Below are 72,089 nucleotides of genomic sequence, written 5' to 3' on the forward strand. Positions count from 1 at the left end.
GCCGGGAGTCTCAGCGGTTTCACCAATATCTATCCGTGCTTGGAGCTCGAGGTAGGGATAGGTTCTAAGGATTAGACTGTTTCAGCGGCTCAATCTCCTCGCCCTCCTCACCGGGGATTGGGGTGGGTGGGTAAATAGTTGTCACACATGTGACAGTACAACAAGGTATCATGCGGTTATGTGCAGCAAATGGACGAAAGGCAGCACTATGATAGGTGAAGGAGTCACCTTAGAGAATCAGTTGAAGCAATACGTCTTCAACTGATCTCATGCGATATCAAAAGTCAAAATATTGACTTCTATCGTAAATATACTATCTCTCTCTCTTTCTCTACTGAACTTTGAAGAACATAAAAGAAGGATTGATCAAGGGTTTTCCCACATTGGGGTTTGTCCCTGGCTAGCGCCACATCTTGTGTCCTCTTGTCTTGGCTTGTATTCTGCGATTTATATTTATGTTCTATTTGCAGTTTACTTTATATTGATGTGATTGCTAATTTGGAAAAGAAATTGAAATAAATTGCTCTAGCATAGAACATACCTAAACTTAACACAACTTGATGTAATTCAGACAAATATTAAGATCGTTTATTAACAATTTGACATCAATGGTAGGTGTTTAGTCAAAGTCAAACTCCAGGGTTGACATGAATGACAACACTATTTAATAATGTGCAGTGGTACGAGAGAATATACTAGCTTGCACTTTCCCATTACTTCCTAAGATTTATCAAGTAGTACATTGACTTCTAACCCTAGATATAACATAACATCCTTATGCATCTAAAATGAAATTCCCACCTTATTCTCCTCTTTACCCTCCTTACTCTGTGGAAGTATCTCTTGAGTAAATTACTTAGAATAGGGACATCATCTTATTCTTCACCTCTTAGCAAATGGCTAAAGCATGTACACAACTTTGTTGTTAAGTAGGCATCATCAAGGATCTCATAAATAAGCAAAATCATTTATACACAAGTGCAAATGAATTACCTTGACCATTTTTAGTTGGCATCATTCCACAACATAAACATTTATCTATGAGACTTGAATCATTCTTCTTTGATCTTCACATATCTCTTGCAATAGAGGGAACAACCATGGTTTTGAATATTTCAATAACACCTTATAAAAATAGTTTTTGTTATACCACACCTAAAATGGGAGCGCCGAAGCTAGATTTTTTAATGGGAGCAAGTAAGGGGTTGTTGGTCTTAGTATATTTAGACACTTAGGAATTAATTAATTTCAACTTGGTTTAATGTGTCTATTAGGTAAAAGTGTGTTTCTTTAATATGCATTCGATGCATTGTAATTAGATGGTCACAATATGTTCTAGACATAGAGTGATTCAATGACTCACATTCTCCTTAACACTAATGGCTATTGATTTGTGGCTTAACAGTCAATTCATCAATGATCTATATTTATAGAGCATGGAGGGTCATTGTCAATGTCAAATTGTGAGAAACTCTCTTATGTAATTTTTTTTTTTTTTTTTTTTTGCATTAATAAAATTGCCTCAAGTGGCCATGTTGGATGGGATAATGGAATATTTCCTTCTTAGAGGGTTTAAAACACATAAAAACACTAGCGTTATGACATTTGATCTAGCTATGTGAGTAGAGATTGAATACTCGTTTTCTTGAACAATTGACATCTACTTTAGTCCCAATTCCTTCCTTAACTATACCAATAATGGTAGGTCCAACATTTTCCTTATTTATCCAAGGTTTCCAATTGTTCAATTTTACATTTCACCACCTTACTTGAGCCTTCCACATGTCATTGAAAGAAGCGATAAGGTTTTCGAGGCAATGGACAATCATGGGAAACAAGGCCTATACGATAACAATTATAACAACTGACTAGTCCTATGCATCCACCAATCTGTCTTCCTCGATATCCTTCACCTTGAGATGTCTTCCACTCTATGACCATTGGCTATCCACAACTTGAAAGGGGGTTTCCGCATCCATTCAACCAAAGCATGAAAGACTTTGCATTTATCTTTGTTCTGGGTACTAAGACCAAAAAATCATATTAGATAATGTTTAAAAAGGAGAAATACCTTTGTGGTGTTGGACAATGTTGTAAAGGATGTGCATATATGTGGAAAATTTCACAATATTCAGTTGAGTGTGCATTTAAATACAAGGTTGTATTTTGGAAAGGTGTTTCATGTTGAAAGGAACTATTGTAGACACCTACACAATTCCTCTCACTAGTCTTCTTAAAAAGGTCCCGAAAGAGGGTTTTACACAACTCTCCCTTGGCTCAAACGACATTCATGGGCATAATTTATGTCAATATTGAAATTGGCACACCAAATATGTTCTCTCTCAATTTATGGTTTTGTTAGATCTTGAATTTATTTAGTGAGAGCCATAATTTGGAATTGGACTTGCAACAACTTATGATATACCCCATTGGTTAACTTTAGTATTGCTAGGATATATTCCCATGGTTCAATCCCGATATCTTATTCTAACGCTTCTTTAGATCACACATATTTTGGTCATCAATATTAACCCCAATAAACCATTCTCTTTATATCATCAATTTTAAAGGTCATCTTACCCATTAGATCTTTAAAGTGATGGACATACTTTCATGGTGTCGAGCAACTATGGTGCATTAAGTCAGTGAAAAACATGGGCATAGTGATGTGACATATTCCTTCATAGGCAATCCCTTAAAAGAACTAAAAAACCAAAACAATCTTCCTTTTAAGAAACAAACAAGATGCAAATCCACATATTTATTAGTGACAAACTATGAATCATTATAAAATTGTATTCCTTATAAGACCAAAAAGATGCAAATCCACATATCTATTTTGTACAAATTTACATGCTTATATTTATAATTAAATTAAATAAGAACCTTAAATAATTTTTTGAATGAGTAAAAACACTTCACCATTTTTTAATTGAATTTTTTTACTTTAAATAATAAGCATATTAAACTATATTAACTAAGCATAATAAACTATATTAACTAAGTTGGGAGACGCTCTCCAACGCAGTGACGTATGTAATTACATTGAGAAACACTCTCCAACCCAATATGGAAAACATGTTGTAATGTCTTGTTATGTTATGTTATATTCACTTTGGATCTATCAAACTTCGAGAGAGATCAAATTTATAAAGGTGCAAACCTTTTCTCAAGCTTTGCACTCAATAAAAAAATTTGCACCTTGAGATGTTGATCCTTCTTGCCTCTTGATAGATCTAGAGTTAAGATGGATCTAATGTTATGTTATGTAAACATTTTGACTCAGTCAAATTACATATAAATAAAATAAAATAATAAAATTAATAATTATAATTATTAAGTAAAACATCTTGACTCGATCAAATTACATAAAAATAAAATAAAATAAGCAATTATAATTATTAATAATAAAACCAATCTAGATCCATCTTAACTCTGAATCTATAGAGCCTTGAGAGGAATTAAACCTCTCATGATGTAAAACTTTTTTTTGGTACAAAATTTGAAAAAAAAATTGCAACTTGGAAAATTTGATCATTCTCCATACTTAATAAATCCAAAGTTAAAATAAATCTAAACTAATTGTAATACAACCCTACCATATATTAAACTAATTGTAATACAACCCTTTAAAAAGATTCCGTAGAAATATAACTCTAATTATATTAATTTTTTTAAAACCCTTGATAATCCTTTCCATTCTAAACACTTTAGGGTTATATTATATTATTTTTTTAAAGGCCTTCGATAATGCTTTCCATTCTAAACATTTGAATTTGTTTTACGTTGCTTTATCTTTCCCCCCACATTATACTAAATGATGTCCAAAGCATCAAGCTTGGTATAAACCCTAAGTGGACCCTTTCTTTCGTGGCGTGACATTTTTATTGATGGACCACTCATTCCCCTCCATACACAAAATTTGTCTTTTTCTTGACTTTGATACCCACACAAATCATTGAAATTGGGCTCATGCTTACCTAGTTTGATAACGATGTACAACAAACAACTAAACAGCTTTTCTTGAAAATTATAGAACTTGTCCCACTAAATTATCAAGTTTTCTCATAAAAAACTATAGTCATACCAATGATAATATTTTAATTTGCTTAGGTTGTACTTAATTTCACATCTTAGGGCAATCAATCAATAATTTTTATGAAATTAAAAAATTAGTACCTAAACCCTTAAACCCAAGTGCTTGACCGTTAAGTTAGGAATGGTAGTTTCACGTCCAAATCCCACTGCCCCGTCATTGGATGATAAAAAGAATGAAAATAAGTGCATGAAATATCTCTTACCTTTTGAAAATGGATGCCTCATATAAATGGTACAATTTCTCCACGAGTTTGGAGAGATTCTATAAGTCAAACTAAAAATTTATATTTTACTTTATTTTTTAAATTAAACTTTTTTTTGCCTTACTATATTGAGATAAAAATAATATATATTAATATTTTTATTAATATATAAATAATATATTTATTATTTTTTAATTTTATATAAAATAATGAAGAAAAATAATTGCACTTCATAAACATAAAATGTTTATTTTTTTTATACAATTTTTCAATAAACTCTTCAACGTATATAAAATTAAGTTTTAGTTTAAGTAGTTGAGATAGTGGTTTGCCATTTCATTTACTAAGTTTAAATTTTGAGTGACATAGCTTGTTATAATAAGATTAAAAAAAAAAAAGTGTCTCATTGGAGTCAAGGATCTCAACTCTAATTTCTGATGTGTCTCTACACGTCTCATCCTATGATGAACTACACTATCTAGCTTTTGTCTTCAGTAATGACAAATAACAAATCAACTAGATTAAAAATTGGAGGAGGCCGAAATCCGTCACTATATATAATCCATATTCCCCACTATTACAAAAATATGAACAATGATAAACAAAAAAGTGAATTAGAAGGGGAGATTGGTCATCCATTGACTCAACCTCTGCAATTTCCGAAAACTCCTGCAAACCAACACACATATATCCAATCGGGATGGGCAAGGGCTTCTGCCACAAGAGTAAATTAAAAGGGGAGATTGCTCATCCATTGACTCAATCTCCGCAATTTCTGGAAACTCCCACAACCCACTATATCCAATCTTAACGGGCAAGGGCTTGTGCCATCCGCTTCTGTATTGAGCTGGCTAAGAATGTAGCAACACGAAACATCAAGTAGAATTTAGATAACTTTTTTCTTTGCCAACTCCAATATAATCCATATAGTAGATTTATTTATTTTATATATATTAAAAATTATTTATGATTTAGATTTATTTTGAGTGGTTAGGATAAAGGATTATTATTAATTTTATTTAGAAAGTAATGAATGTTTTTTAATTTATAAATTAAAATTCATAAATTTATATTAAAAAAAATTTAGAAAATTAATTAAAAATGAGAAAAAATAATTTTAACAAATTTTTATTTTTATTATTTTTTGACTTTTTTTCTAAATCTTTAAAATCTATTTTTTTCATGTAATATCTTTCATTTTTCATTTTAGAAAACAAGTGAGACTATTGATTCCAAACACCAAAACTAGCCAGAGTATCAATCAGTAGAAATATCCTTTACAATTCTAATTTTTATTTTTTAATTTTGAAATTAATTTTTTCATTAAAATGATTAAATTAAATTAAATTTATTATATATTTATACTTTAAAGTAATAAAATTTTATAATAATTGGATTAATATTATTGAGTGTTTTTTTTGAAAAAGCGTGAAATTTATTGTAATTTAAATAAGAATTAATAAATAATAATAATAAGTTGATGATTAGTAAGAAAGAGATTTTCACCTTTTCCCAAATACCTTTAAATATAAAATAATTTAAAAAAATAAAAATAAAAGTAATTAAAAATAATTTTAAGTATTACTCTAAAATTGAAAAATTTACACGTAACTTACATAATATATATAAAAATTCAATGTCCCTTATCCTTAAAATATCTTTAATAATTTTATATATTTTTATCAAACCTAGCCTTTATCCTTGTATGAATATTTAGATTCCTATACCAATATGATTTTTTCGCGTATATAAATAATCAAATTTCTATACCAATATTACTATTTAAAATTATTTTATTGCAATAATTTAATTTAAAATCACTCTCTAATCCAACTTAACGCGTTAACGCATGAAACGTTTCAAATTAACATTAATACGAAACCTTTCCGAAGAACAATTTAACATTAATATTATTATTAAATTGAATTGGCGTTTGGCGCTGATGACCATGACATTACTATATTGACATATTAAAATGCAATACTTATCTGAGAGTTTATCTGAAAAAGCGTGATATTGGAATTGTGAAATATTTGACGTGTCGGCAAAGGGCCAGACGTCCCTTAGTCGCCAACCCATTAACGGCGACCGACGGTGTAAAGTATGACATGGACGGCGGCGTCGGCGTCACAATTGGGAGAGCTGTCGGGTCCATGCGGCCCACGGGGACTTATACAACCTGTGAAACCCTTGTGCGCTCGGCGTTAATTTCATTATTCCGGTACAGGTGCACAGATTATCCAGATCAGCTCCAGATCTGCAGGGAAACACATATCAGGTATTGTCAGGGCCTGAACCGAATGATTTCTGCGTGCAATTGTTGAATTCTACCATGGCCAATTTCCATTTATCATAGCTTTAAAAGAACTCTTCTCTGGTGCGGTTTCTGATGAAACTGACGAATTCCGTATTCTTATTTCGGTTTCTTCTGAAAACGATGAATTCTGTGTTATATATATGATGCTATTTGAGTCGGTAAAGTTATTTGCTGCTGTTTTTTTCTACAGACGTTCGGTAAAGAAACCGGGCTTCTGGTCAAAATGATAAATTCTGTGTTCTGTTTTTCTTTTAAATAGAATTCGAGTTGCTAATGTTATTTCCCTACGTTTTCTTATGCAGATTGCTGGAAAAACATTCTGTGCAGAAATTGAGCTTTGTTTATCGGCGGCTTGCTTCTTAATTATTTTTGTACCAGGTATTTCGGGTTAAGTGCTGCTATTGTCTCTTTTCTGTTGCTTTTAGTTCAAATTTCGGCCATTCCTTCTTTATTTTCAGTCAGCTTCTTTTTTTGATATTGGTGACTCATTAAGGTTCATTGAACATTTCTTCTCTATTTAGCCGTTTTCAGTCATCTTCTTTTTTTGATATTGGTGACTTATTAAGGTTCATTGAACATTTCTTATCTATTTAGCCGTTTTCGTATCACATATTTGTCTTTTCTGCTATTTCTCTTTGGTTAAATAATTGTTTTCTTCCCTGTAACGCCTTTGTTTGATTGATCTGTGGGAAAAGTCTGCTGCATTAATGCCCTACAACTAACTAACACGGCGATATAGAGACTCGAACCTTGCAATTCCCCATGAAATAACAATTACTTTACCAATTGGACAGCTTAATCCCCGAAGTAAATTGCTGCTTTATTTTCACGTGTTTGGCGAATTTTTGCCCTTGCACTTCACTATCTAAAAATAACTAAGTTTCAAATTATGATAAATGCGGAAGCAATGTGTTTTTCCTACTGTTCTTGTGGTCACAATCGCTTCCATCTCTTCTTTATCTAAAAATAACTAAGTTTCAAATTATGATAAATGCGGAAGCAATGTGTTTTTCCTACTGTTCTTGTGGTCACAATCGCTTCCATCTCTTCTTTCTGTATGGACCACTATTTATTATTATTATTACTATTATAATCTATTCGCTTAAACATTTGTTTTTATCACGCGGCAAAACCCATGAGAGGTCAACCAGCTCGGTGAAAGCAGGGCGATGCTACAGCCCCCAGTAGGGTTCGATTTCTCGAAAGTCGCCAGTACGCGAGAGACTTGAACCTTGAAATTCTCCCAGGAAAGAACAATTACTTTCCCAATTGTTAACAGCTTAATCCCCGAAGTAAATTGCTGCTTTATTTTCACGTGTTGGGTATTTTTTTTGCCTTTGACACTTTACTAACTAAAAATAACTAAATTCAAATTATGATATATGTAGAAGCAATGTGTTTTTCCTACTGTTCTTGTGGTCACAGCCGCTTCCGTCTCTTCTTTCTATATGGACCAATATTTACTATTATTGTTACTATTATAATCTATTAGCTTAGGGATTTGTTTCTATCATGCGGTAAAACCCATGAGAGGTCAACCAGGTCGGTGAAAGCGGGGTGATGCTACAGCCCCCACTAGGGTTCGATTTCGCGAGGGACCTACTGAGGAAAATTTTTAAAGCCACAAAACTGTTCATCATCCTCTAATCCTAGCCAGTAAAAAATATTATTCACCTATTTTAGAAGTTTTGAAGGAACCTATAGCATTCCTGAAACTGATATTTATGTCATTCCTTCACGAAACTCACTAGTTGTATGGTCTGCAGTTTGTGGAAAATTAACAACGATATTTGTCATGTTATTTTTCATTGTGATGTTTACCAACTAGGTGACAACAAGTGTTACCATTACAGTGAAGAAATTGTATTTTTTAAAAATTTATAGGAGATATGTTTAATTTCCAAATGTATGCATATCAATGCATTTGCATCTTGAAATAGATGAGTTTGTAGACCATAGGGTCTTCAAGAATAACATGATTGGGATTCATTGCTGAGCTTGATCTTCTTTTCTTTTTGACTTTTGCAGGAGCCTATTAGGGAGTAAAATCTGGTGTCTAAAATATCAATTTTAAATGGAAAGTATGGAGAAAGGTAACCTTAATGGTTTGTTGGAAATATTCAAACCTGAAGTATCCTCTTCCTTTTATATGCTTCTTTTTGTTGCTTGACGAGGGAAATTACAATTCAGTTTCTTTGTACATCGTTGTCACTGAAATTGAACCATCATTTTTGTCGATTATTGGACTGAAGTATCCTCTTCCTTTTATATGCTTCTTTTTGTTGCTTGACGAGGGAAATTACAATTCAGTTTCTTTGTACATCGTTGTCACTGAAATTGAACCATCATTTTTGTCGATTATTGGACTGATTGGATTAGACAAACAAAGTTCACTTTGGTTGTTATGTACTGAATGGAGGCAAAAGTTTCTTTCTTTTTAGCATCAGTTATAAACTTATGCATGTTGGATCAGGGGAAGAGACAATGTGCCTAATTAATTAATGATTGTTACAGCACTGAATACTTTGCAATCGGACATGCTTGGTTTTTTCTGTGTAGTTTTGATGTGAAACTTTGCAATCAGGGCACGTTTGGTTTTTTCTTTGTAGTTTCGATGTGAAACTTTTGCAATCAGTGGTCACTTGTCTTTAGTTGTATTTTACTATTTCCTTCTATGGCATTTATTTTTGGTTATTTGGATGCCATTTATTTTCTTTTGTGTTTAGTAATGTTAACAACTAATTTAGTCATAGTATGTGGTTATCATGATGTTACCTAAGTAGAGATAGGAAGTGACTGCATCACACTTCAGGTTTAGCACATGCACAATTGTAGTTCTAGTAGATTGCAAGGGTCATATGTTGTCTGTAGTTGTATTTTTGTTTTTTTTCTATAGAGCTTATTTTTGGGTATTCGGATGGCAGCCATTTTCCATTGGGTTTAGTGTAACAGCTAGGGTTTAGTGTTAACAGTTAGTTTACTCATAATTTTTTCCATTGGGTTTAGTGTAACAGCTAGGGTTTAGTGTTAACAGTTAGTTTACTCATAATTTGTGGTTGTCATAGTTTAGTCATAGTTTGGCACATGTACAATTGTACTTCTAGTATATTAGAAGGGGTGTCTATTGTGTTTTTCTAGAATATCAAAACATGCTGTTGTCCTTTTGGCTTGCCTCTTTTCAAGCGTTTGGATTTTATCTTTAATTCTATTTGATGATGCAAGGGTCACTCCCCATTTTATTGATTTTCTCTGTCAAATTGGACTCCAAGGAAAACGTGCATATGGTCGTAACTTTAGTTTTGGTTGTATGTTTGATCATGGTTTGATTGCCACACTTATCAAGAAATACCTTTGTTTGTTTCGGGTTCAATTCAAAATTTTGGATGTCATAAAGAGATGGGATACTTCTGTATTGTAGATCTGTTTATTAATGTTGGATAAATAATATAATGGTCATTTTAGAAATTAGGAATTTCATTATTATAGTCTACTTCTCTTATCATGACACACCAATAAAATAATGTACTAATGTGTTAGGTAAGTTATTTGAGTGATAGAAGCTAGATGCACTCTACAGCCCCTCAGTGCACTTTATGGCCTAGTACTGTTGAGATGTGTAAAATTTAAGAAAAAAGGAGGTCCATAAGAGAAATGAGGAAAAAGACATTAATTAGAAAAACACAATATAATAATAAATTAATTTAATAAATCAATGTAGGTTCATCTTAACCCTTCATTATTTAAGCAACGAGAGTTATACAGCTCAGTTTCTTTTTGATGCCTCTTGGTGCTTAATAGATCGAGGGTTAAGATGGATCTATGTTGGTTAAATACGGAGTTAAAAAACCTCAGTGTCTTTTTGATGCCTCTTGGTGGTTAATAGATCCGGGGTTAAGATGGATCTATGCTAGTTAAATACGGAGTTAAAAAAAGGAGTTACGTAACAAGGTCAGCATACATCCCCCATCTCATAAATACAACAATGTGATAAGCATGTAATGTATTGCAATAATATCTAATTCAGGTATTAACTCCCCTATTTTGGCTTGCATTATTTGCTTATGTAGTTGCCTGTATTTTTTGACATGGTTTCAAAGCCCCACTAGACAAGTATCCGGGGAGGAACAGTGAAGGGATTCAAGGCACTGCCAGCAACAAAGAAGGAACTTATGGACTGAAGTGTAATGAAACCAACATTGGGCAGAAAAGGGCAGGCTGACTGAAGATGAGTGTCTAATTTATTTATTGGTAAAATATTTATAGTTTTCTAAAGTTGGAGACTTGAGACAAATAAAAATTGTTGCACGAGAGAAGTTATGACTGTGCACATATAGGTGATGAGTACTGTTTTAAGAATCGACTGGCTCGGAACTGATTTGGTCGAGTTGGGTCTGAGTCAAGCCCTCACCGGGTCGACTCGGCCATTGAACCAGTTCGGACAGCCGGGTTATTACCGAGCCGGCTTGGCCGAGTCCGGGCCTACTCGGCCAGCTCGGTGACAGCGGCCCGAAAACTCAAAAAAACAGTGATTTTTTTTTTTTACTTGCTTTTTGGTGAAGAGATTTGTGTTAAAAGCTGGTGGACACATGAATTCCACATTAGCTGACTGTTTTTGTAGGTTGTTTACTTGTTCACACGACTTCCTGTGGCATGAATTGTTTGGTGCTTGAAGATAGAAAGTGATGAGTCCGGCGCTGGCAATTTGATAGGATCTAATGTTGTGAACTTTTTGCCAAGAACATGAAATCTCCTGTAAGAATGGAGCAAGACATCTGTTGCCTTCATTGTATAAAAGTCCTCAAGGAACAATGTGAATTTCTAAGTAAACAATGATACTATCTGAGAACCATGTAATAAAGAGGGCACATGAAATTGAAATTCTGATCAGACATGTGATCCTAGTTAGAATGCTTATAGGTGCAATTCTCTCTTGGAAGATGGCAGTTTATCTTTATACATATTACAAAGTTGATGGGAACAAACTTGAAGTTGCCCCAAGGGTTCCCAAAACTAGAGAATAGCCACAAAATATTCTAGTGTAGATGGGTCTGTCATGACTGCATGTAGATGTGGATGCAGAAGTTTTGGCGTTAGGATCGCGTTGGGGATCCTATATTTTGATCTGTGTCACATACAAATTGCTTTTGTAGTTCTTCTCATGAATACATCTATTAATATCCATCTTGGTGAGATGGTCTAAGATGATTGATGAGGGTACAAGATTAAAAATGAGTTACAAACTATGAAGCATGTAGATATGCTACCAGTGGTTGATCCAGATGATCTTGGCTCCTCTAGCAGTAGACTGTAGCCAGTAGTACTGGTCACAGTTCACTTTTGTTGTAGAGTCTAGCCTCCTTGGTTATGTGTTTTTGTTTTGATCTCTATATCATCATCATGTATCTATTGGACAGTGCACTGGGTGCCATTTTGATATAATGGATATATTCATGAGCCTACTTCATCATATGTTGTCTTCTATCTATATTCTGATGCTGTGTGTTTGGAAACATGAATGAAAATCCTTAAAATTAAAAAAAAAAATATTTAATGTATTTTTTACAATGAACCGAGTCATTGAACTCGAGCCGGCTGGGTCGAGTCGGAGTCGGAGTTTTAAAACATTGGTGATGAGAAAGAAACTCCTTTAGGTGTGATCCATTGAGGTGATGAATTCTGACAAGTGTGCACATGAAGAGTAATGTACAATGCACAGCCACAAATGTTAAACAAACCAGCAATTTGGCTCTGTCAGGGAGCAGACTGTAACCCTCAGAATCAAGCCACAAATGTCAAACAAACCAGCAATTTGGCTGTGTCAGGGAGCAGACTGTAACCCTCAGAATCAAGCATATACATGGCCAATTTCTCTGACATTGGATGAGCTGCAGAGAGATTAAGGGGCACAAAATAATAAATATGCCATGTTAGAGCTGGAGCAGAGCCACAGAAGAGCTGCTATAGCTGTAGAAGAGCAGCATACAGACAACCAAGAGGCCATATTAGTGCCGCGAGTCTCAGAGGGGTACCTTTTGGGCCGAAGGAAGGCTACAATCTGTAGAGTTTCAGGAGTAAGGAGTCAGGACAGACATATGTACCTGTAAACTCTGCAATTGTGCAAATTTATGCACAAGAGATCCTGTAGCAATGCAAATTGGTGTTCTCTATGACAGGTCCAACATGTATCCCAAGGTAGTTTGCCTGTGGCATGGATTTTGACCTTGAACAACACACAAGTATGAACAGATTGGAAACAACAGTGGACTGATCTGTTTTTTTGTTGTCAGATTTTTTTAACAACTTTTCAGTGTTGTCAAAATTCAATTCAGAAATTTTTTTAGAATTACCAAGTTTTTCAAAATTGGAATTTTGTTGAGCTTAGCGGAAAGAACTATGCAAATTTTGCGGGAAGGGACAACAGTAGGGCTGTGATTGGTGAGTTTGGGTTGACAGCGGTAACAGTGTGACTTTGATGAAATTAAATAATGGTCATAAGTGTTGAGTTTTTGCAGTAACATGTACTGTAACAGATGTAACCCTTGTTGAGGCTACGGTGTTACATTTTCAGTTTTTTGTTCTTGATCAATAGTGTGGTGCCTGGGTTTTTTATTTTAAATGGTCTGTCCGTTAGAAGCCTGATGTGAGAAATGACAAGGAAATCAAAGATTTATTGGACATAACTTCAGTACCTGTAAACAATGAATGATCACAATTTTCAATGTAGTTGTTTGTTGGGAATGGTGATGGGTAAAGAGGTAAAAGAGACTTATAACCAGGAAGATTTGGAAGCCATTGTTGACAAAGCAATCTTGGGGCATTATACATAGGGCCTTAATTCTTAAAAACATGTTAGTTCCATGAATATGTTGGAAGGAGATTCGCTTCAGGAACATCTGAAAAGTCAAAGATATAAAAGATAAACTACTAGCCATTGGGAGGAAATTAGGCAAGGTTCTTGTTCTTGTTACCTCAGAGAGTGACCCATTGCCTTTTGAAAATTGAACGTCACATCAAAATTAACCGACCTCAAGTTTCAGCAGTTGTGGCAGTCTGCAACAAATTGCTTCAAAAAGATAACTGGAAGAAACAATTTGGTAGTGGGAGCATATCCTCAAAGACGACACTTGCAGCACGATTTAAGAGTAAGGGAAACAGTGGGAAGAAGGGTGGAAATGATGGTAGCAAAACTTTGGGTACATGCAAACTTGGAAAAGTTATAAAATATATTTACTGTGGAAAGATAGGTTATATAAGTAGCATGTGTAAAAATGGTCATGGGTTGAACCAAATCAATTGACCCCCAAAACCGGAACTATTACTAAACCATAAACAAAACTCGAATACATAAAATATTCAAATTTTAGTAAAAAATTACATACTCATGTACATCCATGTGAATCCAAACCATTAGACACATATATGCAAAATTTTTCATGTATATAGCAATAAGGGTACATATAACCAAAATAGCATTGACTGTAATCCATATTTGAATCAAAATACACAAACAAAGATGATATTCCAGGGCTTTTTGAGTTTTGGGGACTATTGTGGGCATCAATGGGGGCGACAGCCCCCTTGTGGTGCACAGCACCCTGCTTTTTTGTAAATTCTAAGGCAGTTTAGTGCAATTTTCACTGATTCCCTGTCGCATCAGTGAGTCAAACCACACTCCACACTAGATTGTCCAATGGCAATGAAAACACTGGATTTTATTGCTTTTTATTTTAATCTTTTTGGGGGTTTAATAGCCCCATGCAGTACGGATCTGGCCAGTTCAGGCAAATGTTTCTGATTATGTTTGAAATCAGCCATTTTTGGTTTAACACCATTATTTGGACTAGTAACCTTCAGGAACCAACTGGACTGGTTGGTTTGGTAGAGCCAGTTTGGTTCCCATAACATTGGGATGAACAACACAACCAATGATCTTATTTTGGAAAAGGGAAAACATCTGGGAAAGATCAAGCCAATCTCGTTCAGCCTAAAGAGGAAGCATATGCTATATGGATGAACAACACAACCAAGAACCTTATTTTGGAAAAGGGAAAAAATCTGGGAAAGATCAACCCAATCTAGCTCAGCATAAAATGAAGCATTATATGCATTCATGGTATGAAATAAGGATGCAAATGGTGTCAGGTGTGATGAATCATTTTGGGATGTTGATTCTTAAGCTTCAACACATTTCACTAGCCAAAAGATTGGTTTGTTGATTTTGTACAAGACAAAACACAATTTCACTCTGTGGTGTTTGGTGGAGTTGAGCACTTTGTTGAAGGAAAGGGCAATGTCCAAAAGCTAAAATGAAAGTTAAGACATTGACATTTATGAATGTTCTCTGTGTTCCTAGTTTAGAGAAGAATTTACTTTCAGATGGATTACGAAGTGTAGCCCACATTTGGGTGTCACTGTTCAAGGTGACAAATGCTTTGTAATAGAAAAAATGAGCAACGTAAATATTGTTATTAGTGTGGAAGAATAGAGTGTATTCATGCTGGTAGGATGATAAAGCTGCCGAAGCACATGCCTTGATATCCAACGATGGATGAAATAAAGTGTCCTTTGGCATAAAAGGTATGGTCATTTTAATTTCCATTTTCTCTCACTGACGAAAAGAAACATGGTGTTTGGTCTATCAGAGATTCAAGAACAGGAGGATGCATGTGAAGCTTGCCTTGCAGGAAAGCAACACTGATTGGATTTCAATGAAGGAAAGGCCTAAAGGGTAGACGTTGTTCTTGATCTGGTGGACGGTGATATATGGGATCCTACGAGGATTGTTTTGTCAATGGTGCTCGGTACTTTTTGTTGATTGTAGATGACCTTTCAAGAAAAATGTGGGCATATTTACTCAAACAAAAATCTGAATTTTTTACCGAATTAAAAAAAAAATTTAAGGTTGTGGTTGAGAAAGAGCTTGGTAGATGTGTGAAATACAACATATTTGTGGAATTTTGTGAAAAATATGGGATTCAATACACTCCCTAGCAGAATGAGTACCCGAAAGGAGAAATCACACTGTAGTACAGAGGGCAAGGTGCATGTTGGAGAACAAGGTGGTGCCTAATAAGTATTAGGTAGAAGTAGTGCACACTGAGTGCACTTGTTCAATCAATCTCCTGTAAAGGCATTATGAAATGTGACACTTGAAATGTGTTTCACATCACTGAAATGTATTGGTGTGCGTTTCCCTGCATTTCATAAAAAGGGGGACGCCATGAAATGTTTCGCCAAGCAACCCCTAGTCCTGGGAGCATGGGCAGTGCACTCCTGATTCTGGGTTATATGCCCCTGTGGAATATATATATATATATAAATATATATATATATATGGTTATGCCTTATCTAAATGTGTCTTCTCCAAAATTTTCCAAAAACGTGAACAGATATGTATTGTGGACACTTTGAGGGTTGCATTAAGGCATAAATATAGAGTTATATTTATCCTTGTTGACGTACATATAATACAAGTAGAAAGAAACAAGTTACATAGTTTTTGTTGGAAGTGCTTCTAGGAACACTAGAAGCTGCGCTTGCACTCACTCCCACATTGCATTAATATTGATTGTGCTCTTCCTCAGTCCCATTGACCTACTTTTGTGGTCATTTGTTGGACATTAATAAAATTATCTTATGTCATCTAGGGACTGCATTGTGTAAAACGGATTATTTCTTTGGCTTAGGTACCTTGTCTAGGGGTAACTCTACTGCTCTCGATTCTCTCCAATGACATCATTGGAGAGTGCATTGGTGCCTTCTTTGTGGTCGAGGCGGCAATAAATTGCTTTTTCTTTCTCACTTGCTGCTTCCTCGTCCTGTTCTATTGACATCTAGTTCATCTATCTTGCTTTCTATGATGTATACTTCAGATGTAATCCAGGGCACTCTCACAATGTAATATCACTAATTGTACTGCTTAGCCCTGCTGGCCTACTATTTTTGTTCATTTGTACGACATTAATAACATTATCCTATTGTATCTACCAAAATTGTTTGCGACTTGCACCTGGGATTGTCCTTTTGAAACTAATGCCATTTGACCACAATGATAACAAAACCATTGTTTAGGTTTAAGTTTAATATTCTTTTGAGCTTAACATTGAGCAAGCATCCCATTAGAAGCAAGGTATTAGATTGAAGATGGCTTTGTTTCTTTCTTGAACTTCTACTTTTGTTTGAAGCCCCTATTATTTGGTATAGATTTTGTACATATGCTTGGCATCTTTATTTATAAGATAGTATTAATTTTTTTTCAAGATTAATTGAAAAAATAATATAAAATAATGTCAGCTGGAAAGTGTATATGTAATTTTGAGATAAGATTATAATTTCAAAATAAATAAGAAGTTTAACATGTGGGTTATTAAAATAATATGTTAAAAATATAGCATAGCATAATTGTTTCTTTTATTTTTTTTAATAATGTAATAGATTAAAATATCTAAAATTGTGTGATTGTAATATAAATTATTGCTTGTCTGACTTTGCATAGAAATATCACGGCTAGCAACAAGTTTTTTAAGGATTTCTGCAAAAAAATCAATTTACCCATAAATATGCACAATATAGGTATGTACATCATATATAGAGACCAAACATGCAAAAGTCGCTCTCTCTCTCTCTCTTATATATATGTGTATAGATATATTATAACACAGAACGATTCGATCATTTCGAACCTTTTGTAGTGTGTTTGAGAGATGCCCTAAAATAAACAAGATAAATCAGTTTTTAATTTTATATATATATTTTATCATCTCGAACATTCCAACACTCCCCCTTAATTATGACTACTATTGCTTGATGATCTAAGTCCCAAATAGGATTACAACACATGAGATCAATTCAAAATTTGGTTTTACTTCTACAATATGTTGCAGGTTGTCCTTTAGCGCTTTGTTGTACATTTTTTTCCTTTTGCTCCAAAATTTATCTTATGTGTACTTTTTCTTATTCATATATATATAATCAAATTTGCTGTGTATTGGCAAGTTTGGCCAAGCTTGATTAGTCGATTGTTTTCGGGCTAAGTCAATGAGTATTATAGTTACTAACCAACATCTGTAACAAAGTAGCTGATAGCTGTAACAAAGTAAACAATATGTTGAATGCTATTTTCAATATTGTTAGGCATGTTCCAATTGAGGGAGAATTGGTCTCTAGTAGTAGGTGGGCTTTACTCCTCTCTAATTGATGGATGCCATCATGCCCAAGAATTTAATGTACCCCTGACTCTCTGTTGAAAATGTTAGTGAGAAAGAGTTCCTTGATTTGTGCCTTAATCAAAGGAACCACAATGAGTTTTTCCTTGAGCATGCACGAGTTCCTATGAGTTAGGAGTTAATTCCTAAAAAGTAGAACAAATTCCTAAAATTTAGGGCTTCTTAAAAGTTACGAGTGGAAGAAGCAGTTGACTAGTGCTAATTAGTGGAAGGCCGAGTTTATTGGCTTCCAGTGCGAGATATTTTGGGTAAAGGACGAGTTGATTGAGTCAGGCTCTTAGAACAGATTTAAGAACAACACCAATGCAAATCTTCAAGAAGGACATTTGAGTTAGGAGAGCCACAACCTCTATAGCTGTTTGTCGAAAGGGAGAAAGACAAGTTTTCTTTCTGTGTTGGAGCAGGCTTAGTTAGAGGAACTTGCTGGTAGTTTTAATGGCAATTCTGTGCATGTTCTAAGAGTGGTAATTTTCCGTGGAAGAGGCTGCAGTATCTTGGTTTTTTTTAGAAGGCAGAGCCCTATTAGGAGCAGATCTGGGCATGGTTTTGTCTTGGAGCAGACCTACGTCGGGGGCAGAAACACCGATAAAGGAACAACACAGGAGGCATGGTCTCTAAGATGGGAATTGCGCAGGGATAGAAGGGACATTCGGCCAAGTAGGAGCATGCCTGTAGTGCCATAGGGTGCCCTAACTAGAGGACCAGAATTCAGAAGGAAGTGCACAGGTCGAAGAGGTTCAAGTAGTAGAAGGGAGGATACATTCTCAGGTATGTATGTCCTTATGTAGTTGATGATTTTGCTAGGTGTTTGAGTCTAGGGTTAAGACAGTTTTGGTGGACATATTATGTATTGTTTGGGGGGCAGTTAGAAGGTGTCTTTGGTGCCCTAAGTCCAACATTTGAGAAGGACATCAAATCTAGTTGGAGTGGCAAAATTGTTGAAGCTTAGGGTTGATCCTTGAAGGGACAAAGGAAGCAGCCAAGAGGGCTTATTATTCAACTGTAGTTCACTGTGTAGAGATGGACTTCTACAGTGAGAGTGGCAATCTCCATTACTCTAAGACTTATCTTTTGTGGAGCAACAACGAGGCAAGTAGTGGGCAAGTTGAAGACCCTATGATTTGGCATCCTTGATGGACAAAGGAGCAGCTGGAGGGAAGACTATTTGGGCCAAAGATTAGTCACCTAAAGGAGCTGTGTTCACTGATAGTGACAGATTGTGGAGCTGGAGATGCATGCCGTCAGAGGGAGCAACCTTGAGTAGCAAAGCAGGAAGTGCTTAGAATAGAGAAGTGAGGGAATCACAGAGCATGGTGGGAAAGAACAAGTCTTCAAATCAGGTTCCGTAGAAGAAAGCAAGGAAGTCTTTTAGTTTAGAGGGAGCAAATGTAGTAGCGGAGAACATGGTAGTGTTGGAGACAGATCTAGGTGGATGAGGTTCTCCCAGGAACACCTTTCTCGCTAAGAGGGTGTGTTGAAAATGTTAGTGAGAAATAGTTCCTTGATTTGTGCCTTAATCAAAGGAACCACAAGAAGTTTTTCCTTGAGCATGCACGAGTTCTTATGAGTTAGGAGTTAATTCCTAAAAAGTAGGACAAATTCCTAAAATTTAGGGAAAATTCCTAAAAGTTAGGAGTGCAAGAAGCAGTGGACTAGTGTTGATTAGTGGAAGGCCGAGTTTATTGGTTTCCAGTGCGAGTTATTTTTGGGTAAAGGACAAGTTGATTGAGACAGACACCTAAATTATAGGAAGGACGAGTTAACACAATCTTTGTTAACTAGTCAATCAGCAGTTCGACTTTCCTCAAATAGAACTTGTCAGTAATAGCCTAATTGAAGTGCTTATAAGGAGGAATGAAGGCACCATTTGATCATTGTCTTGTGAGCACGAGTTGTGAGACAAGGCAGTAGAGAGCAGATTATATTTCAGATTACTCATATTAGCAGATCACAATTTTGTGGATTTTCTACACTCTTAGTGCATAAAAAAGTGTCTCAAGTTTCAACAATATACTGGATGGCCAAATATCTAATTTAGACATCTGAATCGACACCCCTTTCTACTGTAGTGCCCTAGGGCAATTTTTCTTCCTAGGGCTTCTTATTTTGCCTAGGGTTTTCCAACAAAACTTAATGCATTCATACAACAACAAGCATTTCTCATAAAATTAGCAATTTATTTCAATAACAATAGTGGGCAATAACTTCAAAATTCACATTGAAAAGTTTGATGATCCAACAACCAATATTCAAGCAACATTGTATCAAATCCAAAACTTGCTTGAAACCCTACTAACAATACATGAACTGGAATTAATTTGCTAATTCTACTATCTGAGGAATAGATCCATCTATTTGAATTCTAAAATAGATCCCTGTAGCAGAACCACACTTTGCGTCACTGAATTCAGGACGTGACTACTCCAGAAATACTACAAGAAGGGTTTGTATGTTTTGTTTGCCTCGGGATGTAATTAAATCCGCTTCAAAAATACTTCAAGGTGTTGATTTTTCCACGACACACAAGAATTTGGTTTGAGTATAAAATCACGATCACAATCACACTCAAATGCCAACATTAGTTCCTTTGGTGCCCCTTAGTCCTTCGAGGGTGCCCTACATGCCCTCAATGATCAAACCATCCAAAACACCTCTTGGTTTCGCGCCCACAACTTTGGGTGCAAAACCCATTGCTTGGGTACACTTGCCCACAAAATCCATTTGGGTTAAACTTCTCCCAAACCCTTGTACCCTAGGGTGTGGGAGTACCTCCCAAGATACACAAATCAACATTCCCTCTTAGCAAGGGAGGTTCCACCACTTGGAAATATCTCGTCATCATCATCACAACTAGCGACACTAGCCCAACTTCTCGTGTTTCACCACTGTAGCATACCCTGTGAAGGTTTCAATCTGCTTCAACAAATGGTTGCTTTATGCCTCAGATAAGTTCACATTACCTCGGAATAATATTTGGCTGCCTTGCTTCAGAGAGTCTCAGCCTATTGGATGAGATATGCTACTGTTTGGTTTCAGGACAAATCTGCACAATCCAGAATAATTTTGGTGTTCTCCCTCTAGAATTGTCTTGTTCTATTGGATGAATTTGCCACATATTTCCCTCAGATCTTCACCAGAATTCCACTATTCGCTAGATAGATAACTCCCTGTTTGCCAGAACAAATAGAAAAAAAACACAGATAAATTTGCTAAATATGGTGGAATCTTTCACCACCGGTATTAGTAGGAAGGAAAGGGGTTTTAAAACCCTCAGAGCTATAGCTCAGAAATCAGATGTATTTGATCCAAAACAATGATGATCCATTTGATTTCAACTCTTCTCTATTTATATATTTTTCCATGGGCTCCAAAATGTGAGGGGCTGTGGGTGCAACCCCCAACTTTGGGTTTTTTGCCCCAGCCGACCCAACTTTTGCCCAATGTTGCCCCAACATAGGAAAAATTGGGTTTTTACCCCTTTATCAAGACTATAGCCTATTTCGTCCTCTATTAGCTCATCAATTTGGAGAGGAATTTACATTTACCTAGAAATATTTTTTGTATTTCATAAATGTAGAAGTGAGACAAACTGTTTAAAATCCCCATGGCACATTTACCTTTGAATCTAAAACTTGAGTTGGTGATTAAAATAAGTGTTCTGATAACTTCAAGGGACAGATATATCTGCAATAACAATCAAAGCAACAGCTTTCACTCATCAATTTGGAGAGGACTTTACATTTACCTAGAAATATTTTTTGTATTTCATAAATGTAGAAGTAAGACAAACTGTTTAAAATCCCCATGGCACATTTACCTTTGAATCTAAAACTTCAGTTGGTGATTAAAGTAAGTGTTCTGATAACATCAAGGGACAGATATATCCACAATAACAATCAAAGCAACAGCTTTCATATGAGCTGGATAACAGTTGAGAATATCATTTGTTATGAACTTATGACACATTGATTCTATTTCTTCTTTTGAGAATCTACCATTTTAAAAGCTTGAAATTTTTTGAAACAAAACGGTATGCAACAACAACATATTTTTCTTAACCAGTAACTTCTTAATGGTTACATGTATTTATGGCACCACACTTTTCTGAGTTTCCTGGATATTGTTGCGATGTTAAAAATATGGACGTTAAAAATATGTTGTATGCTTCTCGATAGTAGCCTTTACTGATAACTGTGCACAGATGAGTTGAAAAATTGAAAATATTGTCTTGTTTGAATATTGATCCAGGAGTTGTGCATAAAGAAACAGCTGCGAAGCCAGATCAAGGGAAGTATACGTTGATCAGAAGTAACAGTGATGAGTATTTGGTAGAGCCGTATCTTTATGGTGGACTGTATGATGAACCACTTCCTTGCTTTGGCTGTGGAATTGGCTGGTTTACGTAAGTTAACCTCAAAACCTTTATTGAATGAAAAATTTCTTGCTATTTCATTTTTGTGTGTGAAAGAATACATGAAAAGGAGTCTGACAATCAAAACCTAAATTTTTCTGGCAGTTTTTTCTGATTGGTAGTCTTTGAATATTTTCCAGTGTGGAAAGTGACATTGTTGTCTTTCACATTGGGTCAGCAGAGCTTGACACTCAAAAATAGAGGTTTTATACACATTTTTCTAATTTTTTTATTTGCAAACCAATATCAAAGAGTGGGTCACTGACAGCAAATGCTAGAGTCAATAGGATTTGGTTTCAGACATTCTATCTAGTCATTTAAGGTAGCTTCAAGAAATATTTTTTTAAAAAAGGAAAACCTTGTGGTATCTGTCCATCTTACCTGGAATACCTGGTTGGAGGGTGGCTCAATCATCAGTCACTATAATGGCTGGTCACGTCAAGGCACATGACCAGCTTTGAACCTGTGACCCAAGGCCTCCCCATTGACAACATGTCTTGGGCAGATGGTAGATTTAAGAAATATATCCTTCAGCTACCCTATTTTGTGATAAATTCTCTAGGCTGTTATGTAATAATAGTACCTCAAGTGTGCCAATATTTTATTTATTGATTAGATCTTTTGGAAATTATGGGGATTTTATCCTTCAAGTAAAATAAGTTTTTAAAATATACTGATTCAGGATGCCTTGTTAAATATAGCATCCTGACAAAATAAGAATAAGGAAAAAATTGAGCTTATAGATAATCTCAAAATCTAGTTATGGCTCTTTGATGCATTGATATTCTCAAGATCTATCTATTCTACAGATTGTTTTCCTTTTGATGCTTCAGCTTCTATAAAATGATTGTAATATTCTTGATGGAACTCAAAGAAAAACATTTATAATCATCCCTTGGATCAGGAAGATGATTATAGAAGACCAAGGTGTTAATTCTCTGAAGTATTCAAGTCCCAAGCATGCTTTTCCTTTTCTCTCTTACTGCCGCCAAAGAAGTCACAATTTTGGTGCCTTGAAACATAACAGCATTTTCTGAAGAAACTATATTGTTCTTTTTTCCCAGGAAATTCCTTCACAGAAAACCTTGCAGGGAAACCCAACGTATGCTTCCCCACATTTGTGGATGACATATGGTAAACCTGTCAGCATACACTAGTGCACCTAACCCAAGGGAATTTGAATTGGGCACTTGCCAGCATGGAAGTAGTCAAATGCTTATGGACATTGGCGACAACCAGTTGAACTAACCCCTTGGTTTTGAAGAAACCATATATCAGTAGATAGGACAAGATAGTTGCTAATACTGTCCAATGAATGACCAAAAAGATGGGTTGATGGGACTAGTAAGTACACTCGGTGATACTAAGCTTGTTGGAGTGGCCGAGGCTACTCTGAAAGCAGAAAACAAAAGAAATACTTGAAATTAGTAGGACATCAAAAAGGAAGGATGGAAAACAAGAGAGTGGAAGGAAGATCTACTATGTATGTAAGATGACACGAGGAAGTAAATATGTGCTGCTGCATCTGTCACTGAGAACTTCGAAGGTACCAGTACACTGTCTGATGATGTCATCTGGAGAGTGTCCACTGTCCAGGGTTGAAAGGTCCTGAGAGTGACTTTACAATTGCTTGAGGCCTGAAGGAGAGAATCTGGTAATAATGGCCTGGCCCAGATTGGGCTGCTGATCTGGTTGACACTGAGGACGGGTTCAAAACAGTATGTTTCAGTCAGAGGGACTTGTGCATCAATATTTGTTGAAATGTGAAGACTTGTTGAGATTCACAGATGCAACCTCATTTTGCAGTCATTTTTAAAGTTCATTTTTTAGCTTTTGCAGGTTAAATTTCTACACTCTGCAGCTTGAGTTTTGTCATATCCTGTTTGGCATGAACTTATTGTTTTGCTCCCCATTTGTCCAATGCGTGTTGTATTTTAGCAGTTGCACACAGAGTAGTTTCAGAGACCAATTCAAATGTGAGGTCCATTCTTTAGTACATACATAGTTATTTTTGATCTTTTCTCAGTAAAATCTCCAAATTGTAGGCCCAAAGCAGCAGCTCTATAAGTGCTGTAAATGCAAGTCTGTTTATCAATTCAACTATAAATGCAATTACCAAATATCATTATCGCATCAATGTTTTTGAACACCAGTGTATACTTTTGATTTCATATTTTCCTTGATTAACTTTTTTTGTGGCTTTAGTAATAGTTTTCATTTCGAACTACCTTGATCGTCGCAGTTAAATATAGACAATGTGGAAGTAGGAAGTAGGCAACCTTCTGGTAGACATGTACTCTGCACAAGGAAAATGTCCCTATTGATTGAATCGTGCCCCTTGTATTGCTTGTTTCTCTGAAGAGCTTCTTTGCAGAATGTAAATTTGCTACAAATGCAGGTTGGCTCATTTTAGCTTATTGTACTCCCCAGAAAGTTCATGCACACTGTGCACTGTATAATAAATTAGTAATCTTTGGGATTGATTCATGGGCACCGAATTTTACCTCACAAGGAACAGGGGTTTTGTCTTGGCCATTATGGACATTCTATATGTTGGAAATCCATAGAGGTGGCAGTTAAATGATTTCCCTGATTATGACATTATCTTGTGATGTTTTCGTTATTATTATTAGTTCTTTCAATTTATATTTTCTTATCATCAAGACTAATGCCAATCAACAAATAGAAGAGGACACAAGATGTAGTCACACTGCCAGGGCAAAACCCCACTCGAGGGGAAAACCCAGTCAAAGTTCTTCCTTCAGTAGATTCCAAATGAGATGACCAAGGCCCTTAGAACATAGACTCGAGACTACCTCCATCGAGCCATCCTTCTTTCACTGTTTGCAGCCATGTCACTGAATTCTTGTCACTGAGTTTTCATCGAATACTTGCCACTGAGTTTTCATCGAATACTTTCCACTGAGTTTGTACCGAGACATCAACACTAACTGTGAAGACTTCGAATCCTTCTCACTAATTACTGTAATCACATTGGGACAGAGATTGCACCGAGATCTTCACTGTTGTAATACGGAGCCCTTATCACTGTTGTAATACCAAGCCCTTATCACTGTTGTTATACCCTTAACCTCAGACCGAATCATTACCACTGTAGTTATACCCTTAATGTTGACCCTTCTCACTGCTGTGGTACTGAAACAGTGTTACTCCCTTACTGTGATATCTGAACTTCATCTCAGAGGTAATCCGAATGTTCTCACTGTGTAAGAGCCCTGAAAACAATTCACTGTAGTCCGCGATAATCTCAGAGATCCGACCTTCTGTGGCAGCACCGAGATCATCTGAGCTCCTGTAGTGACACCGAAAAATATCCTCTGAAATTCCTGTCTGAACTTCTCATTTGAACGAAGGCCTTAGGCTGGTATATATAGTAGTTTGTCCATAATAAATGAGCTGACATGACTACACGAACAGTTGTGTCTTCATTTATGTTGAGGCTGACTTGAGTTCAGTTAATTGTAACGAACTTGATAACGATCTTATTGAAGCCAATAGGAGACTTGATGGAGGAGTCTTTGACCAAACATATCGATTTTGACCTAAAGCCTACAATGGAGGCTTGACCTATACATGACCCAAGCATGAACCCATGCTTTTCGTCAATTTCAATAATATAAAATTCTTTTTGCTTTTCATTTGACAAGTATATTACATTTTGACTTCAAGTACAATTATGAAGACCGAACCTACTTACATTTTCCAACACTATACGATAACTCTACCCTCCAAAGTTCAAGATATTGATGCCAAGTTATGATATTCATGTTATGTTTGAAATTGTCATTAAAACCTGTGTACCTACTTCCAGTATATACTGCATTGTTGGTTAGTGGGATGTGTGGTTCAAATTTTGCCGAATTGGCATTTGTTGTATGCAAATTTGGTAGCACTATGACATTCAGTGTATTTTCCGTACAGTACGGAATGATATTGTCAACATGCCTTGGGTGTTTTTGATAATATGTGTCATGTCTTTGATACCCTTCGACCTTTAAATCCCCTAAAAAGCAGCCCAACAATATTCAAAAAATACCTATAAATTGTAGAAATTTCTCATTTCCTACCCCGGTTTTTAGTTTCACCTTATTTATCCAAAATAGTTAAATGCCATTTCCCATATCCATACATTCAACAACTGGAAAATAAATTTTGTTGAAAACTCAAATTCTGGAAATATTACAGAATGTTGAATAAATATCAGTACATACAAACAGCCATTCAACATATTTAAACACAGTGATTTTTGGTTAAGGTGACCCTGGAAAAACCCCCTACAACTTTTGGGGAAAACCAGTTCGAAAGCTCCTTATTTTTGGAAAATGCTTTTTACAGTGAGAGAAATATTCAACAAAAAAATTAGCAAGCAAACTTTTACAACTTATCTCGTTTTCCGTGCCTCACAGCCAACTGGAAAAAACTTGCAAACGGCAAAACAAAACATCAATAAATGTTGTACGACCTCCTCGATTTTTGTGCCCAAATTTCAACCTTAAGTGCTGCTGTACGGACTACCTAGAAAAGCGTGCCAAGGTACAACCACTTGCTGTACAACCTCCCTTGAAAAACGTGCCAGCAAACTTTAGATTTTCTGCTCCTTGATTTCTGTGCTAACTTGCTGTACGACCTCCTTGGAATCTGAACCAAAACAGTTGTACGACCTTTCTAGAAAATCGTGCCCAAAATCTGCCTTTCACTATGTGTTAACTCAGCGGTATGGACTTGCTGAAACGCTGCCTTGGAATGTGTGCCAAGCTGCTGCCTCCTCCTCTTCATTGTGCAAAAATCTCCCTTGGTCTCTTGCTCTCCTTCTCTCAATCTGACATGAAAGAAAAATAATGACCTTTTCTTCCTTTAATCTAACCCTAAGTGACTTTTGGGAAATCCCTAAATCCAATGGCTGAAATAGATTGAGATCTAGGGCTGAGATTAAATGCTCATTTAAATCTCACTTTCTATTTTTTAATTCACCCCACTTTAATAAAGACCCACTTAGTCATTTATTTCCAAAGTCAATTTTCCTCTCTAATTTTACATTGACTTTATTAAAGTCACTTTAAAATTAGACTTTAGTAACTTTATCAATTAAGTCACTTTTAAATTAGATTTCACTTTAGGAGAAAAATTAAATTCTTTTGGACACTTTTCCCTAGGCCAAAGATCAAAGCCTTAGGGAACCACTTGTCCTCCGTTACCAAATTTTAACACTCCCTCTTACCGAGGAAGGTAAGAATATCTGCAACCTGCTCATCAGTGGGAATATACTCAAGATTCGCAGCTCCCTTCTGAACATAGTCTCTGATGAAATGATATTTGATCCCGATATGCTTTGTCCTGTCATGAAATACTGGATTCTGTGTGAGTTTAATGCAACTCTGATTATAAGTAAATCACTGAAGGTCTCAACGGCTGACCAAATAAGCCAAACAACATCTTGCGAAGCCAGATGGCCTCACAACTAGCTAGACTGGCTACCATATACTCTGCTTCCGCTGAACTCAATGCTACTGACTGCTGCTTCCGGCTGAACCATGACACTACTGCCGAACCCAACCCAAAACAGCGCCTTGAAGTACTCTTCCTATTAGAAGCACAACCTGCCGAATCAGAATCAATATAACCTGCCAATCTCACTCCACCCCCCTGCCTGTAGTCCAGACCATAATCCACTGTTCCCTGTAAGTACCACAAAATGTGTTTTGCAGCCACCTAGTGAACCTTCCTAGGCTCACACATAAACTGACTCATCGTGTTGATTGCAAAACAAATATCTGGTCTAGTGTTGACCAAATACATCAAGGAACCAATCAGCTGCCTGTACAATGTGGGATCCACCAACTCGGAATCCGAAGCATGAAGCTTGTTGCAGTTGGTGATCATCGGTGTCGACATGGGTTTACTATCCTCCATGTGGAATTTGCCAAGGATGTCCACAATATACTTCCCTTGCCCCAGGAAGAAATGCCCCTCCTGCCACTCCTCCAAACCCAAAAAGTAATGCATCAAACCGATGTCCTTCATCTCAAACTCCACCGTAAGATCTCTCTTGCAGTGCTCTATGAGTCTCTTTGCACCTGCAATGACCAAGTCATCCACATACAGCACCAGAATGAGAGGCTCCTCACCTATCACAATATTGTAAAGGTTTGGATCTGCCTCACTCTTTGTGAAACCCATCCCCTGCAAGTATGTATCTATCTTGGAGTACCAAGCTCTAGGAGCTTGCTTCAGGCCATAAAGGGCCTTCTTCAGTCTGCACACATGGGACTCCTTCCCATGCACCTCAAAGCCCTATGGCTGCTCAATGTACACCTCCTCCTGTATGAAGCCATTGAGAAATGCAGTCTTCACATCCATCTGGTGGATCTTCCAACCCATCTCTGCTGCTATCGATATAATGGAGTGGATCGAAGTATATCGAGCCACGGGAGCGAAGGTTTCCTCATAATCAACTCCCTCTACCTGGGAGAACCCTCTAGCCACAAACCTCGCTTTGAATTTCTCATTGCTGCCATTTGCAGCATGCTTTACCTTGTAAAGCCATCTGGAGTTAACTACGGATTTGCTCCGAGGCCTCGACACCACCTCCCAAACATCATTCTTCATGGTAGAAGAATACTCCTCCTCCATGGCCTCTCTCCAGACTTGCTGGCTAGCTGCCTCCTCATAGCTAGAAGGCTCAAAGTCAAGGATGTTGGTAGCCATTGCCATATAGCTACAAAACCTCTCAGGTGGTCTACTCTCTCTAACCGGCCTCTTAGGCTCAGCAAAAGATGTGGCATCTCTCAAGGTGTCCTGAAGCCACTTGGGCTTCCTCTTCCCTAAGCATACTTCTCCCATTGGAGAATGAAATTCCTCCTCCTCATCATCATCAGGAGCCTGAACTCCTGACTGTCTGTCTGCTGTCCTCCTGCTTGCACCTGAACCTGTAGAAGCTGAGGTACCGTGTGAACTGCCCATCAGTGGACTCCCTAGTGAACTACTCTGTGGATTGCTCTGCATATTGCCCGCAGCACCACCCCTCTAGCTCGGCGAGCCACTGCTCACTGACGGACCTGACATCGTCATAGATGTACCTCCGAATCCTCCTGATCCCTGCCCACTGGATCCCTGCGACTGACTCAACTGCTGCTGAGGGTCTGGCTGATCCAGATACTCTAACTCCCGTGACCTCCTAAAGGCCCTATCCTCCTCGAACTTCACATCCCACCTGATAACAACTTTCCTCTGTGCAGGAATGTAAATCCGAAAGGCCTTTGAGGTCTCACTGTAGCCCACAAAGATACCCTTCTCTGCGGTGGGCTCTAGTTTGGTCCTCTTCTCCTTGGGTATGTAGGAGTATGTAATGCACCCAAAGATACGAAGATGACCAATATCAGGCTTCTTCCCAGAAAAAGCCTCCTCCGGAGTCATGTGCCCCAAGGCACGATGCAGACTCCTGTTCTGCAAATAAACAATTGTGTTGCAGGCCTCTGCCCACAAGAACAATGGCAACCCCTGATCATGTAACATGGCTTTGGCAGCCCCTCCGATGGATCTGTTCTTCCTCTCTGCAACCCTGTTCTGCTGGGGGTTGTAAGGAATAGTGAACTCCCTCCCAATGCCTGCCTCCGCACAATAGTCAACAAACTCTCCAAGGGTGTACTCTCCCCCATTGTTCGATCTCAGGGACTTGATCTTCCGACCTGTCTGTGTCTCCACAAGAGCTCTAAACTCCTGAAACCGCTTGAAGACCTCACTCTTGGTCTTCAAGAAATAAATCCAGGTCCTCCTGGAGTGATCATCAATGAATAAAACATAGTACTCATATCCACTCAAGGAAACGTGAGACATCCGATTGCTCGCATCGGAATGAATCAAATCAAGTATCCCAGTCGCTCTGCTGTCACTGCTGGGAAAAGGGGATTTGGCAAACTTGCACATCGCACATCTTCTGCAAGTATCAAAGTGATCAGTACTGAAATCTGGCACACCTGTAGTGATCTCCCGCAAGGTCCTCAAGGCTCCATGATACATATGCCCCATCCTGCAGTGCCAAATCTCACACAGCTCAGAACTGCTAGCTCTGCTGTCGGTACTACTGATCAATGCCAAAAGGGGTTGGAATGCAAACTTGTACACCTTTGCATGGCGTACACCTATCACTCTAGCTGAATCAGCGGGAGTGCCCCTGGGATACATCAACACCTATCCTCCCTTGAACAGTATTTCATATCCTCCGTCCTCCAAAGCTGAGAAGGATATGAGGTTCTTCCTCATCCCTGGCACATAAAGAACATCTGACACCTTCAAGGGAAGTTTGGACTCCCTCTGAAATGTCAGTGTCCCCACATCGACTGCTCTAACAACTCTGTCATCACCGAGTACTACCTCTATATCAGTGCCACTCTCTGAAAGCTTTGAGAAGTACTTACGGACTCCTGTCATGTGACGTGAAGCCCCACTGTCCACATACCAGATACTCGAAGATGCTCTGCTAATCGAGGGAAAAGCATGCTCCCTTTGAACCTGTGTGGCAGGTGATCCTGTACTAGAGGACTCACACGCAGTGAACCCAAACTCCCGGTCAAAACGATCTGCAAAGTCCTCAACCTCTGCTGACGCTGCCAAGCTCTGGTTCTTCCCCTTATTCTGCTTCTCCGGACACACAACTGCATAGTGTCCCATCTTTTGACAATTCCAACACTTCACCTTGGAATAGTCCTTCTATGTGTTACCCTGTTTACCTTTACCTTTGCCTTTGCCCCCACCATTGCTTGTGGAAGCCTGCTTCTTCCCTTTGCCTTTCTTGCCTCCTGCCAACAGTGCTACATCCTCATCTTGCTCAACTGGCTTGGCTGCCCCAAGCTGACCTTTCCTGATCTCTGTCTGAATGCAATCATCCCAAAACCTCTCCCATGTGGGAAGGGTCTCACGTGCACAAACCCCATCAGCAAAGTTCATCCATGAACGGGGGAGGCCATTCACTGCAATCCACACCAACTCAGTGGCTGGAATGACCTCTGCAACTGCTGCCAACTCATCTCTCATATTAGTAATCTTTGTGAGATATCCAGCTGCACTATCATTACCCATCTTAATGGTCTTCAGCTTCTCCTTCAGGACCATTTTCCGATTCTCATTGGTACTCTGGTAGAGATTGGACAATGCTGTCCACATCTCATGGGCATTTCTCTTTCCTCTCACATGAGGAATGCAATGGTATTTGACTCCGTCTAGAATCAGTCTCTTACCCTTGTTGTTCTTTTTATTATAAGCAGCCAACTGAGTAGCATCAGTAGGCACAACAACAGGGTTCTGTGTGGTATGCACCATAATGTCCCAGACTTCTGCCTCCTCAAAGATACTCTGCATTCTCTCCTTCCAAACGCTGTAATTGGTATGCCCATCCAACCTATCCTCCACCCTCAATCCCAATGACATTCTGCTGTCCTAAAACTGAAAAATAGCACTGCTGTAGTAAAGATAAAACTGCTATTTGTTAAAAATCAGCTCGCTGGAATTTTCTGAGTGAAAAATCAGTAGGCTGTAATATTCCTCTTTGCTGTCCCAAACTGCACTTCAACACTCAAGCTCTGATACCATGTAGAAATTTCTCATTTCCCACCCCGGTTTTCAGTTTCACCTTATTTCTCCAAAATAGTTAAATGCCCTTTCCCATATCCATACATTCAACAACTGGAAAATAAATTTTGCTGAAAACACAAATTCTGGAAATATTACAGAATGCTGAAAATGCAGAAATAAATATCAGCACATACAAATAGCCATTCAACACATTTAAACATAGTGATTTTTGGTCAAGGTGACCCTGGAAAAAACCCCTACAACTCTTGGGGAAAACCAGTTCGAAAGCTCTTTCTTATTTATGGAAAATGCTTTTTACAGTGAGAGAAATATTCAGCAAAAAAATCAGCAAGCAAACTTTTACAACTTATCTCGTTTTCTGTGCCTCACAACCAACTAGAAAAAAACTTGTAGACAACAAAACAGAACAGCAATAAATGTTGTACGGCCTCCTTGATTTTTGTGCCCAAATTTCAGCTTTAAATGCTGCTATACGGACTGCCTAGAAAAGTGTGCCAAGGTACACCGTACAACCACTTGCTGTACGGCCTCCCTTGAAAAACGTGCCAGCAAACTTCAGATTTTCTGCTCCTTGATTTCTGTGCTAACTTGTTGTACGGCCTCCTTGGACTCTGAACCAAAATTGCTGTACGGCCTTTCTAGAAAATCGTGCCCAAAATCTGCCTTTCACTGTGTGCTAACTCAGCTGTACAGACTTGCTGGAATGCTGCCTTGGAATGTGTGCCAAGCTGCTGCTGCCTCCTTCTCCTCACTGTCAAGAAATCTCTCTTGCTCTCCTTCTCTCAATCTGCTCATGAAAGAAAAATAATGACCTTTTCCTCCATTCCCTCCTTTAATCTAACCCTAAGTGACTTTTGGGGAATCCCTAATCCAATAGCTGAAATAGATTGAGATCTAGGGCTGAGATTAAATGCTCATTTAAATCTCACTTTCTATTTTTTAATTCACCCCACTTTAATAAAGACCCACTTAGTCATTTATTTCCAAAGACACTTGTCATTTCTAATTTTACATTGACTTTATTAAAGTCACTTTAAAATTAGACTTTAGTAACTTTATCACTTAAAGTCACTTTTAAATTAGATTTGACTTTATAAAAATTATAAAGTCACTTTAGGAGAAAAAATAAATTCTTTTGGACACTTCCGTAGGTCAAAGATCAAAGCCTTAGGGAACCACCTGTCCTCCGGTACCAAATTTCAACATAAATATAAACTAAATCATCAACTTTTCAAGTAATGAAGAATGGCTTGGAAGATGAGCAAGAATAAGTAGGGAATCGGAGGAAAACTCATTTGAATACTTCTAATTAGAATAGTGGATAGCTCTGAATCTTTCTTTGATCCTGTCTGCCCCTTTTTGGATTTGAGATACCATTCTGCCAAGGGTGATTAAGCTGAAGATTACTGCATATCACCTACTCACTTAGCCAACTAATTTAATAATTGATACCAATGGAAGACCTTTAATGAGGGCATGAGCTTCTGCATAGGTTTTCGATTAAGCACCTGGACCTCTTTCATAAGAGAAGGGGGAGTCCAAGAAGACTGTCTGGTGCTGGTGATGATTTCACCTATACTCTTATACATCAAATAAAATTATTTTATCTTGTCTACAGGTTGTAACGAGTCTCTGTACATTATTTCTAGTGCTTTTTTGAAATTCATTTGAAATTACGGCTACAGTTTTGCAGTCTTGATGCCTGGCATTAAAATCTACAATGTGACTATATCTAACCAATTTCACAATAAATCTTCAGCATAGAAACTGTTGAAAGAGCAAACATTGAGATCCAACTTATTAATGTCTTTTATATAATGTAACTTATGTTAGTAGACATTAATGTTAGTGGTTAATAATATGTGACTAATATCATATTTTAGTGTTTAAGGTTATTAGTTAGGTGGTTAAACCACCATGACTAACATAGGGTGCTATATAATAATGTATTGAAAGCTGAATAACTTGAGAGTGCATATGTAATTTGGGTAGTCTCCCTAGGGCTCTGGTTAATGTACTTGCTGTGGCATGATTAATATGGACACATGATGCCGCTGTTAGCAATTTTGATGTTTTATTGCCACTGAAAATTTGCTGTTGGAGTCACGGTAATATTTCACAATAACGTGCCATTTCAATATGAGCTTCTGTGACTGAAAACACTGACACATAGGCTGCTGAAAAACCAAAGAATCTGTTGTAACCTGAATGTTGCCATCTGCAGGAATAAATGTTGTAGACTCCATGCAGAACTTTTACATGAATTACAATTGAATAAAACAAATACACTTTATTTTGGCTCTGTGCAAAACATTACCTTGGTGTTGATGTCAAATTGTCTTTCTTTATGCCAAATTTAAATAACTCTAGAGACTTTTGATTCACAGACTCTAGGATCTGTACCATGCTCTGATGCCATGTAGAAATTTATTTGGGTGCATACATAACACATTCCTCGGTGATTTATTTGGAGAAATAAGAAATAGCAATATATTAATGTGATGCTGCAGTGGGTACAACACGGGAGCCCGAGTTACTCTACCCACATTACAGAGGTACCACTCTCTCAAGTTACTCAACCTTCAGTGCATCATTAAATAGCAACCTTGGTTGGTTATGGTGATTTGACCATCGAACCTTTATAAGCTTATCCCCTAAATGTTATATTGGTCTCTCTCTCTGTCTCCCTCTCTCTCACAAACACACATATAACCAGTAGCATTAATATATATTAATATAAAGCTAACATGATATAAATATACATTAATATAAGTTGGAGCTCAATGTTTGTGTCTCCAGTGGATTTCATGCTGAAGATTTTATTGGAAAATTGGTTAGAAATAGTCATGTTGTAAATATTATTGCTGGGTTTAAAACTGCAAAAATGTAATTGTATTTTCAATGGTTTTCTAATGAAAGATGTACAGGCTCCTTCCAGTCTGCATAGTATGGGTGAAATCATTTTCAGCACCAGACCATCTATTTGAGCACCTTAAACCAGATTTGGCTAATTAAATTGTTGCATTTTTGTTTGATATTGGAAGCTGGTACATTTTTTTGGCAATTTATATTTACTGCTAGTTGGTGGTTTTTGCTTTGGTACAAATGCTTTGTCTTTTACATTTCCACCATTATATTGTATTTTATAATCAGGGTTGATAAGGACTATTCAGCTCTTTAATTTTGTGTTATTTCATAAATTAATCTACGTCTCAAATGCCATGAGAAGTTTTATAGTTTGATCACTGATAAGGAGGCCAAAACACCTGCCTGATATCTTAATATGAATCTATTGCAACACATTCAACAGAGGAGTGGCAGGAAAAATCTGCCATGGAAGATGAGCTCAGGAATCACAAATAAGAAAATACTTGGCATGTTCAAATACTTTGATGTTTGCTAATTTATTTTTAATATACTTTGCAGAAATAATTTATATATAAAAAAGAATGTGGCTGTTAAGTTAATAAAGTGTTTGCATAGGAAAACAAATATAAACAGCAGAGAATGCATCAATGATTGATTGGTTTTCAGTCAAAATGCTTTTATTTCAGTTTCATTGTCACACCTAGAATCAGCCATCAGAAGATTAATAAAATGGATTTCCGTGCTTTTCTAGAAGTACCTCCTTTTGTCTTTCTTTTTTATTGTAAAATGTGCAGATAGTGAAGTTAATCAAATTCATGTTGAATATTGTTGGCAGTTTTCTTTTGGGCTTTGTTTTTCCACCACTTTGGTACTATGCTGCCTTCTTGTACTTGAGAAAATACTCACGCAAGAACCCACGAGAGCGACCAGGTCTTGGGGCATCTGCAATTGCTGTAAGTGCAACTCTCCCTTTGATAATATGAAATATGTATGCTAGCTATTAATATCATGTATGTTGTCTTTTGAACTAACTTTTTCCATTGCTGATCTTGTTCTTTTTTGTTTGGAATCTGGATGCTTCTGATTATTAAGGTGTCCCAGAGTTATAGAAACAATGCTGGTTAATATATACTTAGTCTGAAATATATTCAAATATAGGGATGGTTAACTTTCAGAACAATGTAAATAAAGATAATATAATTGCAATTATAGATGATGGGTTTTAGTCATTGTTTGATTTTTTTTCTTAAAATGGTAAAGCTATGGTTACTTATCTTGAAACTGCCATTCTATTTCATTTCTTATTTTTGAATTGGATTACTAGTTTTCAATCTGGAAACTTTTCAATCTGTTTTGTTCCAATGGTATGACTGCAATGGCTTGACATATATGGATCCCATGTTCTTTATCTCTAATTACTTAAGTTATTTCTATGTTGTATGGGGATGCGTCCCCGCAAAAAAATCCCTCGTACTTTTACAGGGGTTGGGAACATCCCCATTTTTTCCGTGATGTTATCGGGAACTTGGGGACATCCAAGCCGTTCCCAATCTATCCTAGGTAGATTGTGGGGCCTTTTCGGGTATCGTTCCACCGCCCTCGAGGAAAAAAATGGTACGTCTGACATGGCTTAACATCATGTGAACAAATCCATGGCTCAATGGGAAACCATTATCAACATTGCACCTTCAAAAAAGTGGCCTCAACACAACGCACTGGTAATTATTCTTTGTCATCATTACTAGATTTTCGGTGCTTCTCATCTCACTAGACAAAACATTGTCCGTTTGTGGGTGTCTTCGTGGGACGGAAATTAGAGTTCCTCCAAAAATTAGTAATGAGAAATCAGTAATGATCCGGATTGGATCATTATATTGTTTTTCATCCATCTCGATGCATTCAAAGTGGAAAAAGTGGAGCAATCAGTGCATGAGACCGTCTTACTGGTGGGACCCTGTTTGGCAAAACAGGGTCTGAAACCTTCCGGGAGCGTTTTGAGGCATCAAACAACGTTTTTAAGCCTAACACCTTTTCATGTTGTTCTACACACAAAGATCTTTCCAACAACACAGGAAGCGCATCAATCAGAGTCCGTATGCAAAAGTTATGCCACTTAGAAGTTGACCTTCTTGTTTTTGCACCTATAGTTCAGGAAGTTATGCCACTCATAAGTTGACCTTCCTGTTTTTGCCATTGTTTTACAAACCGGCCGTTTCGAAACCGAAACGGCCGAGTCGAACCGAGTTGAAGCCTTGAGGAGTGACCCGGTAGAAAAACCAGTCCGGGAGGCCGAGTCATGACTGACTCGGCCGAGTTATTGCATGACTCGGCCGAGTCAGTCATGACTCGGTCAACCCGGCCGTTTTGCACATCTACTCGGCCGAGTCATTAAATTCAGCCAGTCACCCAAAGAAACAACGATTTTTCTATTTTTTTTTAACTTTTTAACATTTGGCTGATTGTTGGGGACTCCAAGGTGTTTTCTAAATTGGTTAAGTGCTATTTGGGGTCCATTCCCCTCTCCTAGTATTGATATGATGTTCAAATTTCATGGTAATGTTAAATTCTTAAAGTAAAAGTGACATTCTCCTTAATCTTCATTTTCATCCTTTTACTTAAATTTTTAACATTACCATGAAATGACTCAGGATGTTTAAGAGTGGTTCCAGCCTCATTGGATTTCATATGGAGAAAGTAGAATTTTAGATTTCATTCAAAATCCAGCAGACTTATCATTTTTTCAGGGTTTTAGGATTGGAGGATTGCAATGTTTCCATTGAATTTTGTCATGTATTAGGGTATGGAACTCGTATTTAATCAAGAGCACCAATCCCTCTGTGTACCTTGATGTTAGTGACATTGGTTGTTGAACTCCTCTGGGATTCGCTCTCAAACCTGGAGCTTCTGAAAATGTCGCTTCTGCTCCCGTTTTTGCTCTCGCTCCCCACTTCCGCTCCTGCTCCCAAGTAACACTGAGCTAGATGATGTTGGCAACTCTAGCAGTAGCTAGTACTGGTCATTGATGGGGCCCCTTGTCTGACTCTGATGATGATGATCCAGAGATTGGTCGAGATGATCTTGGCTCCTCTGGCAGTAGCTACTAGCCTCCTTGGTTATTTGTATTTTGTTTTGACTCTTGAGTCTTTGATCATGTATGACAGACTACAGTTGACTATGTATTTACTATTGCCATTAGGTACCACCGTACCATTTTGATATAATGGATTGGTTCATGAGCCTACTTTGATCATATGTTGTCTTCCACGTATATTATAATGTTGTGTGTTTGGAAACTTGAATGAAAATCTTTAAAATTATGTTTAAAATATTTAAAATTATGTTTTTTTATAAAAAAAATAAATATTTAATGTATTTTTTACAACGACCGAGTCATTGAAATCGAGCCGGCCGAGTCATTACCGAGTCGGAGTCCGAGTCGGAGTCGATCCTCGGCCGAGTCCGAGTCCGAGTCGGAGTCGATCCTCGGCCGAGTCCGAGTCCGAGTCCGAGTTGTAAAACATTGGTTTTTGCACCTATAGTTCGGGAGGATGTTGCGTCAGCCCCCATTATTCATGGAAAAAAGGGCTAGCGACATGATTATGGTGTAAACGACTCTAGAAGAGTCTATATTGTAACTCTAGTTAAGGGTTGATGTAGTCAAACTTAATCACTAGTACGCTATCGGGCTGTGTTATAACTGGGCCACTAGGAGGAAAAGGCATTCCATTCTGCTTAGTAGATTAAATCCTATTTTAATTTAGGGTTGGAATGGAATAAGGATTATAATTGGATTAAGGAAGACTAAGAGTAATTAAAGGATTAAATATAGAATTTAAAGGATTAGAAATTAAATTAGATTAGGAAAAAAGGGGGAGAAAAGGGATGGAAACCAATGAGGGAGAAAACAAGGGAACAAGGAGGGTCAGTTGGAAGGAATCGGGGTAGTGTGGGAATTTTTGACATCAGGGTTAGGGGAATTTGATTTAGAAGACAAAAAATGGATAATGGGCTTCCAAGATTGGCTTAATTGATATCTGTTTCCTCAATTAAAGTTATTAGGGTGCTTTTCGATTTCAGGAGCTTCCGTATAAGGATTATAATTGGATTAAGGGAGACTAAGAGTAATTAAAGGATTAAATAAAGAATTTAAAGAATTAGAAATTAAATTAATTTAGGAAAAGAGGAGGAGAAAAAGGAAGGAACAAGGAGGGTCAGTTGGAAGGATTCGGGGGTGTGTGGGGATTTTTGACATCAGGTTTAGGGGAATTTGATTTATAAGACAAAAAATGGATAATGGGCTTCTAAGATTGGCCTAATTGATATCTGGCTTCTCAATTAAAGTTATTAGGGTTCTTTTTGACTTCAAGAGCTTCCTTAATGATGTATTTATATTTATGATTCATTTTATACATATGTTGAATTTAAAATAATATCATATATATATATATTATTGTTGTCCCCAACTTGCCATTCCTTGGAAAATTTGGGCTGCGCTCTAGCTGTACTGGAAACTTGTCCCTCCCATCCCTGCCGTCCCTTAGTCCCTTGGAAAATTTGGGGGTGTGCTCTATCCATACTGGAAACTCATCCCCCAGTCCCGCCGCCCCTCCTTCCCCAAAGGCAGTGCAACATAGAGTTACAAGTGTTTGTTTCTTTCTGAGTTTGCACTTTTAACACTTGGAGCATGTGTCAATGACAAGATTATACCCACAAACTTTTGGAGTGTCAATTGAATGACGGGTAAATGAGGTTATAGTTATAAGCATTGCAAAGCTTCTAACATAAAATTAATGTAGAGTGATAACTTATGGTCATAAGCATTGTAAAGCTGCTAACCATGTAATGGAATATGAGAATGTTTCACATGTAGTGGCTAAAACAATGAGTAGTTCCTCTGAAGTATTGTTGTAAGTAGTTACATCGAATGATAGTCTCTACAAGTTCCAATTTTTTAATGTGCCTATTTGATTGAGAAGCACATGGTGCCCAAATATATATTTAACCTTCTAAGTTTTTCTTTAATGAAGAAAAAGGATTGCTTTATAGCATTGTTTTAAAAAACGACTGAGTCAATTCTAAATCGGTCGAGTCAAATTGAGCCAATGCCTAGCTAGGTCGGCTTAGTGGCCGAAACGAAACCGTTGGCCGGGTTATTACCGAGCCAGTGATTGACTCGGTCGACTCGGCTCTTTGACAAAAATCCTGAAGCACATTTGTCAAAAGTTGTTCCGCCTCCTACATATCAATGGTTGGTTGTTGTTTATTGCATATTTATAGCCCTAAAGTAATCTATCATTGTGAGAAAGTTTTGAAAATTACAAGGCCGAAGTATGGTTATCCTAATGGCATGAATTAGAAAACTAAAACAATGCATTGAGCGATACAATGTTTTTAAAAAGGCAAATGTTCTGGCAATGGACTAATAAATACATATTTACCTCTTATTGTTCTGGAGCTTGACCATAATTAAATCAAGGGTTTTGAGACTTCATTAGGGGCAGAGAATTGGTATTATTGTTGTTGTAGTCTAGTGATTGTCCTGGCATTACTGGCTAAGTATGAAATTTGTATTGGACAGTGAAATGGGTGCCATTTTCATATAATGGATATATTCATGAGCGTACTTTGATCATATGTTGTCTTCTCTCTGTATTCTAAAGCTTTGTGTTTGGAAACATGAATGAAAATCTTTAAAATTATGTTTTTTATTAAAAAAAATATTTAATGTATTTTTTACAACAACCAAGTCATTGAAATCAAATCTATATTCTAAAGCTTTTTGTTTGGAAACATGAATGAGAATCTTTAAAATTATGTATTTTATAAAAAAATAAATATTTAATGTATTTTTACAACGGCCGAGTCATTGAAATCAAATCAAACCGGCCGAGTCGATACCGAGTCGGAGTCGGGGCCGACCCTCGGCCGTTTCCGAACCGGAGTCGGAGTTTTAAAACATTGCTTTATAGATAAAATCTTAGTCACTGGGTTCAGCAGATTTCAAGCTTGAAATTTGAAATTCACTGAACTAACACAATTGAAATTAACACTGAATTTGAATTTTGAGTTGAACTTGAGGCTGGATGTTAAGTTGAACTTGAAGCCAAACCTAAACTTCTAAATTTTTTAACAAGATATTATATTTATGATTATATTTTTCATGTCGGCATCCAATTTTCATTTTTATCATATATGTTTAATTTTATAATTCGAGTAAATCTAAATTTGAATATTTTGAATTATATAGTTTGTTGTATTTAATGCTGAATTTTATTACATATTTTGTATTGCTGAATCTTTGCCAAACCTCATGGTTACTGAACTTGAACAGGAACTTGAATCAGGTGACTAAGAATAGAATTGATATTACATAGATCTTGCAAGGCAACCTGAAAAATCCATATGTCAAGCAGGCAAATTATACAAAACTATTTCTCACCTATTTTCCTACCATCTCCTTACAACAAAATTTTTCCCTACCTTCATCCATCTATCGACAGCTGAAAACCATACCTCAATTTTTTTTTTCAAAAGCAGAGTTGCCCTTTGGCCTCATATTTTTGCCTGCTACTAATCTGACCTATTCCACAGGATGGTTCGACAATTTGAAATTACCCAAGGTAGGAATTCTGTCCAATACTCTATGAAGTCCCTCTTTCGACCTTCCGTTATAACCTAATGCCCTGATTCCATGCATGAAATCAATTGTCTTTTGCTTCAACCACATCCATCTTTACCAATAACTTTCCAATATTATGCCTGGCTTCTTCAGATCGCCTATTGCACTGCTCTAATTTTTCCTATTGTCTGCTGCATCTTCAAGATATTGTCGGTATATTGCCTCGTGAAGGAGACCCGCTGTTATGACATACATGTGGAGTTCCATTGTTGGCAGTCCCTGCTAAAATTGCCTTGACCCCCTCTCATTTCTTTTGATAGTTTGAAACTTGAAAACATTCTTCTATGTTTTAGACTAAGTTACTGAGATCTGTATGCGGATCCGAATACGGATGCGTCAGGTTTTTGAAAAGCCAGGTTCAGGATATGGCAAGAAAACAACAGGTTATATGTATATATACACCGGAAAATGACTGCAATACTCATGGCTACTAGCCTTGACTTCTGTTGAAACAATCTATAGGCAAAGCCTGACCACTTGAAGATCCTGACATGTAGTTGCATAATTATCTATTGACAAAACTTGACCACCTGAAATAACTAAGGGGGTTAAACATCTAATCCTGCCACATATAATAATAATATATTAAATTTTGTAAATGTATATGAAGGTATAAGTTTTAGTCAATTATCTATGGACAAAACTTGACCACCTGAAATAACTAAGGACAAAACTTGACCACCTGAAATAACTAATGGGCTAAAATAAAATAAATTTTAGCCCCTTGGACGTTTAAAATAATTTTCTTTTCTTTCTTTTTCTAATCCTGCCACATACTAATAATAATAATATATTAAATTTGGTAAATATATATGAAAGCAATAAGTTTTAGTTCATTCTTTAATCTGTTAGTTATAAATTAGAGTATAAATAATGTCAATATAAAACTTATGTATGAGGACAAGTTTATAAAGTTTAATTCATAATTATACACTTCAAGAACCGTATATATATAACCTTTTCATATATTATAAATATATATGGTATATGGTATAGTTATAGCTATCGCCTGTTGTTGTCGGGGCAATCTTGCTCATTCTACCTATCATGGTTATCCCATTTTTAATCCAGTAATTGGGGTTCCCCGCTCACTTCGCTCAATCTATCGTTTCACCTTTTAAGGATCGAGGACGATGCGGGGTTCAATGATCAATCCCCCTGGCTTGGCAGGTCAATGCTCTAACTGAGCTATTTCCCTTTTCTCAAAAATTGCGAACTGAAATAGTCCATTTATTCACCAGCCTGATTGCACTGCCTGTTCATAGTCTTCATACTAGTATAGAGACCACCGAGTCTGGAGACCACCTGGGATGCAGTTATGGGCACTAGAGTCTTCAGACCATCACTTCCTGTCTTTAGTTTAGACCATCCACTTTTCTCTCACTCCAGCAAGCTCCCGTCGTAGACAGTGCATTTGTGTACATCTGCTCTAACCTGCACTGTTTACAATGAAAATTTGAAGATGGGTTCTGTCTAAATTTAACCACAAAAGTTACAGAATTACCTCTAAAAATTAGTCCATCATCCCTTATTATGAGTTTCACAACAACTCCAAAGATATTTATAAACCTTTATGATAATAGGGTTACCATTTAACCCTTTTCATGACCTAGTCACTGCACATTACTAAAATATAATAATCTCAATATGTCAATCGCATTTCATAGTCCCATACTGAAGGTTGACAATATTAATCTTCAAGGGGCCTAATCTATCCCCTTCCCTAGCCATTTAATCTGCAATTGTGTTTAAATTCCTTCTAATATATTTATGTAAAAGTTGCATTCCTCATTATAGTCTTGAAGCTTCCTATTGTTCATACTCCAGTCCTATTCAGAAGATAAGAGTCAACATTAAATATTCTAGGGTCAAGAGCTTGTTAGTTTACAAGCCTTGTACAAGTGAAGACCTGGAACGAGCTACAATCTTTAATTTCATTTTAGTAGTGTCACCTGTTTATAATGCATAATTGAGAATCAATCTGCCTTCATCATGTTCAGTCACCACTCCGTTAGCATTTCCTGGATTTTCTTTTGCACTAATTGGACTTGCATTGGATTGTACTCGAGTGCTACTGTGGTCATTCATTGGACATTAATACAGGTATCTTATATTCAACAGCCTCATCAAATTTCATCACAGCAATTTTTATCATTTCTTATCTAATCAATTAAATTGACATTAATATTCTCGGGAGCTTGTTGTGGCCATAGTCCTAACTTGTGTCCCGTCATGGACATTGGCACCCAATTTTGCCAATTTATCATCTACACATATTAGCTGTGCACTTGACATGAGTACATTGCATTACCAGGACACTGTATTACCATTGCATATAGTAAAATTTATTTCTAAGAAAAAAATGTTAGTTTCAACTTGATTGATCTTTGGACAGGCTTCAATGAGAGGTGTTTAATGTTTCCACCTTGATATATATATTCATATGTTGAATGTCTCAATTTTTGCTGTCCCATCATGCATTGTTCGTCTTTTGTGGACATCAGTAGGTTTTGTCTTGTATAATTCTTCATTTTTGGTTGTTTTTGGACATCAGTAGAATATATTTGTTGATTTTCTAATTATATTACCTCATGCTATCTTATATTGTTGGCTTCCGTCACTGGGTGCTCGACTGATTGGTAAAGTTGGGGTGGTGATATTTCAAATTTGCCTCACTAGGGTTGAATTCCTCTACCCCCCCACTCCCCCATAGATGTAACATGTTTAGTCCTGTGAAAGAGTGGGGCCTAATTGCTGCTTAAGTGGGCTGGGCATGGTGTTTTCCATAAAGTGGTAAATGGTATCCCCGGTCATGGTCAGGTGCTGGGCGTTCGACCATTAAAGTTCAGAGGAAGCATCTCTAATAGGTTAATTTCTTATATTGTTGTTTCCTCTGAGGGGAGCATTTTTTTTTTGGTTTAATGTTCGGTAGTTTGTGTAGCTGCGTAATATTTGTATATAGTGTGCAGAATGTAGATAGGATATTGTTAGACAATTAGTGAATGAGTCAACAACATGAATAGGATCCCAGATTTCCAACTGGTAGCAGGGTTGTTTCAAAAACCTTGAATGAGTGCTACTATCCCAATTCTCGAAGGAATACGTGTTTTGGCTGGTTTGGAGGGAATGGCAGGCTGCAGCAGCTTAATTATTTTCCATTTTGATTGGAAAACTTTAATGGATGAGATAATGTTTTTTCATATTGATATAGTGCTTTTGAATGCATTGATAGTGGTAGGAACTTCAAATTACGACCCCAAAGAACTAGCCGGAAAGATGATACATTTGGATTTTCTACCATAGAACTCTGCTAGAAAATCCGAGTCATTTTCATCTTTTTAGGAATGGGAATTGTCTGTTGGAAAAGGTTTTTACTAATCACCACTCGGGGTTGGAGAGGACGGTGGGGGAACTCTCACTGTTGGATTTAGAGACGTCTAATTGCAATAATTAAATTGGACATACGTGCATCATGATTATGATGTCAATTACTGTCAATAAGATTACATTCATATGCCAAATAATGTGATTAATTAAGTAGTGGCATTAAACGTATTTAAAAATAAGGATTTGGATTCAAATACATGTAGATTAATGTTAATCAATTATGATTGTTAATGGACCAATTATAGTTGATTAAAATAAATAGCAATATTAAATTTGCGCTGAATAAGGAAATCAAAATCTGATTGATTGATTGATTGATTGATTGATTTCAATCAATCTGAAATTTCAGACTGACTTGTTTCAGCTAAATTTTAGGCTGCCCTAGGATTGGGGTTTTGCAGTGCTATAAAAGGGCTGAGTCTCCAAGGCTTGCAATCAACTCATAAAGATTGTCTGCTCCATTGAAGACTGGAAGGATTGCAAGCTCTTGGAAGGATTCAAGAGCCAACAACTCAAGCAAAGACCAGGAGCATTTGAGCATGGAAAGTAAGTTCCGCTGTGCATTATTTTTTAATTTCTTACAAAGGAGTAGATCTTGGTTAAGAGTTTAAAGTAATTAGGAAAACTCTCAAGTTAAATCTAACAATTGGTATCAGAGCTCCCTTATGTAAGAATCCATGCTTGAATTTTTTAAGATTAACTGATTTTGTTTCGTATGAGAAGTTGTGAACTCTTATTTGCAGTGGGTTTCCTTTTTCCTTATCCATTAACACTGCGCTTTTGGCTTTCCTTGAAGAAAAAAAAAAAAAAAGGGGATTTCTAGGGCACTGGGCGAATATTTAAAAATTACAAGATTTTTTTGCTTTTATAGTAAAAAGAGAAATCGTTACTATGCGAGTATCATTTGTTTCCTATTTGACATGATAAGGAGAGAGTGACTTATTAATTTAGCAGCATGTATATTGAGTCACTTTTAAATTGGAACCCGTGACTTTGGAAGCATCTAATGCATGTAATTGAGACCTACTGAATTGAACTTTAATTTGCTGCCGTCTTCTGAATTTTTAAATTAATTGCCTCATCAAACAAAACCTTCTAGAACGTGGCAGACTCACCCATGGTTGAAGCCTCATTGACAATAATTTTTATTTTTTTTTCCTGCTGTACTCTATCAGTCCGTCTCTATTTAATGAGTGAATGTCAATAGGCCGTATTATTGTTTCTTTAATTTATTAATCACTGGGCACTGGTCATGCCCGGGATCCGGGATCATGCTGTTGGAGTCCTACTCAACGCCATTTACTTAGTAGATTCGATTGCTTTTTCCAAGCGATTGACTGTTTTGGTTTCTACGAACTATAATTTTTGTTAATAATTTTACCAATACAAATCGATATTAGTAAGGAGTGATTTTATGTTCTGAAAGGCCTATATATCTCTCTAGTTTGCTGGATGAAGTTCTACATTTATACCATATCTGTATGCAGAAAGAAAGTAATTGCAGGCCAGATTAGTATTTCATAGTGAGCATTGGTATTTTCTCATTGCCTTTATGGATCACTTACTAAGATTCATTTTTCACGGTCACGCTGATCATTAGCGGGTGGAGCAACCCCAAAACATTGTAATGCATGATTCCTGTGGATCTCTTGAAAAGGTATATTTCCATCTTTTACTCTTTTAATGCAAAATAAGATGGGAGCCTGAAGGTAAGGGGTGAATTTTAATTTCGTGTTGAGGAATCACAGATGAAGACATAAACAACCAATGCATTCAAATTACAACCATTGTTTGATTAAAGTTTAAACCATGCATTGGAACTTCTTAAAAGTCCAAAATGAAGAAATGATTCCTCTTGTTTGGGTTTGTAAAGAAAATGTAGGAATGCGTGATTATTATGGTGGATACTAATGGTTCCCAGTCTGTGATTGTCCTTTCAACATGGATGATCAAATTGAAGTGATTTTGTGTCTGCACGTATCCCATCATTTATGCATTCCGTGCATCAAGAAATATGTGTTTAATGCAGACTATAAAACTTTCAAATTACAGGACTAAAACATTTCTTTCTATTTTCATCGTCAATTTATACGCTGTAACAAATGTATAATTTTTATGGAATCTCAACGTACACGGAGTCAATGGGACATTCCGTTGCCTAAAATTTCTCTAGCTCAACTGATATAAGAGGGAACCGTTCATAAGATCTAGTTTAATATAAATTTAGCAGTATTAATATTTCAAAACAATATTTAGCAGTATTAAATTTAGCAGTTTTTTGAATATTTTTCTTTAGAATTGGCTTTATTGGAATATATTGTTTTGGAATATATTGTTATTGGAATATATTGTTTTGGAATATAAATTTAGCAGTATTAATATCTTATGAAGGAACTGCTCATAAGATCTAGTTTACTATAAATTTAGCAGTATTAATATCCATGTTAAAGAGATTTGGTTAAGATCTAGTATGTGATCGTTTTCTGTTAGAACTTCTTAGCTATGAACAAAATGATATTGCTTGGCTAAAGTAGGTAAAATGAGCATACCTTTGCCTCCAGAAATAAGCATAATTTTGGAATCTAACTAAAGACAGTTTTTTGGTATACATGTGTTGTTTTCGCATGAGTCAAGCATTGATGTTCGCAAACGAACCGCTCTCTGTAAGACGATTGCAAGGATGACTCATGACAAGATGAACTAACGTGCTGGCAATGGACGTGGGTGTTAGCTTTCCCAAAGGAGGGTTGGCGCCTGCTAAGTTGTTTGGTGCATAAGGGTTGCCTGAATGTAATGATTGCACCCAAAGGTGTTTCATTACTGAATGGTGTTTTGGCTAAAGTTTTAATTGAGCAAATAGTTTTACACATGCCTTTAGATAGATTTTAGAATTATGATTAAATCGTGACGCATCGTATCTAAAATATTTCCTTGTTCTTGAATTTTTTCAGATCCAAACATAATGTTAAGTCTAAGTCAGATTAAGCCCCTCATGGGGAACAATTTCAAACAGTGGGAGGAAAAGCTGAAATTAGTCTTAGGGATCATGCAATTAGACACAGCATTGAGATTTGATCGCCCCAAGCCTAATAAAGAGAGTGAGGTAACTCCTCAAGAGAAGGCTGATATTGCTAGATGGGAGCATTCAGATCGCATGTGCATAATGGTGATGAAGCAAACGATCCATGGGACTTTTCGAGGCATTATACCTGATACAGAGACAGGCGCTATTGAATACCTTAAGGCCCTTGAAGAAAAATTCACAAAGAGTAAAAAGACTGATGTGAGTACACTCTTTGTGAAGTTGGCAACAATAAAATACAAGGGAAAAGAAGGGGTTAGAGAGCATGTTATTGAGATGACAAGACTTCAACGTGCCTTGAAAGGGCATAATTATGACATCTCTGATGAGGTTCTCATTGAGTTCATTTTTCTGTCTCTCCCGTCTAACTTTAGTCAATTCAAGATGACTTATAATTGTCAAAAAGAGACGTGGACATTACCTGAGTTTGAGGCTCGGTTGGTGCAGGAGGAAGAGAGACAGAAAATGACTAAGGGAGAAAGTGCTCATGTAGTAACATCTAATCCTAAGGGTAAAGGCAAGAAGCGCAAGTTTACTGCCAAGGAAAAGGGACCTACCAAGGTAGCTGCAAACAATGTCGCGCAGAAAAGCAAGAAGGAAGATACTTCTGTGAAAGCAGGAGAAAGGAACTGTTTTTTCTGCAAAGCGCCAGGACATACAAAGAAATTCTGCACCAACTATCATGCATGGTTGGCAAAGAAAGGTATGTCTCTTGCTTTGGTTTGTTCTGAAGTTAATTTAAGTTCTGTATCTAGATATACTTGGTGGATAGATTCAGGTGCAACGACTAACATTTGAGAGTTTGGGGGTGTCCATGTGAAGCTAGGCCTTATAAGCCAAGCAAAAGGAAACTGGACGAAAGAACCGTTAGTTGTTACTTTATAGGCTATTCTGAACGATCTAGGGGGTTCAAATTCTATAATCCAACAGAACATACAGTTTTCGAGTCAGGAAGTGCAAAATTTTTTGAGGATAATGAGTTAGTGGGGGGAGATATGACAAAAGATAGTATTTTTGAAGAAGAAGAGACGAATGCGAATGAGACTATGGACCAAAGTCCTAGTTTTGTTCAAATTCCGATTGCGTTTAGAAATACATCTTTTGACAATGTGCAAACTTCATCATCCCAAACAACTCAGTTAGAAACTCAACATGGAATAGAGAACACAAATGGACCTGAACCCAACCCAAACCCTCACATTGACATGACAAATGTTGATGGCCTAGGGCCTGTGGGAGAGTCAGAAGTTGGTAATGATGTTCTTCCTCCTGTTGAAGATCAAGTTGTAAATGAACCTCAAGAAAATCTAGAGCCTGTGCCAATTAGGAGATCTACTAGAGAGAAAAGATCTACAAAATCAAAGGATTATGCATATCTTCAAGAACATGAGTTTGACATTGGCATGTTTGAAAATGATCCTGTTAATATCAAACAAGCTGTGGAAAGCTCTAACTCTCAAATGTGGATTAATGCCATGAATGAAGAGATGAAATCTATGTATGACAATGACGTTTGGGATATCGTTCCGTTGCCTAAAGACAAGAAACCCGTTGGTTGCAAATGGATATTTAAGACTAAGCGGGATTCTAAAGGCAATGTTGAAAAATACAAGGCACGTCTTGTTGCGAAAGGTTTCACACAGAAAGAAGGCATTGATTATAAAGAGACTTTCTCTCCAGTTTCATCGAAAGACTCTTTAAGGATTATATTGGCGCTTGTAGCTCATTATGATTTAGAACTTCATCAGATGGATGTAAAGACGGCATTTCTCAATGGTGACATTGATGAAACGATCTATATGAAGCAGCCAGAAAACTTTGTATCAGGTGATGCAGGGTCTATGGTTTGCAGACTTAAGAAATCTATCTATGGGCTAAAACAAGCATCTTGACAATGGTATTATAAGTTTCACCAAGTTATTAGCTCATTTGGTTTTGAGTCTAACATAGTAGATGAATGTATATACCTTAAGTTCTGTGGGAGTAAATTTATTTTCTTGGTTTTATATGTAGATGACATATTGCTTGCCAGTAACGATAAAGACATGTTGCATCAAACTAAGAATTTTTTATTTAAGAACTTTGAAATGAAAGATCTTGGTGATGCATCATTTGTTCTAGGGATTGAAATACTTAGAGATAGATCTCAAGGTATTCTGAGGTTATCCCAGAGGAACTATATCGATAAGATTCTAACAAGATTTGGCATGCAAAACAGCAAACCAGGAGATACCCCTATATCAAAAGGAGATAAGTTTAGTCTGAAACAATGTCCCCAAACTGACTTAGATAAAAATCTCATGAAAGATATTCCCTATGCCTCAGCCGTGGGTAGCATCATGTATGCACAAGTATGCACGCGTCCGGATATTGCGTTCATTACCGGAATGCTAGGGAGATATTTGAGTAACCCAGGTATGGAACACTGGAAGGCAGCCAAGCGAGTGTTGAGATACCTAAAGAGAACAAGGGACTATATGCTCACGTATCGGAGATCGGAACAGCTCGAGGTCATTGGATACACCGATTCTGATTTTGGAGGATGTGTCGACAGCATGAAATCAACATCAGGATACATCTTCATGATGGCAGGTGGTGCTGTGTCATGGAAGAGCGCTAAACAGTCATTGGTAGCCTCCTCCACTATGGCAGCTGAATTTGTTGCATGTTTTGAAGCATCTAATCATGGCGTATGGCTGAAGAACTTCGTCACAAGTCTGAAAATTGTGGATTCTATTCAGAAACCACTCAAATTATTATGTGACAACAATTCAGCAGTGTTATACGCATCCAACAACCGAAGTTCGTCAAAGTCGAAGTACATTGACATTAAGTTTTTGGTTGTAAAAGAGAGAGTGCAGAATAATGAATTATGTATAAAACACATAGGTACAGACTCCATGATTGCGGATCCTCTTACTAAAGGATTACCACCCAAGAAGTTTCACCAACATGTTGCTTGTATGGGTGTAATATCTGTTTAGGATAATTAGAAAAATGTGGGAGTCTGAATATGTTTTAAGTTCTGTTTTTTGATGTTCTATGTAATGCAATTGTAAACAATTTTGATGATATATACAAGTTGCATTCAGTTTCAGTTTCATTATTTCTTTCTTTAAAGTTTAAATTTTTTGGCCTCATACAGTAAAGTAAAGGTGACTCAATTAGAAATAGGCACGTCTAATCACACTTGCGTGTAATTTCTAAACTATATGTCCAAATCAGATTCATGTCATTCAGTTATGTTGGCAGCGTGATTTATGTCAGTTTAGTTGCGAATAAATGTGACAAATGCCGCTTAAGTCCTTTGTTAGCATAATTGATGGACGGAATTGTTTAAGAAATACGATAAGTAAAGACAGAAAAGTTGCATGCAATAAAGTTAAGGACATATAATCAAAAGGTTGCACTTGTCCATGTGGGAGATTGTTGGATTTAGAGACGTCTAATTGCAATAATTAAATTGGACATACGTGCATCATGATTATGATGTCAATTACTGTCAATAAGATTACATTCATATGCCAAATAATGTGATTAATTAAGTAGTGGCATTAAACGTATTTAAAAATAAGGATTTGGATTCAAATACATTTAGATTAATGTTAATCAATTATGATTGTTAATGGACCAATTATAGTTGATTAAAATAAATAGCAATATTAAATTTGAGCTGAATAAGGAAATCAAAATCTGATTGATTGATTGATTGATTTCAATCAATCTGAAATTTCAGACTGACTTGTTTCAGCTAAATTTTAGGCTGCCCTAGGATTGGGGTTTTGCAGTGCTATAAAAGGGCTGAGTCTCCAAGGCTTGCAATCAACTCATAAAGATTGTCTGCTCCATTGAAGACTGGAAGGATTGCAAGCTCTTGGAAGGATTCAAGAGCCAACAACTCAAGCAAAGACCAGGAGCATTTGAGCATGGAAAGTAAGTTCCGCTGTGCATTATTTTTTAATTTCTTACAAAGGAGTAGATCTTGGTTAAGAGTTTAAAGTAATTAGGAAAACTCTCAAGTTAAATCTAACACTCACACCTCATTATGCTAGAGATAATTTGGTACTATATCCCACTTGTGGGGTACTGCTATCCGCCTCCTTTTATCTTTTTAGGAAAGGGAATTGTCTGTTTGAAAAGATTTCTACTAAGAACCACTCCGGGGAAAGACTCTCACACCTCAGCATGCTAGAGGGAGTTTGGTTCTATATCCCACTTGTGGGGTACTGCTATCTTTTTCCCTCAGAGAGCAGCTATATTCTGCTTCATCTATGTAAGTTTTTGGCACGTGTTCTGCTTAATTATGACATATTTCTGTAATATTGCAAAATTTGAGTGTTCCGAGTCTTGAACATTTTCATTTTCCTAGGCATTTCAGATTCATAGATGGCCTTATTTTCCATTGCCCTACTGAAGAATCCAACTATTTTCCTGAACTTTGCAGCAGGCAGCATTGCACTTGTATGGCCTTTTCGAATATACTGTGCTCCACTGGCTAATGGAAATTTCTTCCTCTAGCATGTTAAAATTTCCCTCACCGTGACATATTTTTTCCTGTTCAAGAAATGACCTGCTGATCTTTATGAGCACTGAGAACTGAAATGCCAAGCTGCTAATCAACGCTTGGGTTTCTGCTTGTGCCCACCAATATGACTTTGTCTTGCACCGAAGGAAACAAAGTCTTGAATGGATTTCGCTTGGTTCTGGTGAGTAGTAAGGTGTGATTATTATTAACCAAGGATGAGTTGATGTTGAACATGTTAAGCTTGGCATAGATCAAAGTCTGGATGAGTCCAGGGACAAAAATGCAGCGAGGCAACGTGAAGAAGCCGGAGTATTGAGGTTGGATTATGGAAGACTGAATTCAGACCAGAGAAGCCAGAGTATTGAGGTTGGATTATGGAAGACTGAATTCAGACCAGAGTCGACTCAAGGACATGGATTTTAGATGGGACCAATATAACCCATTGTAGTTTGACTCGGCTAAGAGTTGCAAGTCTTGGCGAGTCTTGGCCGGGTGAATACTGGCCTAAGATCAACCCTTGAAACTCACCAGTGGCCGGACTCTTGGGAAACTCGCCTGCCATATTTTTTGTGCACAGAATTTACTATAATTTTTTTTTTGTTTTTTGTTTTGTTTTTGTTTTTGTATTTGCCGAGTCTTTGTAGAGTCTTTCCCAAGTCGACGAGTCTTGTTGAGTCCATTCACACGAATCTTTGCCGAGTACAAGTCTGAAAACATTGATAAAACCCATAGCCAATGTAACATTGGACGAAAAAAGAGACCAATACCCATTCACACAATGAAACGGATTCTTAGTGGTTAATGCTAGATGTCACGAGCAGTGATGGCAATGAATGGGAATGAAGAAAAAACCAATACCCATTATCAAGATGAAAGGTATTTTGGTCATGGTTGTGGTGAATGTTAGATGTTGTGAGCAGTGAATGAGCAATGTGTTGGCAATGGATGAGCATGATCTGGGTTGATGGGAAAAAAACTCATAGTTTGAAATAAAATTAGCTCAATGCATTTCATCGGTGTGTTAATGGCTTGATTATCTGTTCCGAGTTTCAGATGCTCTTTGAGCCCATGTTTAGCACACTTAAACATCCTGAAATTGAGGATACTGCAGAAACTGATACAATAGGAGGTTTTAATAAACAGACCACATTGGGGCTAAAGATAAACCATTGAAGTGCACTACCTGCTTGAATGGTTATCAATTTCCGTGAGTCTGCAATTGCCTAATCGTCTAGCCCACAGTTTTCACACTGATTGAGGATTCATATATACGTACATTTCTATAAATATATAAAATATGAGCTAGACCAAATTTGTAGACACGCATCACAATAAAGTTCACAGATACTTACAGCTAGCCTGAGTAAACTAAGGTACGTAAGCAATCAAGCTCTACGACTTTGATTCTATGGGTAAGATTAATACGAACAGGACTTGCATTTGCTCTACATCCATGGATTTCTGTCTTGGTTCCCTCATTTAGTCATATCATATGATTTACTGGTTCCCGGTTCTATTTGAGTGGATCTTGTTTGTTGGTCCATTATACCTGTTTGTTAGCTACTTTTTGGGTAGCATTTATACTTTCTTTGCAGCTGTTTCTTTCGCAAAACAAACAAGCCACATTCTTTTCTAAGAAGGGCGGACTAACTTGTTCTGAATCTCTGATATGACATGTCTGTTTATAATTTTCTCATGCACTATTTTGAAGGTATGTGATGTGAAACTTGTGTTCTTCTGCAAGTGCTTATTTTCTTTTTCGTCAAAAAACATTTAAAGCTTTTTGGTGAGACTCTTTCTGAAATGTGAGTGAATGGATGCAGGCTTTAGTGTGCACGGTGGCAGCAGTAATTATTACACTGTCTTTAGTATTGTAGCGAAAGAGCAGTGTCAGCATTTCATCGGAAGGTATCATTTGAATCATTAAGTTAATGAAAACTCATCTGGACTTCAGTCATAGCATCATATGCTTATCTGGAACTATTCTCATCTTCTACAGACTGCAAGCATACATCTTCATTTTTTGTACCAAGAAGGTTTCATGAATAAGATATACAGGAACAACGCACGCGAGTGCGGTTCTGTCTATTCCGACTGTACATAAATATGTGGTTATATTAACCACTACTGTATATGGCAGAAAAATTGTGACAGTTCTCAATGATGGACACTTATCTTAAATTTAAGACTGACTGTTCTCAAGAAAGGTGGCGTGTGTGCGTTATTTTTTTATTTAATAAACTTTTGTATAGTAAATTGTGTATTCCTAGACTCTGATCCACCCGAAGGGTAAAGAGTTTAACATCTCGCAACATAAACTTATGCGCCTGTTTCTTGTGATGATTAGGTGGAGGCATTTATTATTATTTTTTATCGCAGTTCTACATGAAAGTGCGTCATTGTTTTTATCACAGTGAAATTTTATTGCAGCTCAGAGTCATATATCTGCCCTTGCTATGGGGCAAAGGGAAATTATTATGCAAATACAAGAGACATTAAAGATATATTTAACCTTCATTTTTTCAGGAACTGGCATAGAATCGCATAATCCATCTTTACACGAGATCAGCAAACCAAACAAAAAAGCAAAATTAGCAAAATTAGAAGAACTTGTGACCCTTGATTTATTAAGCAACCTCAATCAAAATAACTAAAATAAAAAACCGGCGGTGCAAAACCTTAATGTTTTGAATCTGTATCCACGTGCATATATAAGTTTTAATCTATATCCACATATATTATAATTATAAATATATAATGTTTTAACATATATCGATGTTTTTATTATAACTATATACATGTTATAGTCTATATCGATTTGTTTATTTTTGCATTGGGTTTTTAAATTTAATTATTATTTTGAGATGATATGGATTTAGCTTTATATAATATTTTAAAATATTAATAGAATTTTGTTAATAATAATCCTATATCAAAAAGTTAAGAATACTTATATTTCAATTTAATTAAAAAAATATTTATACTGTTATGGTTTTATGGTTTTTTTTGCTTATTAATAAGCTCGTCAAAATAACTAAAATAAAAAACCGGCGGTGCAAAACCTTAATGTTTTGAATCTGTAACCACGTGCATATATATGTTTTAATCTATATCCACATATATTATAATTATAAATATATACATGTTTTAACATATATCGATGTTTTTATTATAATTATATATATGTTTTAACCTATATCGATGTGTTTATTTTTGAGTTGGGTTTTTAAATTTAATTATTATTTTGAGATGATATGGATTTAGCTTTATATAATATTTTAAAATATTAATAGAATTTTGTTAATAGTAATCCTATATCAAAAGTTAAGAATAATTATATTTTAATTTAATTAAAAAAATATTTGTACTGTTATGGTTTTATGGTTAAAAATATTTATACTGTTATGGTTTTATGGTTTTTTTTGGCTTATTAATAAGCTCGTCAAAATAACTATTAATAAGCTCGTCAAAATAACTAAAACCAAAAACCGGCGGTGCAAAACCTTAATGTTTTGAATCTGTATCCACGTGCATATATATGTTTTAATCTATATCTATATATATTATAATTATAAATATATATATGTTTTAACATATATCGATGTTTTTATTATAATTATATATATATGTTTTAACGATGTGTTTATTTTTGAATTGGGTATTTAAATTTTTAAATTTAATTATTATTTTGAGATGATATGGATTTAGCTTTACATAATATTTTAAAGTATTAATAGAATTTTGTTAATAGTAATCCAAAGTTAAGAATAATTATATTTTAATTTAATTAAAAAAATATTTATACTGATATGGTTTTATGGTTTGTTTTGCTTATTAATAAGCTCGAGTCCTAACTATGATATTATAACTAATATCATAAAGTTAGATAAATAATAAAAAATTCAATAACAGTTTATTTATTAGATAAAAATATAAAAATCTTATGATACATTTTCGTTTCTATTGTCATAAAGTTAGATAAAAAATAAAAAATTCAATAACAAAGTTTATTTATTATTAGATAAAAATATAAAAATCTTATGATACATTTTCTTTTCTATAGCTTTTGTTATAAGCTTCTTTAAATGTATATACATTTAAATTATAAGCAGAATATTATTTGAATTATAAGCATAATATTATTAATAGTAAACTTGTTTACATTTAATGTTTTGTTATAAGCTTCTTTAAATGTATATACTTTTAAATTATAAACAGAATATTATTAATAGTAATCTTATATACATTTAAATAATTATAAGCAAAATATTATTAATAGAATTTTATAGTAATTTTATATCAAAGGTTAAGAATTGTTATATTTTAATTTAATTAAAAAAATATTTTAGGATTATGGTTATTATTAGTATTAAGAATTGTTATATTTTAATTTAATTAAAAAAATATTTTAGGATTATGGTTATTATTAGTAGTAATCTTATATTGAAGGTTAAAAATGATTATATTTTAATTTAAAAATGATTATATTTTAATTTAATTAAAAAAATATCTTATATGATTATTGTTGAAAAAATATTGTAAAAATATATTATATGATTATTGTTTTCTAGGCATCTAGTAAGTTTGTAAGATATTGTAACAAAGTTTATTTATAAGATATAAATATTTTTATTGCAATTTTTATTAAATTTTTTTAGTTTTCAAGGCATTTGGTATTAGTAAACTCTAGTCTTAAGCTTTGGTATTAGTAAACTCTAGTCTTAAGTATGATATTGTAACAAAATTTATTTATAAGAAAAACAAAATTTATTTATAAGAAAAAAATCTTTTGGTTACAAATTAGCTTTAGTCTTAACTATGATATTGTAACAAAATTTATTTACAAGATAAAAATCTTTTGGTTACAAAATTTATTACAATTTTTTTAACTTATTATTATAAGTTTCCTTAACTGTATATACATTTATTTTACAAATTAGTTTTTTTAATAATTTGAAATAGTTATTAAGTGAATTTTATAATTTTTTTAAATTTTACAATGTAAAATGTATTAACTTATTATTATAAGTTTTTATTAACTTATTATTATAAGTTTCATTAAATGTATATACATTTATTTTATAAATTATTTTTTTAATAATAATAATAATAATAATTTGAAATCGTTATTAAGTGAATTTTATAATTTTTTTTAATCTTTAGAATGTAAAATGTATTTTAAGTTAATTGTTAAGTGTTTACTGATTTTTTAATCTATATTATTGTGTTAATGATGTTTATAGTTTTAAATTTTACAGTTACTTTGGTAAAGTTATTTTAGTTTCGAATATATTAAATGATAATAAATTATAAGCTAAGTTTTTCATTTATTTTAATTTTAATTTTAATTTTTGTATGTTAATAGTCATTAAAAAAAGCTTAAAAGATTAGAAATGATTATATTTCAATTTAATTAAAAAAATATCTTATATCATTATGATTTTCTAGTCTTAATTAAGTTTTAATCTTAACTGTGATATTATAACAAAGTTTATTTATTATTATACATTGTATTTAAACGTCTTATTATAAGTTTCTTTAAATGTGTATACATCTAGTTTACACATTAGATTTTTTTGTAATTAATAATAAAAATATATATATTTTTTTGTAATTAATAATAAAAATATTTTGAAATAAAATTATTAAGTGAATTTTATAATGTTCACTCTTTACAATGTAAAATGTATTATGAGTTAAAGTTAGTTTTTTTTAATTGATAAAAATTAATTTTTAAATTAATTAATAATACTAATAATAATAAAATAATTTGAAATAAAATTGTTAAGTGTTTACCGTTTAATCAAAATGACTATGTTAATGATGTTTATAAGCTTAAATTTTAGAGTTATTTTAGTTTTGAATATAATAAATGATAATAATTTATAAATTTTTATTTATTTTATTTTTGATTTTTACATGTTAATAGTTGTTTAAAAAAACTTAAAAAGTTAAGAATTGTTATATTTTAATTTAATTAAAAAAAATCCATTATGATTAAGATTTTATGGGTATCTAGTATTAGTAAGTTTTAAACTTAATCAAGTTTTAATATTGTAACAAAATTTATTTATAAAAAAATTTACAAATTTTATTATACATTGTTTTTAAATGTCTTAATTATAAGTTTCGGTATACATTTAATTTACAAATTATTTTTTTAATTAATAATAATAATAATTTATGAGATATTTTTTGGCATAAATCACATGATATTTCATTTGTCGACGCGTTTTGAACCAACCAGTGTGGTTCATCGTCAGGACAAGTTGAAGAATCAGATCCAGCATTGCATGTTAAATAGTCTCAGTAGAACCTCCAACGGCTATAATCCTAGACCAGACAACGGCTATAAAGACTAACGGTTACCTCCAACGGCTATAATCCTAGAACCTCCAATGACTATAATCCTAGACCAGGCAACGACTATAAAGACTAACGGCTATCTCCAACGACTATAATCCCGGACCAGGCAAGCACTATAAAGACTAACGGCTAGATATGACTGGAGACAGTATAAAAACAAATTAATATCATAGCTAGTTAGTTATATTATTATTAAACTAAAAGTCGAAGGGACAAATAATTATCCTAGGGGTTTTAATATATATATATAAATAATAAATTAATTTTAAAAAATTATTAAGTGGATAGTTAGTTATAAAAAGTATTAACTAATTAATAAAAATATGTAATATAAATATTAGAATATATATATAATATAAATATTTGAAATAAAGTTATTGAGTGAATTTTTTCAAATTATTGAGTGAATTTTATAATTTTTTTTAATCTTTACCATGTAAAATGTATTATAAGTTAAAGGTGTGGTGTTTATTAACTTTTTGTTCTATATCGCTATATTAATGATGTTTATTGTATTAAATTTTATATGTTAATAGTGATTAAAAAACTCACATTGTGATAATAAATTAAAGTTAAATTTATGTTAATTATTTTATAATAGTTTTTTACTTATTTTAATTTTGAAAGAGTTTAAAAAATTCATCATTTTAATAAACATAGTAAAAATAGGATTCACGTTTAAATGATTATATATATATATATAAAATAAAAATGTCATTATATTAATAAATATCATAATGAGGCTGCATAAGGATTCAAAGAAGGATGATGGTATGATTTGAAGGAATGAGATAAGATGATGGAGGATTAGATAACATAGGAGGGGATGAGATAATGGGTTGGTCCAAATTAGCAGATTGAAGAATGGGTTTGTTTACATCAATTTGATTTATGAGTGCTTCCTCCTCTTTATGTTCAATGGAGATAGCATGGGGTTCATCCTAGTACGGATCAGAGGGCAAATTGGCTAGGGATCTGAAGGGGTTATTGGAGGATGGATATGAGATGCCACTTTGAGGAGAGGGATTGACATTGGGAGGTGAGGGATCAAATGAGGAGGGTTTGACATGAGGGTGCACTAATTACTTAGATGATTTTTTTGGGATTGCTGGAGTTTCTGCATTTCACAATTTCCCAATGTGCTTCTTGAACATCTCGTGGCTCCTCTACTAATCGCTTTGGACATCTATTAACAAAATTTCTATATTCATGACATACATTCCATTTGAATGGAAGTTGTTCGTAGTCACGCTGTTAGATATGCACTCCACTGTCTACCTTGATTTTCACCATTTTCGGTAACCCTTTGCCCAAATCGAATTCTACATAGATTCATGCGCATGCATGCATATTCTCCTTCGGTTTGCTTCTGTCAATGTATTTTTCGATTGAATTTCTAATGGCTCTTATCGAATCATATACCCAACAATGAAGAGGGAGGTGGGGAAGGTGAACCCAAACCGGATTTGTGATAGGTATGTTGGGTTCTGGATCAAAAAGTGGAGACCATTGATTTAAATATAAGCTCCTTGAATCCATGAAGCATGGTCCATTTTTGAATATTAGATCTTGATCTTCCTTGGACTCTAAGTAGAACGTGAAATCACCTTTACCACAAAATTGGAATAAGATTTGGCCTTGAGTTTTTGGAGCCCAATTGTGCTCTATCCATTTTTGCACTGTTTTTTGGTGAGGGACAAAGTCTCGTGAATTGTCCAACCAATCCTTGCGCGGCAAGGGAGGGTTGTTTTGCGAGGGATGGTGGGATGTAGATCTATTTCTGGGATTGAATCTAATTTCTTGATGAATTTGGAAACTAAAGGTCTATCCCATGGTGGTCCAAGTGAGTAGATGAGGTTCATGAAAGCTCATGTTGTTGGATTTGGAGGCCGAGGAGGAGGGGATTGCACCCGCCCCTCCCCTCCACCCCTAGAGTAGTCTCCTAAGGGGTCATCAGACCGTTTTGGATCAAGGATCGAAATGCAGATCAATGCTTGCAGAGATGTAGAACTCCAGAGTGAAAATCAAGTATTTACTAAGATAAATTGTTAATTTATCTATAATAATTTAAATCCATAAAAACATTATAATTAAAATATTTTAAATGAATTTATGTAGATTTATTTATAACAAATTTTTATTATATTAAAAATATCAAATTACTTTAGTAAATATTATTGATATTGATTTCAAGTATAAGAGTAATTGTTAATTTATTTATTATAATTTAAATCTAAAAAACATATTATAATTGTTATTTTTAATTATTTTGTTATATTAATAATATTTTTTTTTTTAAATGAGGGGGGGGGGGGGGGGGGGGGGGGGGGGGGGGGCGGGAGGGGGGTGTGAGTCCCTCTTTAGAAGCTATATATTAACCTAGTTTCACAATTTTTTACATATATATACAGAAGCGAGATGTTACAATAGCTGCGGAGCAGCGCTGACATGCGTCGAGGGTTGAACCCGGGTTTATCCCATCCACGCGGGATAAACACCCATGTGCCAAAATGCAAAAGTATATTATTAATTAATTTGTTATATTAATAATATACATTACTGTATTTTTCAAAGAATTCGATTTCTTTACTACACATGTAACATAATTTTCCCTTTTATTTAGTTTTTAATGTTTACCATAATTCATGATATTTATAATTAAATTTCATATATATATATATATAAGAGAAGACTAAACTTTTGTATTAATAATGACTGGATTTTGGGACAGAAGCCTTATAAAGGGTGACTGCATTTTGGGGCAGAAGCCTTATAAAGGGTGACTGCAATTTGCTCATTGATATTTTACGCTGACCATTCATTCAAAAAAACATCAAATTGTTGTCATTCTTACATATTATAAAGTCATTACAACTATACATATAGTAAAAGGTCCTAAGGATCAAACAAAACTTGCATAATAACATGAAGACAATGATATATGTGACGACCAAACAAAGACCTCTAAGATATCCATCAACGACTGCATCCATTTCCAGGGTAGTCTTCTCCATGTGGACATCGTGGCTTCTTCGTAGCTGCTGTCCCAGAGCCAATACAATTCAAGCCGAATTGAGAATTACTAGAAGTAATATTTTCTATTGTAGTAACCCGAGCATAAAGAGCCATAATCTCATTCCTTAAAACATTCTCCATGTCATTGAGATGGTGAAGGAGTTTCACTTGCATTAGCGACTGAAACGACTAGTGTATCTTGTCATCCATATTATCGTGCCTCTGTTAGGCATCTAGAAAAGCTTTTATAACATCTAAAATACGATCCACGACATTGATCTCAGAGCCATAGTCTGTAGTATCAGGGTGAGCTTGCCACCCTTGTTACAATCTTCGGGCATGAACATAAATTCACATCTATCTACAGATCCCTGGAATACCAGTAAATAGAACTCGTCATTGAGCCACAATCCCAATTGATACATATAATCCATCGCAGAGCCAAAATCTTCAGAAGCATGGGAAGTGAGAATCATTATTAACTTCAATTCATTGCATAAGGAATGTTTTAGCGTGTTCAAAGAAAGACCCACCCACACTAGTCGATGGTTGGATGTGATCCAGGTGGATATTGATGGCCACCTGCCTATTCCACTTGGGTCCCCAACACCATTTATTTTCATTTTCCTTAATTCTAGCACAACTTTCTATTTTTGGCATTTTTTCAGGTCCTAAACTTTCAAAGTTGTTTTGAGGCCCTAAACAACATTTTTTTGAAAATTTCACTAATCCTAGAGTCCATAGGGTAGGGGTTTGCTTGGAAAATTTGTTGTTCTTGGATAAATATTTCTAATGAGTTATCACGCGCACCAAACAAAGATCATATGCCTAATTTACGACCCCGGGAAGTTGGCATTCCAACTAATCCTAACGGGGCCCACAAACTTTTGATGCCTCATCTGCTACGGTTACTTTTTTCTATGTTTAGGGTTCTCCATTGTTTTTCAATAATAAAAAGACCTCAAAGCCTCATTGTGACAGTTCAGAAGGCATGTACCCATCACATCTCTTCTCAAATATAAGCTACCATTGCCTGAGCTAGTTTGTTTCCATTCTGCATGCAAATAGTTTTCAGTATTTGTTATTACTTAATTGAAGTTCAGTTTTTGATGTAGCTCTATGTTTCTTTTAAAATCTATATTTCATTTCATTCTTAAAAAAATTTGGATTAGTGGTATCAGAGCGGTCTATTCTTTCTCCGTTTTTCTGTGCATGTCCCCAACGAGGTCGGGGTACAAGGAGTTAGGAATTGAACTAGTTGAACCCTTGCAAGACCAACCTCACCGACCCCGATAAGCTCCCTTAATGAAATAAAAGAAAGATGAGGGAGCAGGAGATCATTTCAAAATGTTTCTTGAAGACGCCCTCGAGTGACAAAGAAATGAGTTAATGGATAACTTTTCCTAGATCCTTTGGCGGGTATCAGTGGGCGAAGCATCTTCATCCAACAACCACTTTTGATGCGCTGCCCCCTTTAAGGTACAAGTTAAATTCTACATTCATATATTTAAAGGCTAGATAGACACAAATTTCATAGATAGATGGTTAAATCTGTTGGAAGGATATTTTCAGTCCATAATTTTCCCAATAGGGAAAATATTACTTTTTCACTACTCGAAGCTACTCCCCATGTCAAGGACTGGTGGAAGACCTACTATGAGTAGAGGAACGAGAAGGAACCTTCACTATTTTTAGTTGCACCCACTTGGAATTTTGTCTAAGATATCGTGAAGGAACAATATTACCCTCTCGATCTATGAAGATAAGTACATAAAATGGACCACACTATGACAAGAAAGGGACCAAGATGTGTCGGAGTTCACAATTTTTTTCATATGCTTCAAACAAAGTTGGGTATAAATGATTCTGAGTGGAGTCTAGTATTCAAGTACCACGATTGTCTGCACAAATACATCTTGGAAAAGATGGAGTTCTTGGACATTTCCTCGTTTGGCGTCGCATATCGATATGTTGTCAAGATAAAGAATAAATTTAAATAGAAGAAGCGAGACTTTGGATTTGCGAATCTGAAGTATGGAAAAGGTAGTTCCAAACCATTGAAAAAATAACAAAGTTAGGGGGCTGACCCAAGACAACCCACTGAAGCCACAAACAAAGAATAAAAACACAAAGATGAAGGACACATGAAAATGGTGTGAGTTCCACAAGAGCTCCACTCACAACACAAATGACTGTCAAGACAAGCAGTCACTGGTGGCTGAGTTGAAAGCTTCAAAGTTAGATGCATGTTCTGAATCTAAGTCTGAACCTGACAAAGGGAATGACAAGGAGAAGCAGATTATCGATGCAGATTCCAACGCCACCATTGCCACCACCAAGGTCCAAAATATTGAGCTCAAATATCCAGAGGAGGGGGAGCATCTCTTCTACTCACAAATGTAGGTGAAGGGTTCTTCACTGCAATTCATTGTTGATGGTGGGAGCCAAAATAACCTCATATTAGTTGACGTCATGAAGTAGTTGGGCATATCAACGACACCACACCCATAGTCGTACACCAATGGATGGCTCCACCAAGTGAGAGATCTCCGCGTCAACCAATAATATCGACTTCCCTACAACATAAAACCTTTCATGGATGAGGTATTGTGTGATGTTTCTCCCATTGAATCTTATGATGTATTATTAGGCCAACCATACTTGTGGAAGCATCATGCTATGTATGAGTCTAGGCCTCGCACTATTATTATTACTTTGGGCAGTAAGTTATACAGGATACCAAAGGTAGTTTCACCTACTTCCATTTCTTTGATCTCTGTGAAACAATGCAGATCTCCTAAATTGCGATATTTATTTTCTTTCTGATTCACTTCAAAGCAAGGGGAAGATCATGGACACATCCATGGCCCCAGGGAAGGGTTCCTCCATGCAGCATAAGTAGGTAGATAAGGTCATGGAAGAATACAAAGACATCTTATCCTCACCCACGGGGGTACCTTTGCATTGTCAGATCAAGCGATTGATCGATCTAACTCCCGAGAACCTGTACCCAATGGGACGATATACCATCGCTCCCTTCTAGAAAACGAGGAAATCAAGTAGTAGATCCAAGAGCTGCTGCAAAAAGGGAACATCCGACCAAGTTCCTCACCCTTTGGGAGCCCAATTGTACTCGTACAGAAGAAGGATGGGACCTGGAGACTCTACATTGATTATCAAACACTAAACAGAATCACTGTTAGCAATAGGTATCTAATGCCATAGATTGATGACCTTCTTTACTAGCTCAAGGGGTCCAAGTACTTCAACAAGATTGATCTAAAGTCCGACTTTCACCAGGTTCCAATAGAACCCACAAATGTATGGAAGGATGCCTTCAAATCCAAGGAGGGTCTTTTTGAGTGATTGGTCATGCCATTAGGGCTGATGGATGACATCTTACGACCCTTCACCAAATCGTTTGTGGTTGTATATTTGGACAACATCCTCATCTTCCACAAGAGTTGGGAAGAACATTTGCAACATATTTGGCAGGTCCTTCAAACCCTGGAACAACACAAACTATGTGCCAGCTTGGAGAAATGCACCTTTGGCATGAACTAAGTCTAATATTTGGGTTACATCATTGATGAGCAAGGCATGCATGTGGATTCAGCTAAGATCCAAGCCATTCAATATTGGCTAGCTTTGACCACTCTAATAGAGCTTCACATCCTTTTGGGCATTTCCAATTTGTATCGAAGGTTCGTGTTGGGGTTTTCTCATATCACTTGGCCTTTGAGTCATGTTACCAAGGGTAGAGTGAAAATAAATTTTTTCTGGTCGGAGTCCCAACAGAAGGCGTTCATTGTGTTGAAGCAACGCCTTTTCTCCGCACCAATGCTCACATTTCCAGCCCTGCAACAACCATTTGAAATTGAGACAGATGCCTCCGATTATTGTATTGTTGCATTTCTCACCCAACAAGGGCGTCATGTGGCCTACCATAGTGAGACACTCTTTGAAACAATTCAAAAATACCCCACTTACAATAAAGAGATGTATTCCATCGTCCAGGTTTGCTGATAATGGAAACATTACATTTTGGGGAAGGAGACGATCATCCACACATATCACCGAAATCTTCAGTTTATACAGACACAAGGGAAGTTTCAGAACAACCACCATAAAAAATGGTCCACATATATGCAATAGTTTCATTTGAATATTAAGTACAAGAAAGGAAATGCTAATAATGTTGCAGATTGTCTCAATCGACCACTGCTTGTGTTGCTGACCACTATTCTTGACTCTTCTTGGCACAGTACTTCTGGATGGCTGCAACTTTACAAAAATGATCCATAATTTTCCACCACATACCAGATGCTGATGGATGGAAATAAAGTTCCAGACTTCCACCTCTAGGATGCACTGTTATGCCACCCGGTACACCTTTGTGTTCCTTGAAGCGATCATGCCAAGATGATTTGGGAGGTGCACTATAGTCGTGTCGCATGACACTTCAGTGTAGAGAAGACAATGGCAGTATTTCAAAAGTATTTTTATTGGCCAAATCTCCGACATGATATTGGAAAATATATCAGATCTTGTACTGCCTGTGTCATTGCCAAGCCGACCATTAAGAAGCAAGGCCTGTATACTCCTCTGCCTATTCCTAGGCAACCTTGACAATCCATCTCCATGGACTATATGTTTGGCCTTACTACTACCAAGCATGGCAATGCCTATTTATTTTTGGTCATCGAAAGATTTTCTAAGATGGCCATATTGGCTACCTGCAAGAAGAGTATCACAGTAGAAGCCACTGCTAAACTCTTCTTTGAAAGAGTGTGGATATACTTTGGGATCTTGCAAACCATTATATTAGATCAAGATAAAAATTTCCTAAGCATGTTTTGGTTGAGCCTCTGGTGATTGTTAGACAACAAGCTCATCAAGTTGATTGCATTCCACCTCCAGACTGATGGCCAAATATAGGTCATCAACATGATGATTATGCACATACTATGCATGTACAACTCTAAGCATCCAAAAACATGGGATGAGAGTATTCTCTATGTGAAACACAACTATAAATGATCTCTCCATAACTCCACTAGCCATAACCCGTTTCAAGTGGGCCCAAGATTTCAACCATTATGTCCCCTTGATGTTGCACTGCCTTTTGCAACTAAATAGGAAGAATTTGTCCATGTTCATTTTGAAGCTATTAAGGCCACCATATTTATTGAGCACATTCAACACATCCTCCAATAGGTTCATGACATCTTGGATAAAGCCAATGCTAAGTACAAACAATGGCATGATCAACATTGAGTGCCACATAAGTTTTAGGTGGGCGACAAAATTTGGTTGCATTTGGAGAAAGAATTCCTTGCCAGAACCCATCTGAAGCTTCAACCATTTTGATATGGGCCTTACATCATCACCAAGGACATGGGAGACAACGTTTTTGAGATCAGTATTCCCCCTATTCCTTGGATTTCACCCTATATTCAATGTGGACCACCTTCGATCATACTTTCCACCATCGCTGGACACATCATACATTGTTGAGCAGTTGACACCAGCATAAATCAGCACAAACTGCATTGAATAAGCCACAACTGATCGGATCATGGATACATAGATCAAGAACACTCACAAACAAAGGATCCAATTATATCCAGGTGTCAAATATGACCAACTCTTGCACCAAGGTGAGTGGATCACCAGGGACCATGTTTAACAAAAGTTTCCTCATCTCATGGAGGCGCTCAATGCAATGGATACCATTGCTTCCTAAGGGGTGGGGGACTGATCCAGGTGGATATTGGTGGCTACCCACCTATTCCACTTGGACCCCAAACATTATTTCTTTTCAGTTTCCTTAATTCTAGCACAACTTTCTATTTTTTGCAGCTTTTCGAGTCCTGAACTTCTGGAACCATCTTGAGGCCCTAAGCGATGTTTTTTTTGAAAAGCATGCAAATTTGTTGACGGTGCTAGACCCTCCAACTGTTAGGGGATATCCCTGGTAAGAAGAACCAACTATACCTCAGATCGTTTGGAGTAGGAGTCCGAGCAGTGGGAAGTACGGTATCGCCTTGATCGCGGTTACGTGGAGAGGTAAGTAAGATGTCCTTGATGGTAGCAAGGGTGTGACCCTGCAGCAAGTCAAGGAAGGTGCATGAAAGGCTCAAACACACAGAAGAGGGAGTGAGTGCACCCCTTAGAAACCTGTGATAACACTCAACTTGAAAGGGAACACACGAGCAAAAATACATCACGAGATGGAAAGCAGGATAGTCGACGATCCAAAGTGATAGGTTATACCAACAACACGCTTCAATAAGATTCATACAGACACATACAGAATAGTCCATACATACATGCGTAAATAACAACTAGATACATCATTAAAGTAACCAGTATAGTCAAACTACAATAACAACATATGCATGAAACATGTTGGATCTATTATATTAAAAGAGTGAAAGATCCAATTATACATACAACCATGACTTCCACTAGCCCTGATAGTGGAACATTACAATCACTACCACCTGCTCCTCCAAAGAGATGTACTAGGTCTGCACTGTGGAGAAGCCAAGGCTCGTTACAATACACTCCAAGATTTCTCTAAGTTATCCTACAAGAAGCTTGGCTCCCAAAAGCCTCTACAATGAGTTATGAGGTTTTATAAATAGCAAAGGGTGGGGTGACCCTTGACATTCCCCTTTGTGACTCTTCACCTACTCTCATGACTCTTCAACTACTACATGACTATTACATTCTAATATTGACACTTGGTCTTTCACTTTTACAACATGTTTCCATTACAATATGCACATGTACCAACGTGAGACAAATATAGGATTGAGTAAGCCATGAAAGGCATCACTAAGACTTAGACAGTTGTGGGAAGACTAACTCTTCGACATCCTCGGATGATCGACAATGGCGAACTGATGCCAAGCTTGGTAGTCTGTTATGGTGTCTGCATGCTCTGTGGTGACATCCTTCTGAAAAAGAACTCTTGCCTTCGTTGCATCCGGGTACACTGATATGGCAAGCTTGTACAACTCGTCAGATTACATGTGCATCATAGTCTTGAGTGCAGCGGGACTAACAACATACTGGTGCATAGTTTTTGCGCTCATTTGCAAGTCTGTGCTGGTCGCTACGTGCATCAACTAATCAAAGCACATGTCCAGCTCTAGTCAGACGGTTCTTTGTCTTTGCCTTGGTAAGTGTGCCAATGGATGGGATCGCATGCTTGCCCATAATGACATCCATGCTCCTGAGTACCCGTGCATGCAAAGCCTGTAAGCTGGTGATAAGCTACGAGAGTTCCTCATAGTTCCATATTTGACTCCGGATGCGTGCCTTCAACTCTATGACCTTTGGCTTCATCATATTTGGCAAGTGCAATGGGGATCCCTTGTACCTCATTGTCCATATCTGCATGTGATCGACAATAATGTGTAGATATAACAAGATGCATGCTCTCCTAGCACAATGCTGCTACTATATGTTGAGATGGACAACTGACTTATTCATGATGATGAATCTGAAGTCAAACTTTTGCATGAATGTCATGAGAGACGTTACTTCATCCAGTATCACCTTCCTCAAATCTTCTTTGGCGGATGATGCAACTTGATCTCCTCCTTGCTTGGTCGCTTGTAACTCCTTAGCCATGAGCTTTTTCTCAGCTATCAAGAATCTAACACTCGAGCTAGTGGCTTTGGCATATGCTCTTGTAGCATTGGCCAATGCAACTAGATGTTTGCACACATTGGACACGATCACTCATTCTTAAACTTCATAGAAGATACATGGACATCCGGAGTAGGCACTCTGTGCGACTGCACAACTCTGTGTTGTGACTCGTCGAAAGATATGTTGTGCATCTCCGCTTTCGGATTGTCTTCAAGGATTTCTGTGTCTCCTTGATCGCTTGGGACTTGCTCTGCTTCCATATCTGTTAAAGACAGTGGAGTGACCTCTTGGTTCTGAGGCATGAGGTCAATGTCCTGATCTAGCTCGAGCTGAACCATATCCGCGTCCATATGTTTTAGCATCTGTTCAATCTCCTAAGCAAAGTCTTGCTCCTATGACTGCTCACCCTTTCTGATTTGTGCTAGCTACTCGAATGAGTCAATGCCCTGTATGGTGTAGTTTCATCAATATGTGCATGCTGCGCCTCCTGCTGTTCCTGTTCTTGCTGCGTTTCCTTCTCTCTTCTGCACGACTCTTGTTCTTCCCTTAGTTGTTGCTTCAACTCCTGCAACTCCTTTTCTGCTTCCTCCAACTTCTACTTCTCTCTTTGCCTTTGCGCGATCCTTCTGTCGTGCTGTCACCTCTTAACCTCAATCTCCAAAGCTGCTCTCAACACAAGTGGATCTACTTTGAACTTGTATCTTTTCTCTGCCTTTGCGTTGTCAACAACCTTGTCAAGCGCAGGTCTGCTGCCCCATGCTGTTGCTGATGATGTTGCTGTCTGTGATGCTTCTTCCTTTTGCTTTGCTAACCACTCTACAACCATGCTGATGGTTCATTGAGCCTGGAGAAGTGATAACAATATCTCCAAGGGTCTTCCTCCGGCCAATGGCATGCCCCGTGGATCCAAGGATGATGCACTCTTGCACATTGGTCTAATACTGAGGAATGCGGGTCATACAGATTGAAACTTAAGGTGCCGAAGGTGAACCTCTTGAATTCCTCCATCTCGGCCTCAACATGCTTGAGGTTCTGAATCTCATACAACCCGATCCACAAAGGAAGAACGGGAAAATGTGCCTTCTTCTTCCTATGCAGTCTCACCGACAACCCTATCGAGATGTGATACAACACTTCTTGCATGAAGATCTTATCCATGGAAAACTTCGGTAAAACATGCAGAGCCTTCTTTGCATTGTACATTCAGATGAAGGTGCCAAGGGGTGAGGTATACTAATATTCTATGTCGATCAATGCCTCCATCGCTTAATACGACATGCAAGGTGGATCCTGCTCAAATATCATCCTGTATTTCGGGGTGACAAAGTGGTTTGATAGCAATATGATAACTCCATGGACGCTACATTTGGAGAAAAACTTATAATAAGTGTGCATAGAGATTTCCGAAAGTGTTCATGCCCAACCTAAGCCTGGGAATTGTTGACGGGCACATACCACATCAAGTATGTAAGAATACATGAAAATATTTGCTTGCTGGCCTTTGGGCAGATGCCAGGCTTTTGCTACTTGTTCCTTCAACTTGAGAGCCAACATGTATAACCAGTTGAAAGGTCTTCCTTCGCTCGCTAGTTGATCCAACACAATCACCCAACTCTGTGTGAAGGTTTCTGTGCTCTCCTAGCCATATAAGCAGCATGCAAAGATGACCAAGACCTGATACGGCTTCCACAGTATCCTTGTCTTGTACACTTAATTGGGTGTCATCCTGAACTTAGACGACTCTCTCACCTATCTCTTCAAGATGTCTCTTGAGTCTCACTGCTGCTGGGTATACTGAAGGGTGTATCCATGGTGATCACTGACTACGAAAAGTGATACATACCCTAACAGTCCTTCACCCTGAAGGTAGCAAGTTGTGTTCCAGTGACACTGCTCAACACCATTGTCTCTGGATCCGTATGCGAGACAATCCAATGGACCATGTCTGCACATGGAAACGCATGATACCTGCATGCAATCCGGTACAAGCCAAACTTATGAATGTTGACATAAACCCCGTGGTCTTCCAGATTCTCCTCAAATGTGCCTAAAAAGGTGTCATTAATGTTGTGCCATTTCATCTTGATATCCTTGTCTATGAAAAACTTAGTGTCTTCATATATGGGCAAGCTCATAGACACTTGCTCAAATGCATCTCTAGTTGCACTCTCGACAACGTCCTTTGACCCTGCTCCCTTGGAATCCATTGTCCCTATATTGCTGAGAGACAGACGAAAACCTGTGATACCTGGAGATAGAGTGACACTCATGGCAAGAAAAATGTCAATTGAAAACCAAAAGCAACTTGAGGACTGACATGCAAAACACCTGGGTGATTAATTGGAAAGATTGTGCAATTTTCACCGGGAGATTGGGAGACTGACTACCAAAACTATGCAGAACAAAGTCTGGACTGTCAATGGGTTTACTGACTACTGAAACTACACTTAGTACAATCCAACTTGGCTTGCTGAGGACTGAAACTGCACAATGCGCAGTTTCAGTCAGCAATGACTGCAACCCAGAAAATTGCATTTGCGTAATTCCCGGGGCCAGCAGGGCACTGCCTCTCAGAATTGCATAGAGAAATCCTGGAGGGCAATGCTAGGATAGATCTGCGGAATTTCTGAGAGGAAGGC

At 36.4% G+C, this 72,089-nt stretch overlaps 1 protein-coding gene across 1 annotated transcript; it reads left to right on the top strand.

Moving 5' to 3' along the window:
* The first annotated feature begins 6,645 nt into the window (after nt 1-6,645).
* LOC149144494 (uncharacterized) lies at nt 6,646-54,770 on the top strand. Its single transcript, XM_089449835.1, has 5 exons — nt 6,646-6,776; nt 6,921-6,996; nt 22,092-22,245; nt 35,567-35,684; nt 54,228-54,770. The coding sequence occupies exons 1-5, from the start codon at nt 6,759-6,761 to the stop codon at nt 54,279-54,281; spliced, it is 420 nt and encodes a 139-aa protein (XP_089305961.1). The 5' UTR covers nt 6,646-6,758; the 3' UTR covers nt 54,282-54,770.
* Nucleotides 54,771-72,089: the final 17,319 nt, after the last annotated feature.

Source organism: Pinus tabuliformis, chromosome X (assembly GCF_031772625.1).
Source record: "Pinus tabuliformis cultivar Carrire ecotype Pingquan chromosome X, CPIR1, whole genome shotgun sequence".
Taxonomy (NCBI): Eukaryota; Viridiplantae; Streptophyta; class Pinopsida; order Pinales; family Pinaceae; genus Pinus; species Pinus tabuliformis.

Bases quoted from the DNA above. Each gene is read 5' to 3' on its own strand.
- LOC149144494 (XM_089449835.1), top strand. The intron at 6,997-22,091 runs GTATTTCGGGTT...ATATTGATCCAG, and splicing joins CTTAATTATTTTTGTACCAG to GAGTTGTGCATAAAGAAACA. The intron at 35,685-54,227 runs GTAAGTGCAACT...GAATGGATGCAG, and splicing joins TTGGGGCATCTGCAATTGCT to GCTTTAGTGTGCACGGTGGC.